The sequence below is a fragment of the Zingiber officinale genome, chromosome 7A, assembly GCF_018446385.1.
Source record: "Zingiber officinale cultivar Zhangliang chromosome 7A, Zo_v1.1, whole genome shotgun sequence".
Classification (NCBI taxonomy): domain Eukaryota; kingdom Viridiplantae; phylum Streptophyta; class Magnoliopsida; order Zingiberales; family Zingiberaceae; genus Zingiber; species Zingiber officinale.
Genome location: NC_055998.1, coordinates 65,558,448 through 65,630,536, shown reverse-complemented (window position 1 = coordinate 65,630,536; position 72,089 = coordinate 65,558,448). Strand labels below are relative to the sequence as shown.

At 39.6% G+C, this 72,089-nt stretch overlaps 1 protein-coding gene and 1 long non-coding RNA gene across 2 annotated transcripts; both read right to left on the bottom strand.

The window, feature by feature from the left end:
- Positions 1-40,377: 40,377 nt before the first annotated feature.
- LOC122000155 lies at positions 40,378-40,894 on the bottom strand. The gene is made up of 4 exons (XR_006116982.1): positions 40,872-40,894; positions 40,722-40,772; positions 40,547-40,641; positions 40,378-40,452 (listed from the first exon to the last, which is right to left on the bottom strand). It is a non-coding gene; the product is annotated as an uncharacterized LOC122000155 (long non-coding RNA).
- Positions 40,895-41,821: 927 nt separating this feature from the next.
- Positions 41,822-42,899, bottom strand: LOC121999409. The gene is made up of 2 exons (XM_042554095.1): positions 42,501-42,899; positions 41,822-42,421 (listed from the first exon to the last, which is right to left on the bottom strand). The coding sequence occupies exons 1-2, from the start codon at positions 42,897-42,899 to the stop codon at positions 41,822-41,824; spliced, it is 999 nt and encodes a 332-aa protein (XP_042410029.1).
- Positions 42,900-72,089: the final 29,190 nt, after the last annotated feature.

Sequence of the window (72,089 nt, the reverse complement as noted above, 5' to 3'; positions counted from 1 at the left end):
TAAAAGAGAAATTGATTTTCTATCAATTAAATTTATTTTTCATGGCAAAGGAATTAAGGAATTTTTTTATTACAATTTCCTTATTTGCCAAGACCAAGGATTATAAAAAAGGGGGTAGAGGTGCCTTCATAAAAAGAACTCTATTCTATTTTTCTCCCTCTTTTTCTTCCTTGGTGTGGCCGGCCATCCTCTCCTCCTTTCTTCTCTTTGATGGCCGAACCTCATCCTTCTTGTGGAGATACATATGGTGGCCGGATCAAGTTTAGAGAAGAAGAAGAAGAAGGAGAGAAAGAAAGCTTTGTTTCTAGCATCCCTTGGAGCATGGTGGTGGTGGCCGAACCTATTCATCCTAGGAGAAGTTTTGATGGCCGAAACTTGCAAGGAAGAAGAAGGTGCTTGGTGGTTCTCGTCTCGGAAGATCGTTGTCCACACAACGTCCGGGATTAGAAGAGGAATACGGTAGAAGATCAAGAGGTCATTAAAAGTTCACAAAGGAAGGTATAACTAATATAGTTTTCCGCATCATGTTAGTTTGATCTCCATGTAAAAATACCAAATACAAGAGGCATGCGATTCTAGTATTTCCAATTTATTTTCGATGTTGTGTTCTTTTGTTTTTCTTTTCCTTGTGATTTGATTGTTCTTTTCGGTTGACCTAAAGTTATTTAAGTAAATTAAATATTAGCTTTCCTTAAAAGGCTTTGTCTAGGCGGTGGTGGTTGTTCCCATATCCAAGAAGGCCATGTGCCTCGCCATGCAGTCCTGGAAGCCAATTTTGGAAATTAATATTTAATGGAATTAATAACTTAGGTGATTTGGATCGAAAGTGTTAAGTTCCGCAGGAGATCCAAGTCTAAACCTAAAAGAACAAATAAATTAAACTTTGGATCAAATGTGTTAAGTTCCGCAGGCGATCCAAGTTTAATTTAAAAGAACACATCGTAGCTAGGAAAAGGTTCAGACCTTTGTACAAAATTTTTGTACAGTGGAACCATTAGGCTTTCCGAGTACCAACCAACAGACTCATGGAGCTAGACTTAATAGAGGAAATTAGAGATAAAGCTGCTACTCGTCTTGTATCATACCGACAATGAATGAGGCAAAATTATAACAAATGGGGCATCCCCAGATTTTTCCAGGTGGGAGATTTAGTATGGAAGCGTATTAAACCTGTCGGGGATGTCAGTAAGTTGGTGCCACAATGGGGAGGACCCTACAAAGTGGTGGAAAAGCTCGCATCAGGTTCATATTATCTCCAAGATACTGAAGGAAGAATTCTGGAACGTCCCTGGAGTGCAAATCATTTACAACCTTACCGGACCTGACAAGATCATGCCACTCAAAAATACGTCAGAAGGAACAAATCATAATTATCTGAAGTAAGTTCCCGGTGAGATGAAGACAAGTATTCTTATAGTTTATGTACTCCATTTCTTTCAATAAATGCAAGGCAAGACAAATACCACCACTGAAATAAATGTGGTTCATACAGGTTGACAAGTATTGGCAGAACTTTTATAATCTATTTTCGAGCGATCAACAGTGGGGAATCCTAAAGACCTATTCAGCTCCCCTAAGAAAAATCTAGAAATTTTAAAACCATCGCAAGGTCAGTACAAACATCATAATTTGGCGTAAGAACATAGTCGATCGGGAAGTCTCATGAAGTAACTCGGACGGGTCTTCATGGGAGGAACCAGAGACTTTAAACTATCACAGAATATAGTCGATCGGGAAATCTCATAAAGTAACTCGGACGGGTCTTCATGGGAGGAACTGGAGATTTTAAACTATCACAGAACATAGTCGATCAGGAAATCTCATGAAGTAACTCGGACGGGTCTTCATGGGAGGAACAGGAGACTTTAAACTATCACAGAACATAGTCGATCGGGAAACCTCATGAAGTAATTCGAACGGGTCTTCATGGGAGGAACTAGAGATTTTAAACTATCACAGAACATAGTCAATCGGGAAATCTCATGAAGTAACTCGGATGGGTCTTCTTGGGAGGAACCGGAGACTTTAAACTATCACAGAACGTAGTCGATTGGGAAATTTCATGAAGTAACTCGGATGGGTCTTCATGGGAGGAACCGGAGACTTTAAACTATCACGGAACTTAGTCTTCATGGGCATAGTAAATGCAAAGTTACATGGATTTATTCACAAAATCGGTTGACATTTTACACTGTATCAGAAGCCGGGGTTCAAGAAGGATTCTATGCATATGGCACATTTTTTATTTTGGAAGCCCATTCACATGGAAATCTTTATTTAAAATCGCTTGGAGTATTATACTCAGCTCGGAACTCAGGAATCTTATATAATTTCTTATCTAAAATCACACAGGATTATTCATTCTTTTGAAATATGGAGCACACTAGATATTATCTACAAAAGGATTCATTAAGACAAAATTTAACTTCAGGAGGTAAGCAAGGAATTCATGAATAAAACTTATACTCAATACTCGGAAGCATTTCAAAGGAGGCATTCTCAAACTAGCACAAGAGAGAAACAGGTAAGTATCAAAAATTTCTTATATATCACAATCACTTAATTACCAAGTTTTTGGTTACAGTTCTTTTCATTACCAGTTTTTCTATTACAAGTCTTTTTATGGACAATCCTTTTTAGATACATAGACATGATTAATTAAAATGAACTTTTTAAATCTACGGGCAGTTCTTCATTTAGTCTGTGACGACTTATGAGAGAAGAGGGAGGTTCCTTGGGTAGATAACCACCCTCTCTCAATCGTCGAAGAACTCCTGACACAGAATGATTTAGGGTACCCACTATTCGACGGACAAATTCTTGGGCAAATGCCGAAGACTTTAGATAAGCCAGACGCCACTCTTCCCATCGACTCTTCTCTTGCTCCTTATAACTCTGAAAATCATCTTGTAGTTTAGTGTTTTGATCTTTTAAAGCATCCTTCTCTAATTTGAGTTGTTCCAATTCCTTCTGGAGCAGTGAAAACTCAACATCTTGAGCTTTTCTTTACTCTTGTTCCTGTAGGATAGCGAAATCATGAGAGGCTAGGTCTTGAACTTGTTCAGAAAGACAGACATTATGAAGCTTCTCTACTTTCTCTAAAATAAGACTTTTATGAGAAGCATCTAAGAGAGCTTTCTCCTTTAAAGTAATTTCCAGTCGGAGACCAGAATGTAATCGATCCACCTATAACTCCAAAGTTCTCCTTGCAAGCTCTTTATCTTTCAATAATTGTTGTGATTCCTCTAATTCCTGTCTCAATACCCCTAATTGTTGATCTTGCAAGGCCACTTTCTCGTGCAATTGAGCCAGGTCATTATTAGAAGGAGGTAAAGTAGCCTTCAATGTCTCTAGTTGAGCTTTTAACTTATTGTTCTCCTGGTCCCGAGCCATAAGTAGCTGGTCGATGTGCAGACTCGAGGCAAGGAACTAAACAAAATAATGATACAGTTAAAGATAAGGATACGAATTTGACAACATATAACCAAGAATACTTACAGCTATTGCCTGATGACTGTGGTTGTCGGCTTGATTTGGAAGACTAAGGCCCCTTAGTTGTTCTTGGCCCTGTAGCCAAGATTCGCCCAATAGGCCTTGTAGTTGTAGAGAACCATAGCTAAGTGGATCAGAGGTCTGTCCCAATTGAGAGGGCAGACCCATAGCCTGTTTAAATAAAGGCCGGGGAACGGTGGAAGAAGGAGGTAGGGAAGAAGAGGATGTAGTGGAAGGGAAAGAAGTAGTAGAAACAAGAGCAGTAGAAGAAATAGATGGAATAGAAGGTGGCAATGCAAGGGATACTGACTCAGTCGTGGAAACGCAAATAGCTGAGGGCCCGGCATTAGGAGAAGATCTCCGGCAAGGTGTCTGTTTTGCCCAGGGCCCAGAAGCCAAAGGAGGCAAGACCAATGTTAGAGGTGTAGAAGACATAGAAGGGATAATGGACATCTCAAAAGCAGTAGCAGAAGCAGAAGGAGCTGAAATAATAGCACAAGAAGAGGGGATGAGCAGACCAGGTCTCATCATCCTAAGAGAAGGATTAGAGATAATATGAGTAGGAGTTATCGGTGTCTTACCTCTCTCAAGAGAAATGGGCACCGGAACAAGAGGAGCTTGCACAAAAGTACCAAAGAGATCGCTAAAGGAGGCATCCTCAATAAGCTTTGGCTTTTTGACTAAGGCAATAAAAGGCTCTTCTTCTTCCTCTTCCATGGCTGCGACAACCTCTGCTTGTCGCTCTTCTTCAGATAACAAGCCCAAGGTGGAGGAATTAGGATTAGCCCGGCGAGTTCGCAACCACTCTTCTCCAAGATTATTAACAAAGGACTTAGTCATAGTAGGATTTTTGTACATAAAAGCTGGAAGAAGAGCATCAGCTGAAACACAGGAATTAAACACCATTATAAAATTGAAATACTAATCAGTAAATGTAGAGAGAAATGTTTATACGTACCAAAAGAGTCATCCAAGGGAGTGTCAATATTGCCTATCCCAAAAGGAAACATCAAACCCTCCACAATTAAATGTGGCAAGCTGAATTTTGCACCCCTCAATTTAGATAAAGCAAAAGCAACAGAGGGATCATTAAGAAGATTATGGGTAATAGGAACCGGGGGTAAATCGCATATCCATTGGATAGGAAAAGGAGGAGGAGAAGGAAGACGTATACGAAAAAATTTATGGCGCCATTCCCCTTGAGGGGGAATACGGTTAAACAAAATAGCTTTAGGGCGAGATTGAAACTTAAAAACACCCATATCTATCTGGCGCAGAACGAAGAAGTGATGAAAAAGACGAGGGGATAAAGGAAAGTCTAGTAGCTTAGATACTCCAATGAAACCCATGAGAATAGAAAAAGACTGAGGGATAAGCTGGTTTAGGGGAATGTTGAAGTATACACTAATATCAGGAAAAAAAAAAGGGATGGAGAGGGAATCGGAAACCTTGTAGAACTTGGTCCCGGAAGATGAATATACACCCTAAAGGAGGTAGATGTGGACTATCTAGCGGAGTAGGGCGGGCTATATAAGAAGGAAAACCATAAGTTGCCTTCAAATCCACCTCTTCCGTCTCCGTAAGGTCAGAAGCACACGAAAGGAACCATGCAGGAGGGGAAGTTGCCATGATGAAACAGTAGAAGGAAGATGAATCGAGGGAGATGAAGAGAAAAGTGGGAAAGCAGGAGAGAACTTCTTAAAACCCTTGTTTTCCTTTCGGTCCTATGCTAAAACCCCCAAACAGAGATAGCAGAAGAAAATAAGAAAAGAAAAAGTACTCAATCGTCATAAAGGAGTGGTAACATTAAAAGATAAAATCAAATTCTAAAAAATGGGGAATGAATCCCGAGAAAGAGAGGTGGAGTTAAGTAATCTTCCTCGAAAAATGCAAAAATTTTCCCTAGATATAATTTTAATTCTTAAGAATGTCTGACGAATATAAAGAAAAATTGGTCAAGTACTATAAGTTCGGATTATTTATTTAATAAAATAACAAACCCAAAGAGACATAATAAGACTAGGCAAAAGTTGGGTACAAGGCACTAGTTAATAGAAAGGACTTGGTTAAAGGATACCGGATGAGATTCATAAATATGAATCGGTCGGTCATAATAGATCGGCCGAGATAAATGCCATTCAAATATGTCGACCAAAGTCTTATCATGATAAGTCAAAAGGCATACACTATGATAAAACCATATGAAATTTGGTTAATACATAAGATGACATACGTAGATACGAGTGTAAATCAATCAAGTAGAACAAATCGACCGATATTGAGAATATCGCAATAGGACTGTACTAGATTGAACGAGACATAATTAATCTATAAAGTATCGGATGGTATTTGTCAGCATTGATATATACCGCCCGGTCATGATGAAACAATCTAAATATATAAACATAATAATATGTTGGGTGAAGTTTTATGATGACCAGCCAAGCGACCTTTAACATATTTAAACAAAACAAACGATCGTCATAAGGAAGAGTAAATTTAACAATGAAAAGGGATAATCAACTTTACATGAGTTCGCTAAAGTGTCATCACAAAGTTTTGGTCCCCCTTTACAGAGATTCGAATTTAAGTAAGAAAAGAAAGTCATACTAAGGTCAGCTGAGGGAATAGATCAGGAGGCTTGTCCTCAATAAGTTTGCGACGATTTAGGAAGTTGGGAGGGGGATCGCGAGATAAGTAGTTTTCCTCTCGCAATTGTTGAATCGCCCCTTTAGCTCCCGTAGTAAAGGCTGTTAAGATTGACTTCACGATCGGCCTATTGAATTCAGGAGATTCAATCATGATGGTGGCCCGTTCCTTGTAAGGAGTATATTCGTTCGCCTTGTAGACCACCAGAGCCGTTTGGGAAGTCTTCAGTTCGTTTTCTTTGACAGAAACCTTGGTTTTGACTGAATCAAGGGAGGTGTTCAAGGAAATTATCTCATCTTCCTTCACCTGCAGGACTTTGAGTTTTTCAGCCAATTCCACTTCATAATCAGCCTTTAGTTCGCCAATTTTGGAAGTTAATTCTTGGTTAAGATCCGTAGCTGATTGGAATTGTGCTTGAAGACTTTCAATCTGAGCTTCAAGTTGTTTCTTGGCAGCAGCTGAAAATGCGGCAGAAGATAACTTAGTAACTTGTTGTCTCAGCTTGTCATTCTCAGATCTCAGCTTCTTATTCTCGTTGTATAAATTGTACATCAGCCGAGACAAACTCATGTTTTCTATCCATCGCTAGAAATATAATAAAGGGTCATGAGATGATCGCTAAAAAATAGAAAGTAGACGTTAGTAAACATACCTGATTCTCATTATGGGAGAAACGATCAATTGTTTCGGGAGTAGTGAGTTCTTCAAAAACGGGATGAACATTATCCCAAGCGTGGGAAAAGGAACCTCCTAGCAATATGGGGAGGACAGGAATAGTAGAAGAACCAGTAGAGAAGGAGGAAGTAGGAATAGATGGAGGAGCAAAGACTAAATAAGAAGAAGGTGAGGAGGGTAAATATCCGGACGCTGGAATAGACAATGGAAAGGTAAAAGAGACATCGCCAGAAACATTGGCATCGGAGAAAGGTGAGGCAGGAAAACTAAGAGAAGGGTAAAGTTCAGCCAGCGTAGGCTCATCAGAAGGAAGGTCAGCAGGAACAAAACCTTCTGAAACCAGTTCGTCAACAGGAAGGATAAGCCTCCTTTTTGATGGAGGAACCCTGGTAAGTTTGCGCCCCGGACGCTTACCGGTAGCAATTTCAGCTATCATTTTACTTGGGCTACCAAGAGACGTGAGTTCAATGATAGGAAGAGGGGTGGACGATGAGGTAGCAGCAACAACTGGAGAAGCAACAACGGGTAAAGAAACAGTAGGGATTTCTGCGAGAAGACCTTCAGGAGCCTCAAGAACTCCTGAAGAGCTGGGTACCTCAGCTAAAGGAGTTGGTTCTTCAATTGAAGGTGGCGGAGTAATAGCAGCCAAAAGCTCTTTTTCTTTAGCGTGAATTGTGCCCTCCTCCAGACGTAGTTCTTCATCAATCAAAGCGTCATAAAAGCTCTCCACTACATAGAAAAGAAAAATAGTTTAGTTAGTTAAAATCAACAAGAAAGAAATAGAGTTTTACCTAAAGAGCCTTGTGTATCAGGTTTGACGAGGCTTAAGCCGAACAAGTATAGAAGAACGACTCTCAGCCACTTGGGTATAGAAAGTTGATGATTTAACAACTTTTCACAATAAATAGGAAAAGAAGGATAGAGATGGAACTCTCTGATATCGGGCAAAGAGGGTAAGGAGGATTTCCAAGCATAAGACCAAGGAATGGGTCCGGGAAACTTTATGAAGAAGAAGTGGGATTTCCAAGCTTTAAGAGACGAGGGCATATCCTCAAAAAGAACCATTTTAGTTCGTGACTAGAACAAGAAAACACCAGGTTCCGAACACTTGGGGTAAGAAAATATGAAGAAATTTTGAGGAGTAGGAGGAATATCTAGCAAACGAAACAGCATGTAAGCACCACATAGATAACGAAAGGCGTTAGGGGCAAGCTGTTGCAAAGGAATATCAAAATACTGGCTTATTTCGATTAGGAAATGTGGAATGGGAAACCTCAAACCTCCTATCAATTGATCCTTGAAAAAAGTCACGCAATTAGCAGGGGGACGATGAGGACGATCATCTAGTTTTGGGATGAAGATACTATATTCCCGAGGAATTTCATATTGACGACTGATGGTAAGCCTAGCACTATTATCAAAGGAAGAAGACATGTGGACATACCAAGGAGCAATTGCTTCCTCAGCCATAGACAAGAGTAGAGGCTAGCAAAACAACAGATTACTTACTGAAAGCAAGAAAGGAGATAGCCGAGAAACGGTGAGCACGAGGTTTGGTCTAAAACTGCAGCAAGAAAAGAACGCTAAGGTAAGAAAAGAAGGGACAAAGTTGAAAAGAAGACAAAGGGTTTAGGGTTTGAAAAACACATAGTCGTCGTCAGATCAAAACATTTTTATCTCAGCAGACGTTGAGGATCACAGGAAAAAGGCAAAGGCTTACATGACGTGGTAGCAAGAGAAAGTATGTGTCATATAATCATAAAGAAACATTTATACTGGATGCGACAGATCGGATCACGCTAGGGTTGGTAACACCTCGTTGTACGCTTCCAACATTCTCTTACCCGAGGTGGAGCCAATCACCAATCAGGAAGCTTTGAAAGGAGACGTAATTAACTAGGCATAATAAAGGAAGAGAGACTGGGTTTGACTAAGTCCAGGCTAAGGACAAGAGCATTTAAGGATAGCGATTTAGGCGAATGATAGATTTTAAATTAATATCATTATAAAATACAAACTAGCATTGATCAAGATAATTTTATATCGGCCAACATAACTTCTGCTATGCTAGACAAGCATAACATTGGTTTAAATAACATTGTTTGTGATCAACAAGCCAATACCGGTCGGTATAATGTCAGTCACAATAGATAAATATAACATCGGCCGAGACAATCTTGTTTCTGATAGATATGCTAATATCGGTCGGTATAACGTTAGCTATAATGTGGAAGTATTCCAGCGGTCAAGATAGCCTTGGCCATGATAAATGAAAAATATTTTTCGAGATATCGACACATAGGATATACGAAGGGGTAATGAGCACAACATCACATTTATTCTTATAAATCAGAAGGATTCAATAGAGTCACTTAATTCAATACAAAAGATTATTTTTACACTTAGAATCTGGTCAAGTACATAACATTACATTTCCCCTCAGAACATTAAACCTCAAACCGATAACAAAAATTACAAACATAAGCTCTTGAGATGCTTAGAAAATTTCAGTCCCACTGGAGTCAAACTTACCATGGAGCAGAGATGGAAACATTTTACCTAGCGCAGAGGAAGCTCGTCCGAGCTTGTCAAGGCGCAGAAGTGGCAATATTTTGCCCGGGACGAAGAAAACTATGAAGCAGAAAGATTCAAGGGCAAGGGGAAGGGGATGGATCTACTTAGGCCATGGTGCAAAGGTGATTGAGAGAGCCTCTCCCCTCCTCAAGCCCTAGAGTTCTGCAACTAGAGCCACCAAGCTTAGCCCAAGGGTAACATGGGCTACGCGTTCGTATTGATACCCAGGAGTTTGACGTTTTTGAAGTTTCTCCATGAGTAACATACTCATGTGGTTGTCCCTCCATGAGTAACAAAAACCTCTCTGAAGTTTCTTGAGCCTTCAGAGCATTGGCACCTTTGGATGAAAATTCTAGACTTTGAGAAACACCATCTCTTGGGACAGTTCCTCAAACCCTAGAGTTAGCCGAAGCAAAAACTTGAATAAACTCATATATAGATCTCGCCTTATCCAACAAAAGTCACCCCAAAAGAGGGGGATCCAAGGCCATACTCTTAGCAGGAAAATCAGCAGGGAAGGAAAAGAACTGAGGTAGGCGATGAACGAAGAGAAGGTTGTGTTAGGATGTATACTAAAAGTCTAGCTTTTGGTATAAACATTTATCTAGAAATAAGAATCACATTGGTCAAATGTCTACATTTATGATAAATGTAATTGTTCAATTAATTTATATTGTAGATAACATGGTGTGTGGTGTTACACACAGAGGATCATGTTATCAGTACCTTATAAATTATAAACAGTAGCTCATGACCAAAATGGAAAGGAACAAACCATTGAAAGGTCATAGTGTAATTAGGTATTAGTTTATCTTAACTATATAATTACACTAGTACACTTAGAGTGTAATGAGTAATACCATTAGAAGTCGTTTCTTTTATACTGACTTTATAAAGGAACAAAGACCTCAGTTATTATGGAAGTGTGTGCTCTTAATCCTAATATAATGACAAGTACATATATTTGATATTTATTTCTTTAATTTATCAATGGGTGAGATTTAGTTCGATAAATCAATAAGCCCGATAAGTTAGGAAATGATATCACTTATAGTGTGTGTTGTTGATTATAGAAGGAAACTATGTCCTAGTAATCTAGGTTGAGAATGTCCCCAAGAGGAGCTCATAAGGATTGTCATGTTAAACCCTGCAGGTGGACTTAGTCCGACATGACGATGAAGTTGAGTGGTACTACTCTTGGAGCTAGATTTTAATTAAGTGAGTTGTCAGTAACTTACTTAATTAGTGGACATTTGCTATCATAAACACAGGGAGACTAACACACACATAATAAGAAGGAGCCCAAAATGTAATTTGGGGTTGGTGCGGTAGTTCAATAATAGTTCTCTAGTGGAATGAATTATTATTGATGAAATTAAGTTGTGTGTTCGGGGCGAACACGGGATGCTTAATTTCATCGGGAGACCAAAACCAGTTCCTCCTCTCGGTCCCTATCGTAGCCTCTAGTATATAGAGATTTATACCCACCACATACCCACCTTCTAACCCATCCAATGGGGTCGGCCAAGCTAGCTTGGAACCCAAGCTAGGGTCGGCCAAGACCAAGTGGATGAGCCAAGTTGGTGGCCGGCCAAAGCTTGGGTCCCAAGCTTAGGTGGCCGGCCACTAGAATATTAAAAAGGATTTTTATTAAAATTATTTCTTATGTGGATATCATGTTTTTAAAAGAGAGTTTAAAAATTAAAAATTTCCTTTTATAGCTTTCTACAAAAGATTAAGAGAAGAGATTAATCTTTTTCCTTATTTATAGATTAAAAAGGATGGTTTTAATTTTTGGTAAAAACTTTCCTTATTTGTAAATCATCTACATGTTTAAAAGGGAGTTTAAAATTTGAAATATTTCCTTATTTGTTGATTAAAAGGTGGATTTTAAATTTTAAGAAAACTTTCCTTTTAAACCATGTTCATGATTTAAAAGAGAGTTTAAAAATTAAATATTCTCTTTTATAAGTTTCTACAAGAGATTAAAAAAAGATTTGATATCTTTCCTTATTTGTAGATTAAAAGAGATTTTAATTTTTAGAGATAACTTTCTTTTTATCCACATGTTAAAAGAAAGATTTAAATTTATTAAATTTCCTTTTTATAAACCATTCATGAAGGGATAAAAATTATTAGAGAAATTTTATTTCCGGAAACAAATTAGGAAGGTTTTAATTCTTGATTGAATTAAATTTCCTTTGCTTAGATTATTGTGGCCGGCCATGTTGATTAATAAAAGAGAAATTGATTTTATATCAATTAAATTTATTTTTCATGGCAAAGGAATTAAGGAAGTTTTTTTATTAAAATTTTCTTATTTGCCAAGACCAAGGATTATAAAAGAGGAGGTAGAGGTGCCTTCATGATAAGAACTCTATTCTATTTTTCTCCCTCTTTTTCTTCCTTGGTGTGGCCGGCCATCCTCTCCTCCTCTCTTCTCTTTAATGGCCGAACCTCATCCTTCTTGTGGAGATTCATATGGTGGCCGGATCAAGTTTAGAGAAGAAGAAGAAGAAGAAGGAGAGAAAGAAAGCTTTGTTTCTAGCATCCCTTGGAGCATGGTGGTGGTGGCCGAACCTCTTCATCCTAGAAGAAGTTTTGATGGCCGAAACTTGCAAGGAAGAAGAAGGTGCTTGGTGGTTCTCATCTCGGAAGATCGTTGCCAACACAACGTCCGGGATTAGAAGAGGAATATGGTAGAAGATCAAGAGGTCATTAAAAGTTCACAAAGGAAGGTATAACTAATATAGTTTTCCGCATCATGTTAGTTTTATCTCCATGTAAAAATACCAAATACAAGAGGCATGCGAATCTAGTATTTCGAATTTGTTTTCGATGTTGTGTTCTTTTGTTTTTCTTTTCCTTGTGATTTGATTGTTCTTTTTGGTTGACCTAAAGTTATTTAAGGAAATTAAATATTAGCTTTCCTTAAAAGGCTTTGTCTAGGCAGTGGTGGTTGTTCCTATATCCAAGAAGGCCATGTGTCTTGCCATGCAGTCCTGGAAGCTAATTTTGGAAATTAATATTTAATGGAATTAATAACATAGGTGATTTGGATCGAAAGTGTTAAGTTCCGCAGGAGATCCAAGTCTAAACCTAAAAGAACAAATAAATTAAACTTTGGATCAAACGTGTTAAGTTCCGAAGGCGATCCAAGTTTAATTTAAAAGAACACATGGTAGCTAGGAAAAGGTTCAGACCTTTGTACAAAATTTTTGTACAGTGACACCATTAGGCTTTCCGAGTAGCAACCAACAATTGGTATTAGAGCTAGGGTTTTGCCTCTTTATATTTGGTATTAGTTTAATTATGCACATGTCATACATAATTTAGGCAGGTTAATAGTAGGATGTGCTTACTTTGTGGATGCAGGATCCGACTATTATGGCTTATAGTTATTATGTGTGCGATTGGACCCTTGGACATGTCAAGGGCATTTTATTCTGTGTGCATGATTGTATTATAAAATACAGCAGGAGTTGTATTTAGTTTTATTAGGATTTTATTTTTTGATCTAGTTACATGTACATTCCTTTTATGGAATATAGGATCTGATCCTGTCCGAAAGCTGAATCAACGGACGCTGGGCACGTGGCGCTCTCCAAGCGGCTGACGTAGATCTGCTGACTATCCGCCCGGACCTCCGGAGAACCTGTACAGAAGTCGGGCCGGTAAAGGGTTCCCAGCGATGACCCTCCGACGCTCAAGTCAGGCAAAGCTCAGTAAGAAAGTGGCTCCAAGAATTGTAGAATGCGTACCTCCGGCGAAGGGTGAGGGTCTTTATATAGGGTTGTGGAGAAGCGAGTGCACACATACCGAGGTGTACATGTGTCCTTCCCCATACCGTAGTGTGGGTTTGTCAGAGGAGCTTACCTGACACCATACTGCTACAGTTTGAGCACATCTCTGATAGGACAGCGGATCCTTCTGTCGAAGGATTTTGAGTATGGCCTAAACATAAAACATGTCCGCTGTCAGAAAAAGATGTCCCTTGTCCTTTTCCCCTTACTCCTGGCCTGGTGTCCGGGCGGCCGGCCTACGTTCATCAGCCGGCCGGACACATATTTTGGGCTACTTGGGAGATTCTCAGTAATGTGCTCTGTGGAGAATGTTAGCAGTATGGTACCTCCTGTCTTCGGCCGAGCTTGTCCCCCGCTCGGCCCTACGATCCTGTTCCATGAGCGCCGGGACCCAGTTTCCTGCCGGGGCGCCTTTTGCCATCATTTAGACACCGATGGGCCGTCCGGGCGGTCGACCCACCCTTCTCCGGTCGGCCACCTGCCCTTTGACTTCCATGTGGTGTTGACTTCCTAGAACGGGGGTCCCCTGTTCTTACCGCCGGATCACTTGCCCCCCCCTTCAAGTCTAGTCGAAGGAGGCGATTAGTCCGACTGACTGGACTGCGAATCTAGCCGAGCGGTGCCTTCATGCCATTATCCTCCGCTCGGCCGACCGCAGGGATGGCCTTTTAGTCAACAACAACATTCCTTGAACCTCCTCGTAATCTGCGCCAATCTTCGACATTAAGGCTGAGTATACGCTCATTAAATGCTTCGAATGGCTAACTGCCACATGGCGCACTGTCGTCATCATACGGCGACGGCGACGTGGCGCTTTGATGGGATCGAAGCGGTTCAAAATGAACGGCGTGATGCGCGCTTTGATTCCCGTGACCTGGATCCAACGGTGGAGGCCGCCCGGCCTCCACCCTATAAAATCTTCATTTTCTCCCCCGTCGCCTTACTCCTTTCACGTGTTACCGGTTATCCCTCGCGTTCTAGAGCTCCGGCGATCGTATTCTCCTGCTTCCGTCAATCCCAGGTGTTCTTCCTTCGATCCTTCTTTTTCCCGTAAGATTCTCCTCTTTTCTTTCTCATTTCCGATGCTTTCTTTGCATTTCTTTCCCCAGCTTTTGCTTCCAGGATACTCTTTTCGCTTGCTGTCGTCTTTCTTCTGCCTTTTTGCCTTTTTGATTTCTCCCGCTCGTACCATGGCTAGTTCTTCTCATCCTGAAGACCAGTCCCTCGGCCCATGGTACACTACCATGCAGTCACGATTCGACCAGCGTGACTTTGATGTTCTGACAGATAATTTTGAAATCCCCGATGATTTTGAACTTCTTTTAGCCGGTCCCTCCGCTCGGCCACACAGGCCGCCGCGCGGAGCTTTCTGTGTCTTCCGCGACCAGTTTACTGCCGGTCTGCGCTTCCCCATACATTCCTTCATTATAGATGTTTGTAACTTTTTTGGTGTTCCGCTCGGCAGTCTAGTACCCAACACCTTTCGCCTCCTCTGTGGCGTTGTCATTTTGTTCAAAATCCACAACATCCCCCTCCGACCGGACGTATTTTTTTATTTCTATTACCCTAAGCAGTCCGAGCCGGGCACCTTCATGTTCCAAGCTCGGCCCGGCCTAGTCTTCTTTAACAAACTGCCTTCTTCCAATAAACATTGGAAGGAGTATTTTTTTCTATATTCGTATGCCCGATCAGGCCAATTTCCGGACCAAGTGGCAGGTCGACCTACCCCCACTCCTGAGCTGAAGAAGTTCAAGACCCGATCGGACTACCTCAATGCCGCAAATATGCTAGCCGGTCTGCGACTTGACATCAATAAGCTTCTTCACGAAGGAGTGATGTACATCTTCGGCCTGAGTCCCATACGGACTCCTCTTCCGAGCAGCTTCGGTAAGAATTTAACTTGGGCATATGCTTTGATTGCTAACTGATTTCTCTTCTTTCCTTTGCAGCGGACATCGTCATGGAATTGGTAATGGCCGGCATTTTGAAGAAAAAGGCGGCAGTGCTCGAAGCCGCGGCCGCCAAGGAGATGGAGGCTCTCGGCATCCAACCGGTCGGCTTGCATGAAGAAGAGAGCGGGACATATGCCGGGGAGTCGGCCGCTCAGGCTTCTCTCCCAGAGCCAGAAGCTGGAGCAACCATCAGCCACGAGCCTTCTGCTCGGGGTGACGGCTCAGCTCCGGAAGAAGAGCAGCCTCGCCCGAAAAGGCGCCGAGCGGAGACTCCCGTCCGCTCAGCCACGTCTGTTGTCCAACCCTCCGCCCGAGCCACTGCAAGTGCTCACGGAAAGGCTCCGGAGGTCGAAGCCATTTCATCCGATCGGACTCCTTCGGAATGGGACGAGCCGACGGTCCCTATTGAGGTCGTTCCAGTCAACTCCCTTCCGCCCGCTCCTCAACCAGTCCAACGTTCAACCATCCGATCTCAATTTTCGACGCCGGCCTCTGATCCTCTTCCGGCCGCCGGTCAGACGACCCCAGGTCACGGCCGCACGATACGAGTCACTCTTCATCTTCCAACTGAAGAGCTGCTTCTAGAGGCCGACCAACCTACATCACCCGAGCATACCATCACTCTGAAGGGCCCACTAGCTGAGATGTGGGCCGACGCTCGGGCACGCATCGCGCTGATCTCCCTTCGAAATTTGGCCAATAGCCATATGCAGCAGGCCACGGGGGTAAGTTTATTTTCTCCCGAGTTTTGTATGCATTCCGTCCGATCGACCAATAACAACATCTTATTTTTGTCAAAGATGGGTGGAGGAGATTGCTGTCTCCAACCGCCTGGCCTTGGTAGATGAAGAGCTAAGGCAATTGAAGGCGGCAATCGGTCTGTCCGGCTCTCAAGGCCCCTCATATTCTGAGCTACAAAAGGAGCTGAAGAAAGCTCAAGATTTGTTGGCGGCCGAGCAGAAGAAGACGGCCGACCATGCCCACGCCTTGGCCAAGTCAGAGCGACAAGTCAAGTCGCTCGACACAAAAATAACCCTGGCCACTACTCGCAAAAACACGGCTATCTCCGACCTGGAGAAAAAGAATGTGGAGGCTCGGGGTCTAGAGCAGAAAGTAAAGGAGCTGATGGACCAGCTTGATGGCGAGAAGGCAGGCCGCTCGGCTGATGCAGTCAAGCATACAGACGAGCTGAAAACTCTGCAGGAGTCCCTAGCTGCATCTCAATTGGCCTTCAAAGAATACCAAGAGGCCGAGCCGAGCCGGGTCGCTACTCTGAGACAAAATTACATCCGCTCGCCCGAATTTTCAGAGAAGGTTTGCGAGTGGATGTACACTGCCTTTGATCTCTCCATGACCGCCACCACCACATATCTGAAGTCTAAGGGTCTTCTTCCTGACTCCACTACTATTCCGGCCGGCGATCAAGTGGCGCTCCTAAACAACATTCCCAAGGACCTTTACGATTATATTGAGTAGACGTTTTTATATGTAATTAGGCCGCTCAGCCAAAAAATGATCCTTTTTGTACTTAAGCCGCTGGGCTTAAAGTTTTATTTTTAATGCAATGCTTCCCTTTCGCGTACTTTGCCCCTTTGCTAACCAATGTATGTGTTGTCCGCGCATCTATTATCACACCTCTAGCATCCGAAAGGGATTTTTACGAAGTATTTGGCGTGACCCTTCCGCTCGGCTGAATATGTAATATTCCGCTTTGATAGCAGAGATCGCTCGCTAGAAGCCGATGAAGTACCTTTGGGCTCTGAGCCGAGCAGAACGTAGAGTCGGTCGAACGATATTGACGGCGAGTTTCTTGGACACTTGCAGTCCTTTTCTATTGCCTTCTTCCGCTCGGAAGATTTATAGATGCCGGCTCGTCTCTCGATTTTTAACGTCGGAGCTCGACGGTCTTCCATTCGGAAGATTTATAGATGCCGGCTCGTCCCTCGATTTTTAACGTCGGAGCTCGACGGTCTTCCGCTCGAAAGATTTATAGACGCCGGCTCGTCTCTCGATTTTTAACGTCGGAGCTCGACGGTCTTCCGCTCGGAAGATTTATAGACGCCTGCTCGTCTCTCGATTTTTAACGTTGACGCTCGAACGGTATAGATGTCGCGTGCCTCGACTTTAGATGCTTTAATCCGCTCGGAAGATTTATAGACGCCGGCTCGTCTCTCGATTTTTAACGTCGGAGCTCGACGGTCTTCCGCTCGGAAGATTTATAGACGCCGGCTCGTCTCTCGATTTTTAACGTCGGAGCTCGACGGCCTTCCGCTCGGAAGATTTATAGACGCCGGCTCGTCTCTCGATTTTTAACGTCGGAGCTCGATAGTCTTCCGCTCGGAAGATTTATAGACACCAGCTCGTCTCTTGATTTTTAACGTCGGAGCTCGACGGTCTTCAAGGCTAATTTTAACACTACCGTTCGGAGAAGCTATTAGCCATCCTTTACATCATTTTTGCTTCCTGCATTATAAGGACATAGGCGGCCAAAATATACACAAAAGCGAGTTACATCAGTGCACCTTTCACCCAGCTCGATAAGGTTGGAGATGATTCGCGCTCCATGGTCGTTCCAGCTGTTGCCCATCTTCATCCTCCAAATAATAAGCACCCGAGCGGAGCTTTTCGATGATTTTGAAGGGGCCTGCCCAGGGGGCCTTCAGTTTGCCGACGTCGCCGACCGACTTTACTTTCTTCCAAACAAGGTCGCCGACTTGAAATGATCTGGGGATTACGCGCCGATTGTAGTTTTGCTTCATCCGTTGCCGGTACTCCATCAGCCAGACGGACGCCTTGGCTCGCTCCTCGTAGACCAAATCTAGCTCCATGTTCCTTCGCTCGGCGTTGCCATCATCATAATTCTGGATCCGGACGGACTTGACGCCGACTTCGACAGGAATCACCGCTTCGCCGCCGTACACCAGATGGAAAGGCGTGACGCCCGTTCCTTCCTTTGGGGTCGTGCGGATGGCCCATAAGACGCCAGGCACTTCATCCACCCAGCTTCCTCCCAAATAGTCGAGCCGAGCGCGCAGAATACGGAGAATTTCCCGATTGGCTACTTCAGCTTGACCATTGCTTTGAGGATACGCCACAGACGTGAAGTGTTGCTCGATGCCATAGCTTCTGCACCAATCTTCGAGCAACTTTCCTGTGAATTGCCGACCGTTGTCTGAAACAAGTCGACGGGGGATGCCAAACCGGCAGATGATACGTTGCTAGATAAATTTCTTAACCATCTGCTCGGTGATCATGGCTAGCGGCTCGGCCTCCACCCACTTGGAAAAATAATCAACCGCCACCAATAAAAATTTCCGCTGTCCGGTCGCCATAGGAAACAGACCCACAATATCCATTCCCCATTGGTCGAACAGACAAGACACAGTAACTGCCTTCATTTCTTCCGCCGGTCGGTGAGAGAAATTATGATACCTTTGACAAGAAAGGCACGTTGCGACGGTCCGAGCGGCGTCTGCTTGTAAAGTTGGCCAGAAGTATCCGGCCAGCAGGATTTTCTTAACCAGCAATCGTCCGCCCGGATGCACTCCGCAGGATCCTTGATGCACTTCTTGGAGGATGTACGCCGCGTCTTCCGAGGTCACGCATTTCAATAGTGGGCGAGAGAAAGCCTTCTTGTATAATTGGTCTCCAATGAGCGTGAATCGACCGGCTCTCCTCCTTAATAGCTGGGCCTCATCCCGATCGAACGGTGTAGCACCCAAGCGGAGAAAATCCATGATGGGTGTCCGCCAGTCGCTCGGAAACGAGAGGCCCTCCATCCGATCGACGTGCGCCACCAAAGATACTTGTTCAATTGGCCGCTGGATGGAGACTGGCGTTATTGAGCTCGCGAGTTTGGCTAACTCACCGGCCGCTTGGTTTTCCGCTCGGGGTATCTTCTGTATAGTGACTTCTCTGAAATGGGCTTTGAGCTTTTCGAAGGCTTCAGCGTAAAGTTTGAGCCGCGCGTTATTAATCTCAAAAGTACCAGAAAGTTGCTGAGCGGCCAATTGAGAATTTGAATGCAGCGTCACCCGTCCGGCTCCCACATGCCGAGCTGCCTATAAACCGGCTATAAGGGCCTCATATTCTGCCTCATTGTTTGTAGCTTTGTAATCCAGCCGGACGGATACGTGCATCCTTTCTCCTTGGGGGGAGAGCAGCAGTATCCCAACTCCGCTCCCGAGCCGAGTAGATGATCCGTCTACAAATATTTTCCACATAGCTTCCAGCTCTGGATTCTGCACCTCAGTCATAAAATCTGCTAAGGACTACGCTTTAATTGCCGAGCGGGGTTGATATTGAATGTCGAATTCACTCAATTCTGTTGTCCACTTAATAAGCCGTCCGGACGCTTCTGGATTCAGTAATACTCGTCCGAGCGGGCTATTAGTTTTGACAATGATGGTATGTGCCAGGAAGTATGGACGAAGGCGCCGAGCGGCAAGGAAAGCCCGGTGTAGCGAGATTCAGCATCTTTTAAAATATGGCTCAGAAAATATACAGGCTCTTCTCCGCTCACCCTCACTAATGCCGAGCCGACTGCTTGCTCATTTGAAGATAAATAGATACAAAGTGGCTCACCTACGGCTGGCTTGGCTAGCACAGGCAGAGAATTCAGATATGCCTTCAGTTCTTCGAACGCCCGATCGCATTCTTCATCCCAGTGAAATTTAGTGGCTTTGCACAATATTTTGAAAAAAGGCAGGCTCCGATCGGCAGTCTTGGAGATGAATCTGGACAGAGCAGTTATCCGACCGGTCAAGCGCTGCACTTTCCTCAGATTTCTTGGAGGCGGCATATCTTGTAAGGCTTTCACTTTGCTGGGATTTGCTTTGATGCCCCGCTCGGTCACTATGTAACCCAAGAAACGCCCTCCTTTCGCTCTGAACATGTACTTCTGTGGGTTTAACTTAACGTCATATTTCCGCAGCGTTCGGAAAGTCTCCTCCATATCTTTAAAGAGGTCGGCCGCTCGGACGGACTTGATAATAAGAATGTCGTCCACATATACTTCCAGATTTCGCCCGATCTGCTCCTTGAACACTTTGTTCATCAAGCGTTGATAAGTTGCTCCCGCGTTCTTCAGTCCGAACGACATCACATTATAGCAGTAGGTGCCGTCGGCTGTAACGAAGCTGACTTTTTCTTGATCTTCCCTGCCGAGCGGCACTTGATGATATCCCTGATAAGCGTCGAGCATGCATATCAACTCGCAGCCGGCCGTAGAGTCCACCAGTTGATCGATCCGGGGCAGGGGATAAAAATCCTTTGGGCATGCCTTGTTAAGGTCCCGGAAATCAATGCACACTCTCCACTTGTTGCCAGGCTTGGAGATTAGCACCACGTTCGCCAACCAGCTCGGGAACTGGACCTCGCGTATGTGGCCGGCCTACAGGAGTTTCTCCACCTCCGCTCGGATGATGGCATTCTGTTCGGCGCTGAAATCCCTCTTTCTCTGCTTCACTGGCCGAGCGTCCGGTCGGACATAGAGCTCATGCTGCGCTATACTTGGTGAAATTCCGGGCAACTCATGCGTCGACCAGACGAAGACATCATGGTTTCTCTGGAGGCATTGGATCACTTCCTCCTTCTGGCTCGCCTCCAAATCGGACGCGATAAATGTCGTGGCTTCCGATCGGGTCGGGTGAATCTGCACTTCCTCTTTTTCTTCATAAATCAAAGAGGGTGGCTTTTCAGTGATAGCGTTCACCTCGATCCGGGGCGTCTTCCAAGCGGCATTGGCTTCTGCTCGGACCATCTCGACGTAACATCGCCGAGCTGCTAGTTGATCTCCTCGTACTTCTCCCACTTTGTCCTCGACGGGGAACTTGATCTTCTGGTGGAAGGTGGAGACAGCCGCTCGGAATTCAATGACAGCTGGTCGCCCCAATATGACGTTGTATGCCGACGGAGAGTCCACCACGACGAAGTTTGCAGTCCGCGTCCTTCTGAGCGGCTCCTCTCCCAGCAAAATAGCCAATCGGATTTGTCCGACCAGCTGAACTTCGTTGCCCGTAAACCCGTAAAGGGGGGTCGTCATGGGCAGCAGCTCGGCCCGATCAATTTGCAGTTGATCAAATGCCTTTTTGAATATGATATTGACAGAGCTTCCTGTGTCAATAAAAACACGGTGAATAGTGTAATTGGCTATTACTGCTTTGATAAGAAGAGCGTCGTCGTGGGGAACTTCAACCCCTTCCAAGTCCCTGGGCCCGAAACTGATTTCGGGTCCGCTCGCCCATTCCTGGCTGCAGCCGACCGCATGGATCTGGAGCTGCCAGACGCTCGCCTTTCTTGCTCGGTTGGAGTCTCCTCCGGTCGGACCACCAGCTATGATGTTGATTTCGCCTCGGGAAGAGTTGTTTCTATTCTCTTCTTCCCGAGCGGACAGTCTAGGCTGCTCCCTAGACATCCGAGGATTTTCATGCCTTGGACTATGCTGCCGCTCGGGAGTTTGTCTTTGTTGGTGATCAGATATAGTCCGATCGACTCCGTGAGTTCTCTGTCGCCTATCGGACAATGGCGATTGGCAGCCACCACTCCGGGGAACAGGATTGGCGATCAAGGGAAGACTCTGACAATCTCTGGTGTTGTGCGTGTCTGTCCGGTGGAAGGAGCAAAACATTGGGGTCCATTTCTTCTTTGGCTTGGGTCGTGCGGCATCTACTTCTTGGACATGAGATCTTGGATGATGCGAACGAATTGCCTCAGCCCGCGGTCCTCTGGGCGGCTGGTGAGCCATGTGAGGCTTCCGCTCGGTAGGGGGAGCCCGCTCAGTTGGGGTTTCCTTTCTTCGGGCCGCTTGGGCTTCCTCCACGTTGATATATTCGTTGGCCCGGTGTAGCATATGGTCGTAGTCTCGGGGTGGTTTCCGAATGAGCGATCGGAAGAAATCCCCATCCACGAGGCCTTGTGTGAAGGCATTCATCATGGTCTCCGAGGTGGCTGTTGGAATGTCCATAGCCACCTGGTTGAACCGCTGGATATAGGCTCGGAGCGATTCACTGGGCTCTTGTTTGATGGCGAATAGGCTGACACTCGTCTTCTGGTAGCGCCGACTGCTGGCGAAGTGGTGGAGGAAGCCGTACGGAAGTCTTTGAAGCTTGTGATAGATCTGTCCGGCAACCTCTAAAACCACCGTTGAGACGATCCAGAGGGGGTGGTGAGGAAAACCCGACACTTCACCCCATCTGTGTATTGATGTCGGGTGACTGTGTTATCAAACTTACCCAAATGATCATCCGAGTCGGTGGTTCCATTGTATTCACCGATCGTCGGGGGCACATAGTGCTTGGGCAGAGGGTCTCGTAGAATAGCCTCTGAAAATTGGTGGTTGATTTGCTCGGGTGATGCGTCCGCTCGGGGGGCTTTCCATTTTTTGTTATCTCGTCTTGGCATTTCAACCGAAGAAGATCCCCGATCCCGATTAGCTGCTGCGGCTTCAGGAGTGCGGAATAGGGCCCGATGGAATGCAACGGTGGCCTGAGGTGCTTCCGCTCGGCCGCCTGATGCTGATGTTGCTTGCTGCTCTGCCCACTCGGCTTGTGACTTTTGTCTCTGTTCCATAAGCTTGGCGGCTCTTTTCTCGACCAAAGCATCGAGCTCCTCTATGGAGAGCATCACCGAGTGCTGTCGTCCAGCTTCGTCCATTGCTTCCGATCGGATGCAGAAGCGTTCCCACAAACGGCGCCAAATTGATCCTATCTGGAAGCTGAATCAACGGACGCTGGGCACGTGGCGCTCTCTAAGCGGCTGACGTAGATCTGCTGACTATCTGCCCAGACCTCCAGTGAACCTGTACAGAAGTCGGGGCGGGAAGGGGTTCCCGGCGATGACCCTCAGACGCTCAAGTCAGGCAAAGCTCAGCAAGAAAGTGGCTCCAAGAATTATAGAATGCGTACCTCCGGTGAAGGGTGAGGGCCTTTATATAGGGTTGTGGAGAAGCGAGTGCACATATACCGAGGTGTACACGTGTCCTTCCCCATACCGTAGTGTGGGTTTGTCAGAGGAGCTTACCTGACACCATACTGCTACAGTTTGAGCACATCTCTGATGGGACAGCGGATCCTTCTGTCGAAGGATTTTGAGTATGGCCTAAACATAAAACAAGCCCGCTGTCAGAAAAAGATGTCCCTTGTCCTTTTCCCCTTACTCCTGGCCTGGTGTCCGGGCGGCAGGCCTACGCCCATCAGCCGGCCGGACACATATTTTGGGCTACTTGGGAGATTCTTAGTAATGTGCTCTATGGAGAATGTTAGCAGTATGGTACCTCCTGTCTTCGGCCGAGCTTGTCCCCCGCTTGGCCCTACGATCCTGTTCCATGAGCGCCGGGACCCAGCTTCCTGCCGGGGCGCCTTTTGCCATCATTTAGACGCCGGTGGGTCATCCGGGCGGTCGACCCACCCTTCTCCGGTCGGCCACCTGCCCTTTGACTTTCATGTGGCGTTGACTTCCCAGAACGGGGGTCCCCTGTTCTTACCACCGGATCAGGATCGATGGATGTAAATTTTATTTTATGTTCGATCTAGTTTACATGTACATTCCTTCGAGAATATAGGATCGAAAAATGTAAAATTCTATTTATGTCGCGGATCGAATCTTGCAAGGCGTGGAACCTTTTGAGGACCAAAGGCGCAGCGGAATAAGGAGCAAGATGGATGCGACAACTAGACCCGGTGGTGGTGGCCAAAGATGGCAGCAGCTAGGGTTGGCGACACACGGAGGACAACAATAAATAAAAGTCATAATAGTTGAAAATTAATTTTTCTATTTATTGTTTTTTATGCTGTGTTGTGTGTGCTTGTTAGTATGCATGCTAAGTAGGCTAGCATAGTCAAAATTCCTCACTTTAAATAACTAAGTGGGAGAGAGATTTATTTTTAAATAAATTCCACGGTCTCCATTACTGGTTTATAAGTGATGCAACAAGCTTGCTCGTTGGCTCTGAGTGCCTTCCTCCATATCGGATGAGCTTGTTTGCAGATCACTAGCTTAAACTTCCATTTTGGATGACTATAGGAAGTTAATTAAGAGCGTGTGATCTTCCCCATCGGAAGGGGCACAATCTTATTAATGGACTTAGTGTCAAGTAATGGTATACACATAGGCACGTCTAATAGTATCCTCCCCATCGGAGTCACTGCTATTGTTTGTGTGACCGAAGAAAACCAACTATTAATTTGTCAAATAAATAGGTTGACAAGATAATAAAATTAAAAACTCCTCTTACAAATGTTTGATTTTGTATACGTCCACACTATCGTGGCATACAAAATTCACGGTGTTTGAGATAATTTTATTTTGTCAAAAAGATTTATTGACAAGATAATTAATAGGTAAATCCCTCCTCTTACAAATGTTTAAATTTTGTATACGTCCACACTATCGTGGCATGCAAAATTCACGGTATTTGAGGTGTTGGTGAATTTAAATAATATTGTTTGAGGAATCAATGTTATTTTAAATTCAAAAAATTTTGACCAAATATTTGATCAAAGACAGATCAACTATTAATTTTATTCGTCATAAAGTAAAATTGACGAGATAATAAAATTAATGGACAAAATCTTCTCTTTGATTTTATATACGTCCACACTATCGTGGCATACAAAATTCATAGGGATTTTAAAAGAATTGATCTTGACCAAATATTTTTGTGATTCTTAGGATTTAAAATGTTTGTCAATCCCCTAGTTGTTATACTATAGAAAAGACTTAGTAGTCCCAATTGTAATGATTGGAAATAGGACTTGGACATTAAGGTAGACTGTCTTCTTAGAACTAAGAACAATTTAGGTGTGTTTAATTCAATAGTTGAAACATGTCTAGTGGTGTTATCTGCCAGAACCTGGAGTGCTGATACAGATGCCATTAATCATGTCTGCAATTCATTGCAGGGTTCCAGGAAATCCGACAACTAAATGAAAATAAAAACACCATCCACATGGGCACTACTGCAAAAGTAGCAGCTGTTGCAGTGGGAGAGGTATATTCTCTAATAGGAATAAAATATGGATTATTAGAAATTGTCATTACATACTAAGTTTAGAAAGAACTTGATTTCAATTTCTAAACTATTATAGAATAGATATTGTGTCTATTTTGATAACAAAGTTGTTATCAAGAAAAATAGGGAAGTTATCTATTCTGGTATGTTGGTTGACAATTTATAATCCAATAACTCCCACGATACAACAAATGTAAATTAGTAACACATCTTCTAACTTTAAGAGAAAGCAACCTTCGGAAATGAACCAATTATATCTTTGGCATCTAAGGCTAGGTTATATTAACTTAAGTAGGATTCATTGGTAGCTGATGAACTTTTGGGTTCATTCTGATTTGTGTGATCCTATGACTATCCAGGCAAGAGGTAGTATAGAATATTTCATCTATTTTATAGATAACTATTCAAGATACAAATACATTTACTTAATGTGCCGCAAGACTAAGTACTTTGATTACTTCAAAGAGTACAAGGCTGATGCGGAGAAACATTAAAGTAAAAGTATCAAGTTACTATGGTAAGATCGTAGTGGCAAGTACCTCTTGGGACAATTTAGGAGTTACTTATCAAAAGTAGGGATTCAATCCCAACTAACTGCACCTGGTACACCCCAACAGAATGGTGTAGTAGAAAGAAGGTATAAGGCTCTTATGGAATAATTAGATCGATGATGAGTTATTACCAAATTTGTTTTAATGATATACACTGGAAATGAAAGTGAACATAGTACCTTCTAAGTCAGAACTCTCTACTCCCATAGAATTGCAGATTGGGTGTAAGTCTAGTCTGAAGCATATTCGGATTTGGGTGGTCTAGCACATGAGAGACACTGATAAAGTTGGACAGGAATTCACTTGTTTATGGGTTATCCTAGAGAAATGAAAGTAGGTTTATAGTCTTAAAAATCAGAAGGTCATTGCTAACCGATTTTTAAAAAAAGGACTATATAATAAACCACGTGCCCATAAGTAAATTTGTTCTTAAGGACATGTCTAACTAGTACAAGATGAAATATCACAAGAAACTGCAACACGTATCATAAATGATACACAATTACAGACAGTGTCTCATCGTAGTAGGAGGGTTGTCAAACAACCTAAAAGATTCATGTTTTGGGAGAGTCTTTTGGACTTGATCCCAAATGAACATGAGTTTAATCCCGGACATATGATGAAGCACTCCAAGATAAAGATACAGCATCTTGGCAAAGAGCAATAAATACAGAATTAGAATATATGTATTCTAATAAAATTTAGAAGCTTGTAGAACCACCAGATGGTGTAAAAGCCATTGGGTAAAAATAGGCCTACAATAGGAAAAGATGGATAGACAGGAAGGTGGAAACTTTTAAAGCAAGGCTTGATGAAAGAGGAAACTTTTTCACTGGTAGTCATGCTTAAATCTATCTGGATTCTTTTATCTATTTGGCAAGTGGATGTCAAGACAGCATTCCTTAATGGAAGTCTTGAAGAAAGCATCCATATAAAGTAACCAGAAGAGTTCATTGCAAAGGGCAAAGAGCATCTTGTGTGCAAGCTCAATCAGTCTATGGACTGAAGCAAAGCTTCAAGGTCTTGGAATATCCGGTTTATCAAAATAATCCAGAACTATGGATTAATTTAGTAACTAGATAAGTTTTGTGTATACAAAAAGTATGATGGAAACGTGGTGGTATTTCTTGTACTATACGTAGATAATATTTTTAGTAGTTCGAAACAATATCAAAATGTTGTCAGAAGTAAGGGTATGGTTGTCCAAATAATTCGATATGAAAGACTTGGGAGAATGTATATATTCTTTGGATCAAAGTAATAAGGGATCGCAAGAAAAGAATATTTTACTTATCCCAAGCTTCATATATCAAAAAAATCCTTGCTCATTTTAAGCATGCAAAACTCCAAGAAAGGTTTCTTACCTTTTTAGCATGAAGTAACTTTTATCTAAAAGAGATGTCTCCGTAGACATCAAAGTAGATAGAGAAAATGAAGACAGTTCTTTATGCTTCGGCTGTGGGAAGCCTAATGTATGCTATGCACGAGTTCAGAAATCTGTTTTGTCAAGGGCATAGTTAGCAGATATCAAAGTAACCTTAGACAAGGACATTGGACTGCAGTAAAGCATATATTAAAGTACCTTAGAGGCACTAGAGATTATATGCTAGCTTACAAGGCAGTTAATTTGGTCCCTGTCGGTTGCACGGATTTTGACTTCCAATCGGATAGGGACATTAGTAAGTCAACCTCGGGGTTTTGTGTTTACTTTAGAAAGTAAAGTCATAACTATGGAAGAGTGATAAGCATAGGTGTTTTTCTGGACTCCACCATAGAAGCTGAGTATATGGTAAACCTCTGAGGTAGTCATAAAAGCTGAATGACTCAATAACCTCAAGATAGACTTAGATATGATTTCTGGTTTGTCCAAAGATTATTACAATTTATTGTAATAATAGTGGTGCAGTAGCAAACTTGAAGAAACCATGAGTCTATAAGGCAAGTTAACACAATAGAGCGCAAGTACCACCCAATATGAGAAATCGTATAAACGAGGACAAGTTGTTGCTGCCTAGATTGCATCAGATGATGACCTATAGATCTTTTCACTAAGGCCCTTAAGGCAAGAGCTTTTGATGGACATGTTGAAGGGTTGGGAATCAGATGTATTACAACAGATATAGCAGCTTAGTCTTTTAGTATAAGTGGGAGATTGTTAGGATGTATACTAAAAGTCTAGCTTTTGGTATAAACATTTATCTAGAAATAAAAATCACGTTGGTCAAATATCTACATTTATGATAAATGTAATTGTTCAATTAATTTATATTGTAGATAATATGGTGTGTGGTGTCACACACAGAGGATCGTGTTATCAGTACCTTATAAATTATAAACAGTAGCTCACGACCAAAATGGAAAGGAACAAACCATTGAAAGGTCGTAGTGTAATTAGGTATTAGTTTATCTTAACTATATAATTACACTAGTACACTTAGAGTGTATTGAGTAGAACCATTAGAGGCCGTTTCTTTTATACTGACTTTATAAAGGAACAAAGACCTCAGTTATTATGGAAGTGTGTGCTCTTAATCCTAATATAATAACAAGCACATATATTTGATATTTATTTCTTTAATTTATCAATTGGTGAGATTTAGTTCGATAAATCAATAAGCCCGATAAGTTAGGAAATGATATCACTTATAGTGTGTGTTGTTGATTATAGAAGGAAACTATGTCCTAGTAATCTAGGTTGAGAATGTCCACAAGAGGAGCTCATAAGGATTGTCATGTTAAACCCTACAGGTGGACTTAGTCCGACATGACGATGAAGTTGAGTGGTACTACTCTTGGAGCTAGATATTAATTAAGTGAGTTGTCAATAACTTACTTAATTAGTGGACATTTGTTATCTTAAACACAGGGAGACTAACACACTCATAATAAGAAGGAGCCCAAAATATAATTTGGGATTGGTGCGGTAGTTTAATAATAGTTCTCTAGTGGAATGAATTATTATTGATGAAATTAAGTTGTGTGTTCGGGGCGAACTCGGGATGCTTAATTTCATCGGGAGACCAAAATCAATTCCTCCTCTCGGTCCCTATCGTAGCCTCTTGTATATAGAGATTTATACCCACCACATACCCACCTTCTTACCCATCCAATGGGGTCGACCAAGCTAGCTTGGAACCCAAGCTAGGGCCGGCCAACACCAAGTGGATGAGCCAAGTTGGTGGTCGGCTAAAGCTTGGGTCCCAAGCTCAGGTGGTCGGCCACTAGAATATTAAAAAGAATTTTTTATTAAAATTATTACTTATGTGGATATCATGTTTTTAAAAGAGAGTTTAAAAATTAAAAATTTCCTTTTATAGCTTTCTACAAAAGATTAAGAGAAGAGATTAATCTCTTTCCTTATTTGTAGATTAAAATGGATGGTTTTAATTTTTGGTAAAAACTTTCCTTATTTGTAAATCATCTACATGTTTAAAAGAGAGTTTAAAATTTGAAATCTTTCCTTATTTGTTGATTAAAAGGTGGATTTTAAATTTTAAGAAAACTTTCCTTTTAAACCATGTTCATGATTTAAAAGAGAGTTTAAAAATTAAATATTCTCTTTATAAGTTTCTACAAGAGATTAAGAAAAAATTTGATATCTTTCCTTATTTGTAGATTAAAAGAGATTTTAATTTTTAGAGATAACTTTCTTTTTATCCACATGTTTAAAAGAAAGATTTTAATTTATTAAATTTCCTTTTTATAAACCAATCATGAAGGGATAAAAATTATTAGAGAAATTTTATTTCCGGAAACAAATTAGGAAGGTTTTAATTCTTGATTGAATTAAATTTCCTTTGCTTAGATTATTGTGGCCGACCATGTTGATTAATAAAAGAGAAATTGATTTTATATCAATTAAATTTATTTTTCATGGCAAAGGAATTAAGGAAGTTTTTTTATTAAAATTTTCTTATTTGCCAAGACCAAGGATTATAAAAGAGGGGGTAGAGGTGCCTTCATGATAAGAACTCTATTCTATTTTTCTCCCTCTTTTTCTTCCTTGGTGTGGCCGGCCATCCTCTCCTCCTCTCTACTCTTTGATGGCCGAACCTCATCCTTCTTGTGGAGATTCATATGGTGGACGGATCAAGTTTAGAGAAGAAGAAGAAGAAGGAGAGAAAGAAAGCTTTGTTTCTAGCATCCCTTGGAGCATGGTGGTGGTGGCCGAACCTCTTCATCCTAGAAGAAGTTTTGATGGCCGAAACTTGCAAGGAAGAAGAAGGTGCTTGGTGGTTCTCGTCTCGGAAGATCGTTGCCCACACAACGTCCGGGATTAGAAGAGGAATACGGTAGAAGATCAATAGGTCATTAAAAGTTCACAAAGGAAGGTATAACTAATATAGTTTTCCGCATCATGTTAGTTTTATCTCCATATAAAAATACCAAATACAAGAGGCATGCGAATCTAGTATTTCGAATTTATTTTCGATGTTGTGTTTTTTGTTTTTCTTTTCCTTGTGATTTGATTGTTCTTTTCGGTTGACCTAAAGTTATTTAAGGAAATTAAATATTAGCTTTCCTTAAAAGACTTTGTCTAGGCGGTGATGGTTGTTCCCATATCCAAGAAGGTCATGTGCCTCGCCATGCAGTCCTGGAAACCAATTTTGGAAATTAATATTTAATGGAATTAATAACCTAGGTAATTTGGATCGAAAGTGTTAAGTTCCGCAGGAGATCCAAGTCTAAACCTAAAAGAACAAATAAATTAAACTTTGGATCAAACGTGTTAAGTTCCGCAGGCGATCCAAGTTTAATTTAAATGAACACATGGTAGCTAGGAAAAAGTTCAGACTTTTGTATAAAATTTTTGTACAGTGGAACCATTAGGCTTTCCGAGTAGCAACCAACAGGTTGTAGCCCTATTTAAAGGATTAAAGGACCCAAGGAATCACTATACTAAGGTTCACGGGATCACTATACACAGAGCCACGAGATAACTATACATAAAATTTGTAAGGTCACTTCAATATCTTTGACAGAGTCACGGGTAGGAAGAAACAAAATCAGACTTGTGTCTAGTCAGTCGTCTACACCTTCTTCGACTAGACTTGACGGGAAGGCTAGTGATATGGGTTATGTTTCATGGGTCCCCGATAAGGAAGGGAAAGGAGATAACCAAACGGAGAAGATAGGTCAATATCGGCCGGGATATACCTCAAAAGAGGTAGGCCGATATCGGCCGAGATATGCCTCCAAAAAGGAAGGTCAATATCGGTCAGGATATGCCTCAAAGGAAGTAGGCCAATATCGGCCAGGATATACTTTCGAGGGAGTAGATCAATGTAGACCGAGATATACCTTAAAGGAGGTAGGTCAATATCGGCCGGGATATGCCTCAAAGGAATTAGGCCAATATCGGCTGGGATATACGTTCGAGGGGGTAGATCAATGTCGATCGAGATATACCTTAAAGGAGGTAGGTCAATATCGACTGGGATATGCCTCAAAGGAAGTAGGCCAATATCAGTCGAGATATACTTCCGAGTGAGTAAACTAGTGTCGACCGAGACAGACCTTTAAGAAGGAAGGCCAATATCGGCCGGGATATATACTTCCGAATGAGAAGACTAGTATCAATCGAAACATACCTTCAAGAAGAAAGACCAGTGTCGACCGAGACATACCTTTAAGAAGGAAGGCTAATATTGGCTGGGATATACTTCCGAGTGAGTAGACGAGTATCGACCGAGACATGCCTTTAAGAAGGAAGGTCAATATCAGCCAGGATATACTTTCGAGTGAAGTAGACTAGTATCAACCGAGACATACCTTTAAGAAGGAAAGTCAATACCGACCGAGTTAACTAATATCTTGAAATGATATTTGATAAAACATGACCCAAGGTTAGTTAGAATAATAAACATAAAGGAGTCCGGACGGGCATTGCCCCAGGAGCCTCATAAGAGGTAATAATAATTGATCAAACCTAATTAATCTCAGCCTCAATCAACACAAGAAACATTAGTATATTAAGTTATCTATGATGTAGTAAAAACAGGAAGGACGAGTAGGAAAGGTAGAAATACTTTAGAAGAACTTATGAAACAAAGGAGCAAGAAGATATTTGCAGTATATGATTGTATGACAGGTGTTATATGTTTTGGTGGGAAATGTGTTTTTAGACTATTTTGCAGGTACTAGACGACAAAGAAGGTACATCTGGGGTACAAAAAAAATTCCTTAAAATTCGTTTACCACAAGTACGCATCATCTCATAACAAACTCTAATAAATCGGGGTCCACTTTATGACTACGGAGGTTATATGAAGTGGTATAAAAAGGGGAATCCTCTCCGTTGACAAGGTATGTTAACATCATTGTGCACATTCATAACCCTAATTTTTCAACTACTGTTCATCTTCTTCCTCCTTCTTCCACACCGAGAGAGATCACTGACTTGAGCGTCGGAGGGCCTAGCCAGGGATTCCCACCCCGGTCTCAGGTTACTGACGGTAGTGTTGGTTGGTCTCTTGTGTGCAGGAAGCCTTGGGAGCTCCGAATCTGGGTGTTCTTCAATCGGATCTCTTCATCGCCATTGGTATCTTACATCAAGAGGACACTCTTGGGGCTTCATCTTCTTGGATCCGCTTTGGGTTTCTCGAATCGGCGTTCCATAGGTATTATTCTCCATCAGCAGTAGGTTTTTTCTCCCGGCTCTCCGTTTCGTCCAGCTTCTCAGACAGGATCAATTATAATTGTAGAAATGAATATACTAAATTTAGAAATTTTATCTTTTGTTATTGATTAATGTCAATCTTAATTATAATGTCAAATATCATCAATCTCGATTGATTGAAATCAATTTAAAATTATTATCTATTATTGACATTAATAGGAGGATGAGGCATCCAAAGGGTGGATGAGATAGGTGAGCACTAGCACCACTAGCATCAATAGGTGAGCAATCCCTTGGTCGACGGATACCCCATCACTGGTCGGCACGGGTGTGGGAGCTAGGGAATTTGCCTAGACGACCGACATTAGCGTGACGTCAAATGCCAATGCCATGATGACCGCCATCAACCCAAGAGGAAGTGCTCGAGCCATCTTTCTCCCTCAATTGACTCAAAGCCTTTTCTCTTTCTTTCAACTTGCACATGGGCTCTTGATTTATGGTATAGAAGCAAGTTGATCATCAACAGATTTATCTCTATCACGCTTGATGATTCCATCAAGCCCGTCCTTTACCAGGGCCTCACCATTGATAAAAACGAGATCACATTCACCATTCACCATCATGGCTTTCATGGTCTAGTACGGTAGCCACCTGATCATGTATCATTGCGTTGAGGGCAACAACGTCTTCACCATCAACACCTCCATCATTCTGGTGGCCTGGCACTTAGCTTGGGGCTTTCCAACATTAAGTACTTCTCCAAGGAAAGCTCTGTCAGCAACCAGATCATGGAGATGATCTGGCGAGCACTAAAAATTAACTCTGGCAGCTCAAAGTGACAAGCTCTAGAGAACGTGTTTGGGAATGTTAAATTCAAGGACTTCAACCTCAATGTGCTAGTAGGGCGGACTGTGGTGTTGGTGGGCGACATTAATGTCAAGGGTTTGCTCTCCTTGTTGGTCTCCATGTTTGATTTTGTGCCCTGAACATGGGACAGCTCAAGAGCTCCACAAGCTAGTCGTGGTAAGTGCCACGGTCATGTCACACCCATGGAGAGGTTTAAAAATCCTGAATCTCTCATGCCTTCGATACCTCTTCTCTTCATGCACTAACTTCCTTTCCTTCATATCTATATTTTCCTCTCTTCTAAGCAATAACAATAGCAATAGCCAATGACAACTACAACAACAGACACAGTTACTAGTAACCCGACATCGCTCAGAGCCTTTTGTCGTTCTTCATAGTAGCAAAACATAATTCCTCCTCTTTATTCTTCTCTCCAACGACAGTCGTTTTATAGTTGTCTTTCCTCCATCAAGTGTTGTCTCTTTTTAGCTATATTCTAGTTAGCTAAAACTTTTTCCCTAAGTTTTGCTCAGCATATAATAGTATATTTTTCTTTCTTCCTCTTATCCAGCATATTCAACCACCAAAACTGTAGCCTTCTTTCTATGTTCTTTCTTATAACACAGATCAGTTCCAGCCTTCAAATAGTCCTCATCTCCTCCTAGTTGTTGTCCTCTTCCATTAATGACAACATAGTCATGAATGATCTACCTGTAAGTGCAGCAGAGGGGGATGAATTGCTGTAAACAAAAAATAGAACTACCCTCCTCAGATTTCAACTCAGAACAAATACAGTAGTAAAATAATCGAGGCAGAAAATAAAAGCAGAAATAGAATTTTTAACCTAGTTACAACCAAGAGGATTGTTAATCCAGGGCATGAAAAGCGCACTAAGAAAATTCTCCTTTGCTGAAGACGGAGAAGTCTTTTACACTCTAATGGCTCAAAACTACTGCTAAGAAATGCTTACAGAGTTGAATGTAGAAGTTGTTGTGAATTCCTAGCTCCAGGGGCCTTTAAATAGCCTCTAGAAATCTGATCTCGAGGGTCCAAGGCGCCTCCAATAGGGGTCCAAGGCGCCTCTAAGAGGTGAGCGGATAAAACTTTATCCGCAGCTTGAAACGGTCACTTTGACTTGTTGAAGGCGCCTTCAACAAGGTTGAAGGCGCCTTCAAGCTAGAGGCGCCTCCAAGCTGGCAGCTCCAATTCCAGCTTACTTTCTTCAGCTTCCGACGCTCCGTTCTTTTGGGTGATTGCGGCCAACCGGAATAGGGTTCACCCGAACCCAATTCCCTGCCTTCTTCTCGAGCAGCCATCCGTCCCGGCTTAACGTCTCTCAAACGCCGCGCACGCTCTTCACGCCCACCGGAGTACTCTTCCGCAGCTCTCTCGTCCTTCGGACGCACCGAGCCCGTCGGCTCCCTTCCCGTGTCGTCTTTCTCGCTAGCTGCGTCTTCCGCTCGACTTCCTGTGCTCCTAAGCTCCTGTACACTCAGACACAGGGATCAAACACAACAGGACCTAACTAACTTGGTTGATCACATCAAAATTACCACGGGGTCCAACAATCTCCCCCTTTTTGATGTGCATCAACCCAAGTTCAAGTTAGGGTTTACAAATAGACATAAATAGTAATTTTAAAGGAAATTACTAAACCAATATATTTAAGCACAAATTTACAATAAATAAAATTGCAACACAGTTTAGAAATTTTTTTTTTAAAAGGATAGGTTCCTAACTCCCCTAAACTTGTACCTTTCTCTCCCCCTTTGATCACAGCAAAAATGGGGTACCAATAAGAGAATAGTAAACAAATTATTAAGATATAAAAAAAAATTCTGAGCAAAAATAAATTTTAAGAAAAAAAATTTCTAAGTTAAATTGAATTTTTGAAAAATTTTCTAAGCAAAAGTGATATTTTTAGAATTTTATAAAAAAATTCTAAGTTAAACTTAAGTTTTGAATGTTCAAAAAAAAAAAATCTAAGTCAAATGAAGTTTTCCAGAATATTTCCAAAAAAAAAATTCTTACTAAAAAAAATTTAAGTTAGAATTTTCAAGAAAAATTTCTAAGTAAAAGAAATTTTTGTTTATTTTAAGGAGTGTTTGATAAACTTTCAAAGTATTATTTAATTCTTGTTTAATGCTTTTTCAGAAAGTTAATTAAACATTTTCTTTCAATATTTTAGCCTTCAGGTCATGGCGAGGCACTAGGCCTTCTTGGTTATTGGAGCAACAACCACTTCCTTAGACAAACCTTCCATAAAGAATTTCAATGTTTAATTTTCTCTCTTAAAGCTTTTTAATTAAAAAATTAATTTAACACAGATTTTGGAACCCAATAGAGGTTCCTTCCTACAGGATTATTTAAAAATTTAAGGGGTACATAGTTTCTTGATACTTTTCTAAGTTGACCCTGATGGTTTTAATGTACCAGTTTAATTTTCCATAAGTTCTTATTTTTTATTTAGGAAATTTATTTAAGCATGCATCATATTCCAATTTTTCAATTTCTAATTTTAATTTATCATTTTCTGATTTTATACTATCGTACATTTCAAGTGGACATGCTTTTGTTAATTTCATTTTTAATTCTTTATTTTCTTTTTCTAATTCGAATAAGTCTTTATAAAGCGATTTAATAAATCAAAAAGACTGAGACGGGGTTAGATTGCGTACCTTACTTACCTGATCTGGTGACGCTCCCCCTTCACTGTTGCTTTCTTCTTCTGATGTTCCTCCCCCTTCATCAATGCTCATCTCTGAGCTTGAGTCTTCTTCCGGCTGATGGTTCGCCATTAGCGCTAACCTCGAGAATTCTTCAATGTCTGACTTAGAGGATGACGAATCTGACCAGGTAGCCTTCAGGTTCTTATGCTTGGAGGGTTCTAGTTTCTTGTATTTTGACTTTTCCCTTTCTTTCTCCTTTCTCTTTATCTTTGGGCAGTCATCTTTGATGTGCCCCTCTTCGTTGCAGTTGTAGCAATGAACCGTCCTCTTCTTTCGATGATGCCTCTGCGATTTAAATTTATTAGTATTGAAAAACTTATTGAAGCGTCTTACCAGGAGTGCCGCTTCGGATTCGTCGAATGAGGCTTCGGAGTCAGAACCATTTACTTTTGCCTTTAGGGCAATGTTCTGACTGATTTTCTCTACTCCAGTGGGCTCTGCAACTCGAGATTCGTGAAGTTCAAAAGTCGAAAACAATTGTTCTAAAGTGCTTACCTCGAAATCCTTAGAGATGTAATACGCATCTACTAAGGAAGCCCAATCGGGAGTTCTCGGGAAGGCGTTGAGCGCGTACCGGATAGTATCCCGGTTCGTTACCTCTTCTCCAAAATTGGTTAGTTGTGTGATCAGCTCTTTGATCCTTGCTTGGAGCTGCACTACTTTCTCGCCTTGGTTCATCCAAAGGTTCGTCAACTGGTTCCGGAGGATATCGCTCCTCGCTAGCTTTGCTTCGGAGGTACCTTCGTGAAGCTCCAGGAATTTTTCCCAGAGATCTTTCACGAAGTCATAGCTTCCGATCCGATTTACCTCCTGAGGCGGCAGCATGCTGAGTAGGTGGAACTCAGCCTTTCCGTTGGCGACGAAATCTGCTTGTTCCTTTTTCATCTAGGTATTTTCCTCCTTATCTTTCGGAACTGCATAGCCATATTTCATTATTAAAAGAATGTCAAATTTGGTTTTAAAAAATACCTCCATTTTGCGCTTCCATGTGACGAAGTCTCCGTCGAACTTCGAGGGATGGATGTTCGCTCCGGCCATCATCTTGATCGTAGTGCTTCAGTTGGCGGTTAGTCCTTCTGAGGTGATCAGGCTCTGATACCACTTGTAAGTGCAGCGGAGGCCGGCAAGAGGGGGATGAATTGCTATAAACAAAAATAGAACTACCCTCCTCAGATTTCAACTCAGAACAAATGCAGTAGTAAAATAATCGAGGCAGAAAATAAAAGCAGAAACAGAATTTTTAACCTAGTTACAACCAAGAGGGTTGTTAATCCAGGGCATGAAAAGCGCACTAAGAAAATTCTCCTTTGCTGAAGGCGGAGAAGCCTTTTACACTCTAATGGCTCAGAACTACTAGTTGGAAATGCTTACAGAGTTGAATGTAGAAGTTGTTGTGAATTCCTAGCTCCAGGGGCCTTTAAATAGCCTCTGGAAATCTGATCTCGAGGGTCCAAGGCGCCTCCAATAGGGATCCAAGGCGCCTCCAAGAGGTGAGCGGATAAAACTTTATCCGCAGCTTGAAACGGTCACTTTGATCTGTTGAAGGCGCCTTCAACCCTTCAACAAGGTTGAAGGCGCCTTCAAGCTGGAGGCGCCTCCAAGCTGGCAGCTCTAATTCCAGCTTGCTTTCTTCAGCTTCCGACGCTCTGTTCTTTTGGGTGATTGCGGCCAACCGGAATAGGGCTCACCCGAACCCAATTCCCGGCCTTCTCCTCGAGCAGCCATCCATCCCGGCTTAACGTCCCTCGAACGTCGCGCATGCTCTTCACGTCCACCGGAGTACACTTCCGCAGCTCTCTCGTCCTTCGGACGCACCGAACCCGTCGGCTCCCTTCCCGTGCCGTCCTTCTCGCTAGCTGCGTCTTCCGCTCGACTTCTTGTGCTCCTAAGCTCCTACACACTCAGACACAGGGATCAAACACAACAGGACCTAACCAACTTGGTTGATCATATCAAAACTACCACGGGGTCCAACACTACCTAGTTCATCCTACCATCCCTGCTTCCATGCATTGAATTGTTGTACATTGACTCAATCAGATAATAATTTTGCTTGCTGGACCGACTTAGTTTCTGAGGTTGTGTTGACTATGTTGTTGCGATATATGACGTTACATTTTATGTTTATCTTGTGTGCCTGAAACTTGCTAATTTATCCCTTAACTTCTTGTAATTATAACAAGAATTTTGAAGCAGTAATATTGTACTTTATCTTTGTAGCTCCTAGAATTTTCTTTGACTCTGGAATACTTGTTTCATGTTGATATTATCATAACCCTGAATGTTTGTTCTTGCACATTCTAATTGTGTTGTGATTATTGTTGTTCAGATTCAAAACTTAATCCCTCCTCTTTATTCTTCTCTCCAACATCAACCGTTTGCAGTTGTATTGCCTTCCACCATAATAAAAAATTAAAAAACAATGATTAAAAATCATTGTCAACGACCTCAAAAAATTATTATAAATTGACGTGTTGAAAAAGATAGTGACGCACAAAAACAACTGTTAAAAATTATTATCTTTTCACTTGAAACATAACAATTTTTCATCATTATGTTTCCAATGAACCGTTATATTTCAAGTGAAAAGACAATGATTATTTCCTTAAAACAATAATAATTTTTCACCATTATATTTTAATTAAAAAAATAATTATTTTTAGCCGTTATCTTTAGACATTCCTATCTTTCTCAACGCATCAATTTATAATAATTTTTTTACCCCTATCTTTTCTCAACGCGTCAATTTATTTTTTATCTTAAACAACGATTTTTAACCATTCTGTTTCAAGTACATAAACAACCGATTATAATTATTATCTTTGAGCGCTCTATCTTTCTCAACGCGTCAATTTATCATGATTTTCTTAAGTTTTAAATAATAATTTTTAATCGTTGTCATTTGTATTAAAAATATTATAATTTAGCCATTATATTTTTAACCATTATTATTTCTCAACACATATTGAAGATCAATAAAATATCATCTATATAATAATTTACTAGTGTTATATTTTTAATATACATCATTCAACGATATCAAAATTACAGAAAACATATATACAAGTGCACTTGTAACAATATTAAGTACAAATTTATATCATCTCATTTAAATTGATCACTCCTTATATCCCATTTTAAATGATCACTCCTTATATACATATACTATAGTTGTGACATTTACATACACTGAAAAAGTTCATACAAACATCATAGGAACACTAGGAGTTGATGTTGTTTGTTTAAGTGGACCTTCAATAAATGATGAGGTGAGTACAACTTCAAGCTCCTCGAACTCGCTGTTACAAGGAGAAAAAAATTTATCCCAAAAGTCATGTAAAAGGAAATTATCAACATCTATGCAAAATACAAACAATTGAAACAATAAGAGTGTGTTTGGTTCAAGTTATCATATATAATTTTGATTATGTGATTATCAGGTAATCATATAACCAAGATTATAGGGAATAAAACATAATCTAATGGTTTAATCCTAAGTAATATAATAAAAACTTATTTATTTAGAGGTTTAGTATATAATCTAGTTTAACATTTACTTTATTACCCCTATTAGATATTTTTACAACTAAATTAATTTGATATTTGATTAATTTTTTAAAAATAAAATAAAATAAAATATTAATATTGAATTATTATTATTATTATTATTATTATTATTAATTATTATCTATTATTTTTTATTTTAGACTTGGCTTGACCTTAATTCCATATTTACCATAGTTTGTCAAATGATAGACAATTCTCTTTCTCATATTATTCCTCGTTTATTTTTTTTTTTTCAACTCGTTCAAACTGAAACGAAGGGCATGAAATGTTGTCTTGCAAAAGTACCATTCTTCTTTGTTTGAAGCTTTAGTTGAAACAAATGCTTAAAAATAGCACACTTGTAAAACTCAGCCGACCAATCCATAGATGACAAACTATGGGACGACAAATTGACCATATCAAAGTTGATCAGTTCTAGCACCTAACAATTAAAGAATTTGGATTGAAACAACTCGAGTATAATTATACAGGATGCAAGATTACATCTTTTAAACTACAAAATCTAACACAACAAATTAAAAAACAGAGTTCAACGTAGTCCGAACTCCAGTTGCATGCAGCCCCGTCGCACAAATGATACTTCATCAATTAGAAATTGTAAATTCATCATGGCACACTTTTCATTCTATAAAATTAGTTAAGTCCTCAGTGGGCATCTCCGATCCTCGTGTCAAATAACTCTGATGAATCCTTAATTCAGATGCTAGCCAACTCACCAACCTCAGTGGAGTAGTCCATCTTAGATCTAAACAAGTGGATGCGGCTTTAAACTGGTCTGTCAAACAACTAGTGCTCCATCAAAGAATGGATGAACTAGTGCTTCTAACTGTACCAAAGTAAAGAACTCAGCAGATGCACGAGCCGTAGTATCTAGTGCAAATTTAAGGAATGACTAAACTCACAGTAGTGCATCTCAGGTTTGGAGAGTATTGTAGAAGTCTAGATACAAGATCGACAGCTTCAGGAGGCATTCGTTTATGGAAGATCTCATTAAAGATAATGCATTTAGAATAGGAAAATAAGAGAGAAATGTTAGGTAAATGGGCAATCCAATGTGAAAATGTGGGAAGAGATTGTCACCTTGTGCCAAGGGTGTGCCTTATCTGCGGGAATCTATATTCTGTGTAATTAGGATTCATGCATCTAATTTCTTCCCTTGTTGGAGTGCCTAAAACCTGGAGAAATATTAAATACAAATACTGAGCAGGAGGATAGTAGTATATTATAAAAGTAAGGCTAGAAACCAATTATGCACCTTAATTATTTCAACCAGCTGGTCAACTCCGCTTTCACCAGGGAATATAGGCTGTTTGGATGATAAATCAATTCATTTAATAACTGTGCAAACAAGGCAAAACTAGAATGACAAGTTATGCATTATTCATATGAATACTATCATAAATACCTGTCCTAGCAGTAGTTCAGCAACATTTATCAAGCAAAAATATTCCAGCAGGATGTAGGAAACAATACAAGATACAATCTTGAATAAGACAACAGGACAGTTTAAACAGGCATCCATATGATTCCACAATCTTTCCTATGTGGACATATCAATCTGAAATCCAACAAGTGCAAATAACAATTATGCATTTGAAGTTTGTCCAGGTCCTTGTATGCATTGAATTATATACTAAAGAAGTATATGGTATTCCACCTATAAGCATATGATGAGAAACATATATATGCATAGTGCATACCAAGATTCTGACAGAAGTTAAAAAGCACTAGCAGCACACTGTGATTGCAGGAAGAAAATGTATCCATATGGTAACTGACAATGTGGCACTGAGAACTAATTAAAAACTATAGACATATAAAATTGTTATTCTGTGCTAACTACTGTAGAAATGTTCTTCAGTGATCAGCAGCAGCAATTTAGCTTCTACACATTGTCAATATTCGAAGTTTAACTGCCTACATAGCCAATTAAGATAGGCTAAAAACAAATAATAAAAGTATATAGTTCGAGTAACAGCCAACCTTGACTTCATCATAAAGCTTTCTCTCCCAAGCATATAACCTATCTAATCTCACTTCTTTTAAACAAATGACCACCATAACTATGCATTAGATATAAATCAATTGGCAAATTAAACAAGTAGAACATGAAAGAGCAAACAAATTGTCCACTATCAAATATTCCATGTAATAAAATCAAGACCAAATGACAACATTTTTTTTCTCAGAGAATTCAGAAATAACATTGAGTTGCTTAAAGTTCAATCCAATAACATCCAAGTTCAATCCAAAAAAAAAGATTCATCCAAGTTCAATCCAAACAAAAAGATACATCCAAGTTCAATCCAAAGTATATCAAAACATAGTACCATGAACCTAATTCAAATATTTAATTTATTTTGGATGGATCTCATTAAGCTGCTTTATCACATAATTTCTCCTAAATGTCTTTGGCAATACAAAGAAGTTGTCAATCTTGTGTTCATCCTTGAGAATATACTCTCCGACATCCATAATTTCTTGCTTAGAGAATTCAGAAAGTTCTATTAGCTCATCATATATATTCATTTTTCTATCACCACTCTCGGTTTGTTTCTTGAAGTAGGTGGAAAATCCCTTCATCTCCTCATTAGCCTTAGTAACAGCAATAACATACTTGTGAATCTTTCCCACCAAGTTATCTAAAGCATCATCAGCCTTTCCTTTTCTCTTTCTAGTGGTTAACTTCTTGTTTGATGGACAAATTGATGAATCTATAGTCTCAGATTTCCTTATTGCTTGGTTGGCATCATTAGATTCTTCACCTTTGTAACATTCAGCAAATATTTCTGTATTAAATGTGTCGACCTCTTCATCGCATAAATTTATCTCTTCTACTGCATCAGCAGGGGTTTCTGCATTAGCTCCTGTGGCATGATCTTTCCCCCACACAAACATCAAGTTATCAAGGTGGGGAAACTCTTTGTTCCTTAAACCAATAACAGCTTGATGACTCTAAATTAAAAACATATCATTAGAAAAAAAAACCCACAGTTATTAAAGAAATGGAAATACACAAAGTAGAAAAAGTTACCTTAACCCAATCATCAAAGACATCTTTTGTTGCAATGATACACTTCTCAACATCGTTCCACCCAAATCCACTGCTATCATTCAACATCTCGGTGATAGCATAAAACTGTCTCTTTAGTAGCTTGTACCTTGACTCAATATGAGGAGTAGCCTTCAAACTACTTGATGGCAATTTAACAGCCATGAGTTTCTCCAAATGCACCAAGTACCCAGTTCGAAAACCATTCTCGCTCTTCCAAGCTGAATCTTTACTCAACTCAACAAGGCAATCAATTAATGCAGCATCCTCTTGTTTTGTCCATAAGCGTTTGGTGCTTTGAGTTTTTCTTTTGATCTTCGGTGGCATTGAACTTTCTACTTTTTCTACTACATTTGGCATCTTTTGGCTCTTTCCTTCCATTGAAAACTGAAATTAAACCATTCAAATAACACATTGTTCTTGCACAAATCATAATCAAATTATTCGAATGAATAATACACAAAATGCAGAAACAATCATATTGTTCAAATGATTCAAATGGATAATAACCCCAAATACAACATAATTAAAAAGTTCAGTACATGGAAATGAAACCCAAATTTCAAAAAAGAACATTAAATTTAATTAATTGATGAATGCCAGCTCGTGAACATATCATCTGCAAGCTTGTCTCTCCATTCAGTCCAAGCCGAACTGGTCTCACAATGTCTAATCAGATCAACATCATCATCATCATCATCATCAATTCATCATCATCATCACCACCACTTTCATTTGACTCAAGGACATCAAGCTCAGTCTCTATCGGATTAATTGTCATTTCATACCTATGAAATTATGGAGAATAGAACAAGCAGAAATAATCCTACATTGAGTCTTAACAAAATAAAATGACTTATTTCTCAATATAGCCCATCTAGCTTTCAAAATGCCAAAACACCTCTCAATGTAATTTCTTGCTTGAGAGTGTTTCATGTTAAAGTATTTTTTCGCTGTCGCTGGTTGGTAACCTTGCCTCCATTCAGTCAAGTGGAATCTTTGACCTCTATATGGTGCCAAAAAAACCTTCCCCATTTGTGTATCCAGCATCACATAAATAATAACAACCTATATATATATTACGAGTGAACAAGTATTAATATATATATATATATATATATATATATATATATATATATATATATATATATATATATATAAATCGGGTATATAAACCAAATATTTGTTAAATATATTACAATAATTACAACTTAATTACTTTGAGGAATCTTCAAGTCATTTCTCCTACTAATAGCATCCCTTAAAACTCTACCATCTGCCGTAGATCCTTCCCATCCCAGTAGGACATAGCTAAATTGCATGTTCGGTGTGCATACACCCAAAACATTGGTTGCAATTTCTCCTTTTATGGTTCGATACCTAGGTTTATCATTTACTGGCACATTGGCATTAATATAAGTCCCATCTAATGCTCCCAAACAAACCTACACTCAAAGAAGTATTATAAAATCAATTTATTTTATTATGTACATTAAATTGATTAATAAAAAATGTATAGAAATCATATACTTGTACCTTGAACCATTTCCACCTATCATCCGTGCAATTTTCTGGGATTGGTTCTGGCTTCTTAAGCAAAATGTTGTGTAACCGTAGAATAGAGTTCAAAACTAAATGAAATTGCCTACTAATTGTCTCGTCGGATCTAGTTGTTTGCTGTTTTAGGACCCTATTCTTCACATTATGTGCAATAATGTGAAGAAAAGATATTACAAGTTCATTAATTGACATGTTTCTGTTTCCTTTCAATTTTCCATGCGTCGTTAGCAAATAACAAAGTTTGCTTAAAGACCTTCTATCCATCCTACAGTTATCAACACATTGTCGATCACTATGAAAAGTCATCTCATTTATGTTTATAGACCTAATATTATATCTAGACAATGCATGATAAGCATATGATATGCTCCTCCTCAATCTAGCACTCCTCTTAATAGCTAAAACCATTGCCAACGATAAAAGCATAAATGACTTGCTTTCCATCATCTTAATGCGCATAATGAGTACAGAAATCATTTTCATCTCCTGTCTTACTGCTAACTGAGCCATATCAACCTATCATGTAAATAAGCCAATGAACCAAATAATAAATTAGCATGGTAGAAATACATAAATTGTAAACAGCAAGTTACAACAAAAACTAAATAGTTGAAAGAGAATTTGTAGGTTCAACTTACAAGTTGCAAGAACCAAACAAAAACTAAACAAGAACTAAACAGCGCAAAAACAAGTACTAAACAGCAACAACTAAACAACAATACCTAACCGACAAGATCTAAATAGCACAAAAACAAGTACTAAACAGCAACAACTAAACAACAATACCTAACCGACAAGATCTAAACAAGAACTAAATAAAAACTAAACAACAACTAAATATCAAGAACAAAACAAAAACTAAACAGAACCTAAAACAAAAGGGCAACAAGACGATGTTAAAACAAACATGAAGAATGGCAGTAACTTGCTTTCATGGGGAAAAAAGAGGCCTTTCATGATGCAACAATCGCTAACGGTGTATAAGATCATACCTTTTCCAAGAAGCCGAGTGGGAATGTTCGCGAATGGGATGGTTTGAAAGGGGGAAGCCACTAGATCGTCGCGAGAGCAAGGAACGCTGCGTGTGCACGAGAGGGAGGATCGTCGCAGAGAAACGCCACTAGAAGGCTTGAGCTTTGTGTGCGCGAGAGGCAGGATCATCGCGGAGAACCGCCGCCAGGTCGTCGCGAGAGGGAAAAGCTTGTGCGTGTTCGTGAGAGGAGCGGCGGCAGGCTAGGGTTTTCGTGCTGTTCGTGAGAGGAGGAGCGGCGAAAAGGGTTTCCGTGCGTGTTCGCGAGAGGAGCGGCTGCGAAAGGCTAGGCTTTTTTTGTGAATCGGGAGGGTTTGATTATATTCGAGGGGTAATATTGTCTTAAATTTTTGGTTAACCAGGGAATCAAGGAAAACCCCAGTTTTATGGGGTTTTCTGATTCCGGGCTATATGCCCAAATTGTTGATGTGTCAAACATATATCATAACTTAGGAATCATCAATTACCAAAATCAAACAAGATTTTGGTTGATAACCTTGGATGAATAACCAAGGTTATCAAATATAACCTTGAACCAAACGCGCCCTAAGAGTTTATCAAATAATTGACCAGCAATAAAACACATTAAATTCAAATTCATGCTAGCAACCTTAAAAAAACATGTTGACATCAGTGAATCACTCAAACTGCCCATCATAAAAGCCAACATTTTGGCATCAAGAGAAAATAACAAATAAATACCATGGTCAACCACAGAAATTTCTGTTCACTTAACTGTGTTGATAGAAACATTAAAGGCTGAGTATTGCCTAGATTGTCATTGACTCTGTCATTTGTTTTAGGAAACATTCAATTAGCATGGCCCAACATTTTGTCAAAAATCTTATCAAAAAACACCTAAAGAATATCAGTCGATGTTCTCAAGCAATCTAAAGGAAACACAGTTAATATTGTCATGGATAGTATATGAAAAGAATATTATCATCGCTCGGAAAAATAAAAAAAATACAAGAAACTATGTGCAGTTAAGAATGAATGACAAAAGGAAATGACAAATACCTTTTAGAAGATACCTAAGGTTTTGGAGGTACTTTTGAATAGGCATTCAATATCCTGAATATAATAAATTATTTCAATACAAAGAATCATAATAAACAACAATGAGGAAAGTAGCTAATGTTGGATGCATGATAAACTTACTTCTTCAATGGTGCATACATAAATAGAGATATAATAGGAAAAATCATGGAATAGCATATGGTACTACTAATTGTTGGATCGAGACGTATATGAGAGAGGAGTGAATCACGTAATTTTTTAAAAACTATTTTTTTTTGTTTTATAAAATAAGTATGCGGCGGAAAAATACAAAAACTAAAGCAAGTAAAAAAAACACACGTTCGGTTTTACTTTGTTCGGAGTCTTTAGCGACTCCTATTCCAAAACTCAGGTCCCGCGAACCTATCGACGGATAATCTACTAAATACGCCTTCTGAAATCGCTAAAAGAGGTGTTCGAGTACAATAAAAGAATCGAAAAAATGTAACAAGATACACTTTCCTTTTCTGTAGAAACTAAATATAAAAATTAAACTTCGTTACCCAACACTCTTTGTAAACAGTCGGCTCGAGCTTGGTGTTGGACAACTGCTCAAAATTGGAATAGTCGGACGTAGCAGAGTCATAGCAGAGCAGCACGAAATTGGAGTAGTCAAAACGTCAAACAGACGCGTAGAAGATTGTAATTGAGATGTGTTGAAAGTCTTAGTCTAATGCTTCTTTTATAAGGGATGGAAGGCGGCTTCCATAGCAGTCAAGGCGCCTTCAATGTCAACTTCTATCCCTTAAAAGTCAGCTTCTTATCGTTAACGACATCTCTTTCTTATCCGACCAAAGGCATCTTCCAAACACTTGAAGGCACCATCCATGAACAGTACTCAAGGCGCCTTCCAAGTACTCGGAGGCGCCTCGGGTACTTGGAAGGCGCCTTGAGTATTGTTCACCCAAGACACTTTGTGCTCATTTTGCCCTACAAAGTGTGTTAGTCCAATACAAAAATATCTAACCAGTAAAATAAAATTAACACAATAATAATATGATTAATTTATGATTTAGATCCTGTCCTCCAAACTAGAATCTAGTCAGAGTCTCAATTTAGATTTTCAAAATAGACCTAAATTGGACGAACGCCTACTGTCCCCTCAACCAGAAGACGTCATCACAGAGTCACTCTCCTCCAGTGACTTACCTTCACTTACCAAGTGTCAAGTTACCTCCTTGACGTCAATCTAACCCGCCAGATCTTCCTGCCAGAATCACACATTGGGACTTCACCTATCGGGAATTGAACATCCCGACCTCCTGCAAGAATCGCACATCCGAACTCCAACCCATCTGGAATCGAACATCCCGACCTCCTACCAGAATCCCACATCTAGACTTTGCCAATCGGGAATCGCACATCCCCTAGTGTCTGGTCGTCTTGACCGGTCAAGTTAGTCAACCAACGCACTCAATAACAAGATTATATCACAAACACATCTAACTTTAATCCACTTGTTATTCATCAAAACTCTGGTTTAATCATTGGTGTCAACCGCACCAACACTAATACTTGCCCTTAGAAATACACTTAAAAAGACATAGCTAAATTATGTTGGCCGTAACAGGAGACGAAGGGAAACAAAGTCCTTTCGTCTATCTCATTATTGCAAACTGCTGCAAATGCCAAGGAGACGAAGGAGCATCCTTTCGCCTTCGTCTTCCTTAGTCTTCTTATAAAGGTGCGTCCAAGCCTTTGAGAAGAGGAAGAGGGTGTAGAGGTTTTGAAAGGTGATCAAAGAGGAGTGCAGCGAAGTGTGAGGTGATCAGCGAGCAAAGGAGAATGTCCAGAGGTTGGGATTTGGCTCGTGAACTTTGAAGTGCTTTCCGGTTGCCCCGTGATCGTGCTTCCGACAGCGGCAGCCTCTTCGTTGACTGACATCTTCAGTTGCGATTTCTTCGGGAGATCACTGTGAGTGGTTACCGCTTTCGTTTCATTTTTTATTTCATACTCTCAAAAAGACCAACAATGGTATCAGAGCATAGTTTTGAATGCATGAAAATTGACGCGGAGATCATTTCGCGTTTTTTCTTCTTCTGTCGCAAAGAAGAAGATGAAAGTGAATATTGTTCATCAATTGAATCGATTATTCAATCAATTCAAAATCGCACATAGTTCTTCGATCGATTCATGGATCGATTGATGACAAATCAAAAACACAAACAACGCTGTTGGTTTTTGTTGGTGCGGTTAGTACTAACGGTCTAACTCAGGTTTTGATGAATGACAAATCGGGTTAAGTTAGGTTTATCGTCATCTAATACTCTGAACGAGTGTGCAGGCTAAGTCCAGACAGGTCGACGAGTTGACCGGATGTCTGGCACGAACTCCAAACGGGTCGACGGGCTGATCGGACGCTTGGCGAGAAGTCCAGCTAGGTCGACGGGCTGATCGGATAGCTGGCAAGAAGTCCAAGTGGGTCGACGGGCTGACCGGACGCTTGGCGAGAAGTCCAGCTAGGTCGACGGGCTGACCGGATAGTTGGCGAGAAGTCCAGATGGGTCGAAGGGCTGACCGGACGTCTGGCAAGTGAGTAAAGGTAAGTCACTGGAAGGGAGTGACTGTGAGGACGCGTTCCCTGGAAGGGAACATTAGGCGTCGATCCGGCTTAGATCCATTTCGGATATCTAAGTCGAGATCATGACTAGATTCCGGTCTCGGAAAGACGGAATCTAAGTCATACTCTTTTTGCCGAACTATAAACTGAACTAACACTCTGTTTTGAAGATTATAAATTATATATTTACCTCGAACTAACCTTGTCTTACAGGAGAAGGAATTTCTGGAGAAAGGAGGTCCGGGCGCCAGAAAGGGATCCGGGCGCACGGGAGGCAATCTTATCCTGAACGCATCGTCGCCACGTGGAGCTTGTTGGTTGGACTTGCCACGTCTCATCAGGGCGCCCGGAAGGGATCCGGGGCACCCCGAGCCTCATATAAAAGAAGGGGCAGGGGTGGAGCTTCAACAACAACTAAGAATCCAAGATCTGCTCCTCTGTACTCTCACGACGCCACGAAAAGTTTTCCGACTCAGTGCTGGTTTTGTTTTCATTCTGTTGTCGGTATTTTCTTTCTCTATCAATTCTTGTACTTAAACTTTGTAATATTTGAATTGATAGTGATCGCCCACCGAAAGCGGTCAACGACTGCGGGCCTTGGAGTAGGAGTCGACACAGGCTCAGAACCAAGTAAAGTGAATTGTGTTAGCATTGTTTTACTTTTCCGCTGCGTTTACTCCTGTTCGAACGTTTTTCGATATTCACCCCCCTCTATCGAATGTCTACGATCCAACAAGTGGTATCAGAGCAGGTACCGCTCTGATTTGGTGCAACCACCAATCAGACAAGGGGGTGATTTGCTTTAAAATCTTTTTTTTCCTTCTATTTTTGACTTTCAGCTTTTCGCATATCTCCAAACTGGTATTATTACCTTTTTGGAATTTTTTCGTTGTAATTAAAACTAAATTGGGGCAACACCAATTTAGCTCTTTTTATATTGTTCTTAATTCTTCCCGCACTACTAATCCAAGACCAAGTCTTGGGATATCGTGTCTATTTGTTGATTTGTGTGCAGGGAAATTATATCTCAATTGGAAGGCTTCAGCACAGTACGTCCTCCCCTATTCAACGGCGATGATTTTTAGTACTGAAAGAAAAGAATGGAAGTGTACCTGAAGATAGACTACGATCAATGGTTCAGCGTCACAAAAGTCTATCGAGCGCCAGTTGACAACTCCGGAAATCCACTAGACCCGGAACAGTGGACTCCGGATATGAGGAAGAAGGCATCAACGGAGAACAAAGCGATTAACACACTACACTGCGGACTAACAAGGGAAGAGCTGAACCGGGTTGGACCACATCAGAATGTAAAAGAACTATGGGACAAATTGATTGAGTTGCACGAAGGAACGAGCGACGCTAAGGTAACAAAATGAGACTTGCTTTTAAATAGAATTTTTAACATAAAAATGCAGGAAGGAGAAACGACCAGCCAACTCCACGCAAGAATCAAAGACACTCTCAACGGACTCCACGCAATAGGGCACCAAATAGAGAACCGAGACTTAATAAGGTATGCCTTAAACACTTTTCCACACAACAGCTTGTGGGCATCTATCGTAGATGCCTACAAGATATCTAAAAATTTATCAAAATTAAAACTAGATGAGCTTTTCTGTGAATTAGAACTGCATGAGCAAACTAACACTGGGGTCGAGAAATGTGTAGCTTTATTTGCAGGTTCCTCAAAAGGAAAGAAGAACAAGTCTGAACCGGAAGAAGATTCTGACCAGAACTCTGAAGATGAAGAACACCTGGTGAACCTGGTAAGGAAGATGTTCACCAGGAGGAAAAGAAGCTTCAGCAAGAAGGACCTTCAAAATATCAATTCTCCAACTGATTCGAGGAGTGTGACGTGCTTCGGATGTAACAAGAAGGGTCACTACAAGAACGAATGCCCAAGATTGAAGATCGACAAACCGAAGCCGACCAAAAAGAATGCCCTCAAAGCAACGTGGGATGACTCCTCCTCGGAAGAATCGGAAGCAGAAGATCAGAAGCACTAGAGCCACCTCACGCTGATGGCCCTCGAAGCAGAGTCGGAAGACGAATCGGAAGACGGGTCCGAACCCTAATCAAGCCACGAGTCCGTACTCGTTTCCAAAGGTTCCGAAGAGGTATTCCTAACCTTGAACCGGAAATTTTTAAAAATTATTTCGTGCTTAAATAATAAATTAGTTAAATTAGAAAATGAAAACAAATTGCTCCTCGAGGAAAATCAAATCCTCAAGGAACAAGTTGTAAATAATAAACCAACTCAAGATCTAACACTTGAGGACGAGAGAATTCATCATTAAAATTAGAAATTAATAATTTAAAAAATATGTTAGAAAAATTTACTAACAGATCCAAAAATTTGACTTAATTCTAAATAATCAAAAAGCATGTTATAATAAAATCGGACTCGGATATAAGTCGAACTCAAATAAAACTTTTAAATCATTAATAACCCAATACAAACCAACAAATAAAGCCTGGGTTCTGAAAGCGTGTTTAACCATGCAAATAGGACCTAACCAATATTATATTCCTAAAGATAAAATATATTACGTAAAGTCAAATAAACCAAATCAAAAACCAGAACACAAACCTAAACCAAAAAATTTAAAATCTAAACATATTAGAACTCAACAAAATTTAAACTATCACCAAGTAAAATATAATTATAAAAGAAGTAGACATAAACCGAGAACTAAAAATTAAATTAATGGTCATTAATTCAGGGGAGGCTCTAAAATAGCTGGCACCTCCAAAACTAACTTATCCAACAGGATAACCCTAACCAATTTACCCGACAGGATAATTAGGATTAGTTAAAAAAGGTTCAAGTTTAACTTGAAAAATTGTACTGGTGAAATATTGGATGATAGTACGTTAGGGAAGCTTAGTCTATGCATGTCTAGGAAGATATGACTTCTACTTGGTGCATTTGGCTAAGTGGAACTGACCGAAGCTACCCTTTATGGATCCTAAGCAGTTAGACCAAGGTTTTGTACTAAGTCTAGTGGATAGGACTATGTAACGACCACCCTTCTTACTACTACTACTACCTAAGAGTGACCGTTACTTAACTATTAACTCTACTTAACCGGTATGATTAAAATCACAAGGAAACCCTACCAAAAAATTTCGGCAGAATCTCCCCTGTACCGGTGACCTTAAACTGACATACATACATAATATACACAGCCACAGGCGGCTGGAACATGTAACAGACTCTCACGCAGTTTAATAAATCCAAAACAAAAGAGAACAACACAAGAAATCATCACACAAGATTACAATTCTTCTACTATGTCCTAATCACATCAAAATAACAAATACTATCTCAAATACACCTAACATAGCAAAAGACAATGGAAACTAAAATAAAACTTCTTTCTTAGTCCCAAGTCTTCCATAGTCCTGGCATCACACATCCTTCGAACACCTCCTTGTCGCCTTACTTTCTATATCTTTTCTTTTCCTGTATCTGCAGTAAGAGGAAATGCAATCTATAAGCAAAATGCTTAGTAAGCGCTATCTAACTCACAAAATCTCGATATGCATGAGAATATACTGAAATCTAAAACTGAATGCTCAAAAGGAAATCTACTCATGCTCATCTACTAGTGAAAAAAACATACTGGAAGGCTAAACATGTAAAGTAAATCTATACAATCATGCTAGCATAAAGAACTAAACTTACTGAATTCTAAACACCTTCTGAATCTTATTTCACTTGCTTAAAGACTTATTCTTTAATACTTTATACTTATGTAAAACATATTTTACTTGTTCAAAAACTTATACTTATAATACTTCAAAATAGTAATCAACTTCTCTTGGGCCCGGCAACTGTACTTGCTTTTACTTTTGTAACGACCCGACCCATTTGGCGGCCCATTTGGCGACCCTCGGGTTGTCGACCGTCGGTCGTGCCGTTACTACTAGGTTATCTAAACCTAGGGACGACTATGGGAGCCCAACCCAAGGACAACTGAGAGTCCAGTACAGTGCCACTGATAAAAGTAAAATACTTATTATTTTTTTAATACTTCTATATAATGCCTCGGCATTTTCTTTAGCACCTTGTGTGCCAAAATCCCTAAAGTCTTGACTTTGGGATCTACTTAAGGCCTTGGCCTTTTTCTTTCTTCTCTTTATCTTTCTTATACTTGTTAATACCTCTAATAAAGAAATATCTCATGCTCATCTAATAATAAAGGAATTGAACAGGCTGAAATCTGAAACTGTAAATAACTAAAGGCTGAAAACTAAATCTGCATGCTTAAAACTTCCAACGGAAAGATCTAAAACAGTAATTAAACTAAAGGCGAAAACTGAAATGCTAATCTAGGAATCTGGAACAAATGTTAGTAGCACTAAAAGCTAAACTAAAACTGAAGGCTTAATACTAGGGCTGGAAAGTCAAACAACATGCTAGAATAAAGAGAGATTATAACCTACTGAACTGGAAATAAGAAACTTGAAAACTGAAGCTATAAAAACTAATCACCAACTAAAAGCTAGGGTTCGGATGGAAGCAAGCCTAAGCACAATCTGATGACTAGGATTCGGATCATAGCAATTGAAATAACCAAGGTACAAACTGAAATCTGGCTTGCTAAACTACAAACTAAAAATTTAACACAGCTGAAAATTTAAAAGAAACAATCGAATCCTATTTAGGGATGCTACAACAGGACACTAAGGAACAATCAAATCTTCTTTAAGCTTGCTACAACGGAACTAAAAAGGAGCATTTAAATTTGAGACTACTAGCAGGTTCCGTAAAGCACATTCTGAAAGCAAAGAAGGATACTAAAGCCCTAGGAACCATCTTGTACAACTTGTTCCGGAATCAAACAGGAAACTAAAACCTAAATTCAAATCTGTCTTTCATGATTCAAATTCAAGAATGCAAAGATACGAAATTATGGAACTCTACATGAACAGAGCATGCTCATCAAGGTCACCACAGAAAAATCTAACTTAAAAGCTGCAGTACCAATTTCAAAGCTTGAAGGGATCAACTCACTTGCTTAAACTTAACTAATCTTTTTCCTTTCTTCCTTTAACCTCCCGGCAGCAAACAAATCCCCAAAAACTTCATGGCAGAAACTCGAACAAACAAGGAAACATCAAAACGAAGTCGGAACTACTCTTACCGCAGGTGAGAAGCACTTACTAGGGTTCTTGGATTCAAACCGAAGAGGAAGGACTTCTAGGGTTTCGGAGGGCTGAAAATCTCGACCTCTTTCTCACCTCTATGTGCTCTCCTCGGTAAGGCGACCTCAACGATGTGAATGGCTCTCGGAAAACCTTCTCAACCGGCCGCCGGAGTAGCCCTAGCTCTTGTTGCAGATTTCGCCTGAGAGAAGAAAACCGTCGCGTCGGGAACGAGAGAGAAGAGGAAGAGAGGGATTTAGGGTTCGGCCAAAAACCAATATCAACTTATCTCTCTTATAGCCTAGCGTTTCTGTTATGGTTTAAGACCTAGTCATTGTAAATTTGTTTACGAAACATCCGCAGCACACTTGGTTAGCCACGACTTGGCTCGTGATTGGAGTCACGGGTTCGAATCCTGCCGAACACCCTTTTTTTTCCTCTTTATAACTCTAATCTTCCTATTAACTTCTTTAAGTAAGTTTGTTACCCTTTCCTAAATAGAACCGGCCGTTGGATTAGCTGGTCAACCGCTCTGCTTAAAACCCGGGTTGAGCCGGAGATCGCCGGGTCGAGCCTCGGCTCGGCCATTTTCCGAAACCTTTTTTATTAAAAGCTCCTAACTACTACTTAAATGTATTTCATTCCATAATTGATAAACAAAACATTTGCAGACCAGTTGGTTGGCTGAGTTCGATTAAGACTCGGGTCAAGTCCGAGGTCCATGGTTTGAATCTCGGCTTGAACATTTTTTGTCAAAACTTCCTTCGTTTAGTAAAAATACCAAACGACCTCCAAAAATTGCATAAAAATACTCTAAAAATTTCTAAAAATCTCTAGAATTTTTCTATAGCATTTAAAAATATTTTTGAATTATTTTTGGGGCTCAAAATGAGGAAATTTTGGTCGTTACAATTCCCCACACCTTATAAAAAGTTCGTCCTCGAACTTAGAATAATTCCGGATATTACTATCTCACACTGTCCTCACACTCCTAGGTAACTTTCTCGTACTTCTGATTCCAAATGACTTTCACTAACGGTACTCTTTGTTCCTTAGTCTCTTAACTTCTCGGTCCTTATCATTCATATCGCATCATACCCATTAGTGGTCCTTGGAAGGCCTGTTATAAGGTCTCTAGAGACCATAGGTGCATTAGTCACACCAAATGGCATGACTACAAATTCGCAATGTCCATATCTAGTCCTGGAGACTGTTTTGGTGCATCACCTCCTTTCACTTTCAACTGATGGTTCCTAGAACGTAGATCTATTTTAGAGAACACTGTTGCCCTCCTTAGCTGATCAAATAGATTATCCATTCTGGGAAGAGGGTACTTGTCATTAACCATTACTTTGCTCAACGCTCTAAAATCTATGCACATCCGCATAGATCTGTCTTTCTCCTTAATGAACAATTCTGGAGCTCCCCGGGGTGAATGACTAGGGCGGATGAAACCCTTGTCAAGTAGCTCCTGAATTTGTTCTTGTAACTCTCTTAGCTCTGCTAGAGAAATTCAATACAGAGCTTTTGAAATTAGGCTGGTGTCAGGAAACAACTCAATTTCAAACTTTACTTCTCTATTAGGAGATAGTCCAGGTAACTCTTCTAGAAATACCTTTGGATATTCACAGACTACCCGAACGTCTTCCTGCTTGGGTCTTTCTTATTATCATTGTCCTTCTAGTTCTAATTACTTAACTGGGGCTTCTGACTCCCCACTGTCTTGTCCTCTATCTTAACATCTAGTTATGCCAAGAATAATACCTGATATCTTCTCTATCCTTTCTAAACATACTTACGTATATATGAATATAAGAGAAACAAAACTAAAATTGTCTCTATTCTTTCTAAGCATATGTATCAAAACATAGAAAATTAAAACATGAATTTTCTTCTTTCCTAAGCACATATAAGCATATACTCTATACTGCAAATAATAAAGAAAGAATAAAAGAAAATTAAATACTTTCTTACTTGAAGACGGCAAGGATGGTGCTGATGTGTGATGCTGGAGAATGGGACCTGCTCTAATATCAACTGTAATGACCACCCTTCTTACTACTACTACTACCTAAGAGTGACCGTTACTTAACTACTAACTCTACTTAACCGGTATGATTAAAATCACAAGGAAATCCTACCGAAAAATTTCGACAGAATCTCCCCTAAGCCGGTGACCTTAAACTGACATACATACATAATATACACAGCCACAGGCGGTTAGAACATGTAACAGACAATCACGCAGTTTAATAAATCCAAAACAAAAGAGAACAACACCAGAAATCATCACACAAGATTACAATTCTTCTACTATGTCCTAATCACATCAAAATAACAAATACTATCTCAAATACTCCTAACATAGCAAAAGACAATGGAAACTAAAATAAAACTTCTTTCCTAGTCCCAAGGCTTCCATAGTCCTGGCATCACACATCCTTCGAACACCTCCTTGTCGCCTTCCTTTCTATATCTTTTCCTTTCCTGTATCTGCAGTAAGAGGAAATGCAATCTATAAGCAAAATGCTTAGTAAGCGCTATCTAACTCACAAAATCTCGATATGCATGAGAATATACTGAAATCTAAAACTGAATGTTCAAAAGGAAATCCAGTCATGCTCATCTACTAGTGAAAGAAACATACTGGAAGGCTAAACATGTAAAGTAAATCTATACAATCATGCTAGCATAAAGAACTAAACTTACTGAATTCTAAACACCTTCTGAATCTTATTTCACTTGCTTAAAGACTTATTCTTTAATACTTTATACTTATGTAAAACTTACTTTACTTGTTCAAAAACTTATACTTATAATACTTCAAAATAGTAATCAACTTCTCTTGGGCCCGACAACTGTACTTGCTTTTACTTTTGTAACGACCTGACCCATTTGGCGGCCCATTTAGCGACCCTCGGGTCGTCGACCGTCGACCGTCGGTCGTACCATTACTACTAGGTTATCTAAACCTAGGGACGACTAATGGAGCCCAACCCAAGGACAACTGAGAGTCCAATACAGTGCCACTGATAAAAGTAAAATACTTATTATCTTTTAATACTTCTATATAATGCCTCGGCATTTTCTTTAGCACCTTGTGTGCTAAAATCCCTAAAGTCTTGACTTTGGGATCTACTTAAGGCCTTGGCCTTTTTCTTTTAAAGTCTTGTGTGCCAAAAATCTAACTTAAAAGCTGCAGTACCAATTTCAAAGCTTGAAGGGATCAACTCACTTGCTTAAACTTAACTAATCTTTTTCCTTTCTTCCTTTAACCTCTCGGCAGCAAACAAAACCCCAAAAACTTTATGGAAGAAACTCGAACAAACAAGGAAACATCAAAACGAAGTCGGAACTACTCTTACCGCAGGTGAGAAGCACTTACTAGGGTTCTTGGATTCAAACCGAAGAGGAAGGACTTCTAGGGTTTCGGAGGGCTGAAAATCTCGACCTCTTTCTCACCTCTATGTGCTCTCCGCGGCAAGGTGACCTCAACGATGTGAATGACTCTTGGAAAACCTTCTCAACCAGCCGCCGGAGTAGCCCTAGCTCTTGTTGCAGATTTCGCCTGAGAGAAGACAACCGTTGCGTCGGGAACGAGAGAGAAGAGGCAGAGAGGGATTTAGGGTTCGACCAAAAACCAATATCAACTTATCTCTCTTATAACCTAGCGTTTATGTCATGGTTTAAGACCTAGTCATTGTAAATTTGTTTATGAAACATCCGCAGCACACTTGGTTAGCCACGACTTGGCTCGTGATTGGAGTCACGGGTTCGAATCCTGCCGAACACCCTTTTTTTTCCTCTTTATAACTATAATCTTCCTATTAACTTCTTTAAGTAAGTTTGTTACCCTTTCCTAAATAGAACCAACCGCTGGATCAGCTGGTCAGCCGCTCCGCTTAAAACCCGGGCTGAGCCGGAGATCGTCGGGTCGAGCCTCGGCTCGGCCATTTTCCGAAACCTTTTTTATTAAAAGCTCCTAACTACTACTTAAATGTATTTCGTTCCATAGTTGATTAACAAAACATTTGTAGACCAGTTGGTTGGCTGAGTTTGGTTATGACTCGGGTCAAGTCCGAGGTCCATGGTTCGAATCTCAGCTTGAACATTTTTTGTCAAAACTTCCTTCGTTTAGTAAAAATATCAAACGACCTCCAAAAATTGCATAAAAATACTCTAAAAATTTCTAAAAATCTCTAGAATTTTTCTATAGCATTTAAAAATATTTTTGAATTATTTTTGGGGCTCAAAATGTGGAAATTTGGGTCGTTAAAGACTATTTGAAAAACCTCGAAGGCATGGTTACTTTAATGATGTCCAAGTGACTCACCATAGCCCAGAAGTTTATCCAGAGAACGCTTATTTGTTGAACCCAAAGCTAAATCTGAATCTAACACAAGTTAAAAACAAAACCATAAAATTGAACCTAATTCATCTCACAAAATTATAGGATTACCTGATTGGAAACATAGATCGGGTGAGATGACTAAGGACATTAACAATTAAATTAAAATTAAAATTAAATTAAATTAAGTCAAAATTAAATTAAATTAAATTAAATTAAATTAAATTAAATGGAAATTAAAATAAAATTTAATTAAACTAAATTAAATTATAATTAAAATAAATTAAAATTAAATTAAAATTTAAAATTAAATTAAAATTAAAATTAAATCAAATTAAAATTAAATTAAAATTAAAATTACATTAAATTAAAATTAAATTAAATTTAATTAAACTAAAGTTAAATTAAAACTTAATTGTTTTTTTAAAAAAATCTATTTTTAAATATTAAAACTTAATTTTTTTTTACATAAAAATTTATTTTACTTAAAAATTTATTTTAAATTAAACTTAAATTTTTAACTTAAAAATTATTTTAAAAACTAAACTTAAATTTTTTTAAAATTTAAAAAAATTTATTTTAAAAATTATACTTAAATTTTTTTGACTTAAAAATTATTTTAATAATTCTACTTACTTTTATCAAAACTGACTATAAGTCCAATAATTAAACTAATCCCAATTCATACCTATTGTAGGAAACTAAGTGGATTTTGGATAGTGGTTGCTTCAAACATATGACTGGAGATCACACAAAATTCTCTCTACTCACCTACAAAAGCCTAGGAACAGTTGCCTTTGGGAACAACGACAAACTCAAGGTAATTGGTATAGGTAATATCGAACTAAAAATTGACTTTATTATTACGAATGTTTTACTTGTTGAAAATTTCAAGTATAATCTTTTAAGTATCAGTCAACTGTGTGATACTAGGTATAAAGTTAGGTTGTTATCTACAGAATGCTTAATCAAGCACCTAGACAACCCTAACATAAGCCTAAAAAGGTTTCGAAAAGACAACATCTATGCAATCAACTTAACCACTTCTTCAATTAAGTGTCACTTAACACAGAAAGAAGAAACCTGGTTATGGCATAGAAGGATGTCACACACAAATTTTAGAAATATAAGCAGACTAAATGGATTAGTTTGAGGTCTACCAAAATTACCTAACTTAGATTCAACCATATGTAATGCATGTCAACAAGGTAAATAGATAAAATCCACCCACAAACCAACTAATCAATCACAAACCAACTCAATACTAGAACTGTTACACTTAGACTTATTTGACTCCCATGAAGTCAAATCAATAAATGGAAGCTTATACTGTCTAGTAATAATAGATGACTATTCTAGGTTCACTTGGGTAAAATTTTTAAAAAATAAAGATGAAACTTTTGAAATTTTTACAAACTTTTGTATATAAGTTGAAAATGAAAAGGACCTTAAAATTAAAAGAATTAGAAGATATAATGGGGGAGAATTTAAAAATCATAACTTTAACAAATTCTGTCTTGAAAATGGCTACCATCACGAATTTTCATGCCCTAAAACCCCCCAACAAAATGGGATTGTAGAAAGAAAAAATAGAACCTTACTTGAAGCCTCTAGAACGATGTTAAATGAATACAATTTACCTAAATATTTTTGGGCAGAAGCTGTTAGTACAGCTTGCTATGTACAAACAGGAAAACACTAAATAAAACCCATAACAAAACATTTTTCGAAATTTATTATAATAAACAACTCAATATAAAATACTTTAAAGTATTCGTGTAAAGACCACCCTTCTTACTACTACTACTACTACACTCTAAGGATGACCGTTACTTAACTACTAACTCTACTTAACCGGTATGATTAAAAATCACATGGAAATCCTACCGAAAAATTTCGGCAGAGTCTCCCCTATACCAGTGACCATATTCAACAATACATGCAATATATACTCAGCCACAAGCGACTGGAACACATATCAAACACACAAAAGGAATAACATCACCACGCAGTTTAATGAAATCAAATCATGCAAGTAATGAATAGCGGAAACAAAATAAAAACATACAATTAACTAACAGCGGAAGACTAAATGACTCATCTAATTCATTCTTAAACTAAGTCCCAAGGCTTCCATAGTCCTGGCATCACACACCATCCGCGCCACCTTGTCGCCTTCCTTTCTATATCTTTTCCTTTCCTGTATCTGCAGTAAGAGGAAGTGTAGTCTATAAGCAAAATTTGCTTAGTAAGCGCTATCTAACTCACAAAATCACGAATGTGCATGTATACGAAAAGAACTAAAAACTATATGCTCTAAAAAGAAATAAAGCATAAACATAACTGCTCATGTCAAACTAATAGCAAAGAAAAGCTAAGAAATCTACTCATGTAATTCTAATCGCTAATCATGCTACTCATCTAATAGGTAAACATGAAAACTACTCATCCACTAGATAAACATGGTAGAATAAAGAACTAAACTTACTGATTTTCAGAACTATATGAAACTTTATTTCATTTGTTCTAACTTAATCTTTAATACTTTATGTTTATGTAAAACTCGTTTTACTTGTTCAAAAACTTATACTTATAATACTTCAAAATAATAATCAACTTCTTCTTGGGCCCGGCAACTGTGCTTTTACTTTTGTAATGACGCGACCCATTCGGCGGCCCATTTGGCGGCCCATTTGGCGACCCTCAGGTCGTCGACCGTCGACCGTTGGCCGTGCCATTACTACTAGGTTATCTAAACCTAGGGACGACTATGGGAGCCCAGCCTAAGGACAGAAAGTCCAGTACAGTGCCACTGATAAAAGTAAAATACTTGTTATCTTTTAATACTTCTAATATATAATGCCTCGGCATTTTCTTTAGCACCTTGTGTGCCAAAATCCCTAAAGTCTTGACTTTGGGATCTACTTAAGGCCTTGGCCTTCTTCTTTCTTTTCTTTATCTTCTTATACTTGTTCTTAAACTCTTAAAAAAGAATATAGGCATGTTACAACAGAATTAAATCAAAGGAAAGAAAATCTGACTTCTATAAGCATGCTATATCAGAGACAAATCAAAAGAAAGCATATCTAACTTCTTCAAACATGCTACAACAGGTTTAATACAAAGGAAAACAATTCTGAAAATCCTGAAATAAACAACATATATATAACTGCTCAGGTTGATCTAATAGCATAGGAAAACTAGAAAGTATACCCATGCATATCTCGTGGCAAAGGAAACTGATCATGCTCAACACATAGCAAACAAAACTAGGAATTAAATCAATACTGCTCATGCTATAATTAATAACAAATGAAAACTAAAGAAACTGCTCATGTATATCTAGTAGTAAAGAGACTACACATGCTTAACTAACAACAAATAGGAAGGTCTAAACAACATGCTAGAATAAATCAAAAATCTGCAAAGCAAGCTCTGAAGCTAGTATAGGATTAATGGGCTGTTCGTGCCACTACATAGTACAAAAGGGTCTAAACAGATGCTAAATATATATATGTATAGGGCTGTTCATGCCCACTAACTAGCACCAAAAACTATGACTGAATTTAGCTAACTTGTTGAAGGAAAACTAAATTAACTAACCTGCTGCATTTGTAACAAAAGGAATAAAACTTGCAGAATTGAAACAAAAGGAATCAAGCTTGCTGAATTGCAACCTAAGAAATCAATTTGCTTGCTATCAGAATTGAGAAGCCTAACTATTTGCCAAACCCAATGGAACCCCTTCTCATCTTCCCACAAGAACATCACGGCAGGGAACCAAAGGAGGTGAATGCTGTGCTAAACAGATTTTTACAGCATAAATCCGAAATCTGTAGAAACCAAAACGTATGCCTAACAAACCAATTAATTCCTTTCCTTGAGATTCTCGGCAGCAGGCTTCACAAGAAATCAACCTCACGGCAACAAGCCCTAAACGGAAATCCCCATAGTAAAATTCGAAGACAAGGAAGAAACGAGAACCCGGAGCTACTCTACTGCAGGTGAGGAAGCACTTACATCGGATTCTTGGTCTTACAGCCGAAAGAGAGCCTTCTAGGGCTCGGAGAAGTGAAGATCTCGGCGGCTTCTTGGTGTTCTCGAGCTCCCCTCGTCGAGGTGGTTCACACACGGGTGGAGACCGGCCGGAAAAACCCTTCCCCGACGCTGGAGATCGAGCCCTAACGCCTTCTTCTTCGTTTCTGCCGTGAGAGAAGAATGGCGTCGCGCCGCGAGAAGGAGGAGGAAAAGGTTTCGGGTCAGGAGAAATTAGGGCTCGGGATTTTACCTCCTCAACTTATGCCTCTTTATAATCTCCATATTCTGTTAACTTGTTAAATAAATTTTCCTACCTTTTCTAAACAAAACCGACGGCTAGATCACTTGGTCAACCGGGTTTTGACCGAGCCAAAGGCCGCAGGTTCAAGTCCCCAGCCAAGCCTTTTATTCTCCTTTTATTCTGCTATTAACTATTTATTACTTAAATACAATTCGACCCTTATTTGATCAAGTAATAACTGCTAGCCCAGTTGGTTAGCTGGGTTTTGCTCGGGTCAGGGGTTGCCAGTTCAAGCCTCAGCTTGGACATTTTTTTGTCGAAACTTCTTTCGTTTAGTAAAAATACCAAACGACCTCCAAAAATTGTATAAAAATATTCTATAAATTCCTAAAAATCTCTATAATTTTTCTAAAGCATTTCTAAATTTTAATAAGGTCCTTTAGGACTCCAAATCATGAAATTTGGGGTGTTACAATTCGGGGGCCCAGCTTTCATCTTAAACACAAGAGAACACTTAGAAAAATTCACCTCAAAAGTTGAAAATGGAATTTTCTTAGGCTACTCCCTAAATAGTAGAGGCTACAGGGCTTATAATAAGGTTACCTTAAGAATTGAAGAAACTACTAATGTGAAATTTGAAGAATCCAAACAAAACCTAGAATAAACACAACTTCAACCAATTGACTTTGTTGAAGAAAATAACTCTGAATGAACAAACCAAATTCTAAGTCATGAAGACGAAGAACAACCTCAGGAGAGTCAACCCCCTAGAACTATAAGAGTCAACCCAAATCACCCAACTGATCAAATAATTGGTGACCCAGATCTTAGGGTTCAAACTTGATCATCCTTTAGAAACCTAAGTCAAATATCTTTAATATCAAAAATTGAACTCAAAACCATAGACGAATCACTACTTGACCCAGACTGGGTCATAGCTATGCAAGAAGAATTAGCTCAATTTAAGCGTAATGAAGTTTGGGACTTGGTACCACCACCCAAGAATAAGAAAATAATAGAAATAAAATGGGTATTTAGAAACAAATTAAGTGAAACTGGAGAAATTACTAGAAATAAGGCCAGGCTAGTTGCTAAGGGGTTTAGTCAAGTAGAAGGACCTGACTATGATGAAACATATGCCCCAGTGGCTAGACTAGAGTCCATAAGGATGTTATTAAGTTATGCAGCACACAAAGGGTTTAGACTATAACAAATGGATGTTAAGTCAGCATTCCTAAATGGACTGATAAAAGAAGAAGTCTACGTAGGACAACCACCTGGGTTTGAGAGTCTAGAACACCCTGATTATGTCTATAAATTGAAGAAAGCCTTATATGGACTTAAGCAAGCACCTAGGGCTTGGTATGAAAGACTAACTTCTTACCTAATCTCTAAAGGGTTTAACCAAGGTCAAATTGACCCAACCTTATTTGTCAAATTAATAAAAGAAGACATATTTATAGCACAAATTTACGTAGATGATATAATCTTTGGTTCAACAAATTCAGAATTTTTAGATGAATTTACAAGTTTAATGGAATACGAATTTGAAATGAGTCTGGTAGGCAAATTAACCTATTTTTTAGGTTTACAAATCAAACAGACAAATGAAGGTAACAACATTTATCAACAAAAATATACTAAGGAATTACTTAAAAAATTTGGAATGGAAAACACCAAAGAGATTAAAACACCTATGGCAGTAAACACAATCCTAGATGATGACCCAAATGGAAAACCAGTTGACTTAAAATACTATAGGAGTATCATAGGTAGTCTACTATACTTAACTGCAAGTTGACCAGATATCTTATTTGCTGTTAGTATGTGTGCTAGATACCAAACATGTGCTAAAGAATCTCATTTGACTCAAGTCAAAAGAATCTTTAGATACCTTAAAGGCACAACAAATGTAGGTATTTGGTATCCTAGGACTAATAATTTTGAATTAATAGGGTATTCTGACTCAGATTATGCTGGATGCAAATTAGACCGCAAAAGCACAAGTGACGGATGTCAATTACTGGGTCTATCACTTGTCAGCTAGTTTAGTAGAAAGCAACATTGTGTTGCCCCTATCCACAACTGAGTCAGAATATGTACCAATAGGAGAGTGTGTGTAACGACCCAATTTTCCCTATTTCAAGTTCTAAAAGTCCATAAAAATATTTGGAAATACTTTTAAAATATTCTAGAGATTTTTAGGAATTTTTAGAGTATTTTTATGTAATTTTTGGAGGTCGTTTAGTATGTTTACAAAAAGAAAGAAGTTTTGACAAAAAACTGTTGAAGGTGAGACTCGAACCCATGACCTCGGGTCGAACCCATGACCTCGGGTCGAACCCGACCTAACCAGGCGCAGCCAACCAGCTGAGCTACGCTGGTTTTGTTAACCAAATAAGTAGAGATAGATATTTAAGGTATAGTTAGTAATAGGAAACCCTAGTTTTAAAAAGACCTAATTCCTTTTCTCCCGAGCCGAAACTCTCTTCCTCCCTCGCGTACACGACGGCTCTTCTCTCGGGCGGAAACGCAGCAGCAGCTAGGGCACGATTCTGGCGGTCGGCGAGGGGATTCTCCGGAGGTTCTTCACCAGTACAAGGTTCTCTCATCAAGGAGGGACCGTGAGCACAAGAGGAGACCGAGATTTCGAGCTCCACCCGGAACCCTAGCCGCCCCTCCCTCTCGGTTGTAAGTCCAAGCAATCAAGGGTAAGTACTACTCACCTGTGGTAGGAGTTGCTCCGAAATTAGGGTTTCATTTTCTTGTTTTCGGATTGTAGTTCTCCTTATTTTGAATCTGTCGTGAGTTTCCCTATTGAATGATTGCTGCGGTGAGTCTTGGATAAGTAGTTCTTCTTGCTTCCGAAGCTTGCATGAGTTTCCTTGCTTTCTCTACTTTCGGATCATATGTACAGCCAGTTGGTTGTGCTTGCTGTTGTGAATCAAAGAAGAAAGAAGGGGTTTTGAGTGGATTAGGTTTCTTTGGGTTAGGCTTGATTTATTATGCTTCAATTCAACAAGCTTGATTCCTTAATTTCGGATTTTGTGCTAAGTAATGAACATAGAATGTGTTAGATTAATTTTTAACATGTAGTTGGTTCGTTGTCATTGCTTGGTTTCAGTTTGTTTGAAGCATGCTTAAAGGTTTTCTTTTACTCTATGAAAACAGGAGCTGTGAATAAGTTTTTATAGGCAGTTTAGATATTTGTGTTGCCTTATGTTGTGAACATGTTTGCAGGGGGGGGGGTGTTTAGTTCAGCAGATTTTTAGTTTGAAGCATGCGGTCAGTTTTCCTTGCTACCCAAAAAGGCAAGAACAACCCTTTAATTAGTTAGAATGGTTTAGCATTTTCCTTGCTACTCAAAAAGGTGAGAACAGCCCTTTAATTAGTTAGAATGGTTTAGCATTTTCCTTGAAACTCAAAGGGCAAAAACAACCCTTATTTAGTTAGAAGGGCAGCCTTTATTTAAAGTAGGCAGTATTAGAATAGCATGAGCAGTATTAGTTTTTAATTCTATTTCATTCACAGATTTTTAATGATTCACGTGTGCAGATTTTTGTTATTCACATGTGTAGATTTTTAGTATTTATATGAACAGATTTTAGCATATAGTAGCATGCTGATTTTTGTTTCCCTTTGCTTTAAGATGTGCATGAACAGATTATAACATATAGTAGTATGCTGATTTTTGTTTCCCTTTGCTTTAAGATATGCATGAACAGATTTTAGCATATACATGTATGCACATAGCATTTAGTTTGGACTTTCCTTGCTATAATGAGCAGCTATAAGTAAGAAAAAGACTAAGGTCTAGTTAAAAAGAGATAACGAGTAAATTAAAGTAAGAGGCTAGTACTCGACTTCCGAGGTTGTCGTTAAACAAATCCAGGTGACCGTTTCCGAGGTCTCGGCCCTGGTAAGACCGAGGTCTTTACCCTTTGGGACTACAGCAGTCTCTATTAGGGAGCGCGCATAAGATGGTACTAAGCCTGGGCCCAAAGAAAAAGAAGAAGAAAGAAAAGTAAAAGTAAAAGAAATTAAAAGATTAATTTCAAGTATAAAGCTATAAGTAAATGAAACAAGTATCACCTATGTTTAGAATTTGTAGAAGTTTAGTTCCTTTAATTCTAAGCATACAGCATGAGTTTCATTACTTTTCTTATCAGTTTAATGAGCATGATTAGTTTTATTTCCAGTATTCAGCTTTATTCTGGTATATCATGAGTATGCAGTTTATTTGAGTACCTTGCTATTAGATGAGTACATGTAACTTTTTTTTTAGCATTTCAGTTTCAGTATCATTTGCATTTTTATGCACTTCGAGTTTTTGTGAGATAGTATATTACTTACTAAGCGTTTCGCTTATAGATCTATTTTTTTCCTCCTACTGCAGATAAAGGAAAAGCTAAAGTATGAAAGGAAGGCGACAAGGTGGTGGTGATGAAGGTGTGTGATGACTGGACTATAGAGAGATCCAGAGTTTGCTGGCAAATTGTCAAGACTCTTCTGTTTAGAGTTCTTTTAGTTTCTTTAAATATTATTATGAGTTGAGATTGTAATTAAGTTTATTCTGCACTTGTAGTTGGGTCCTATTGTTGGAGTGATATAGTTGTTTGCTATTGCTAGAGTAGTTTCCTTCTTCTTATTGTGTTATTATACTACGTGGTTGTGAAAAAAAGTATGTTCCAGCCGCCTGTGGCTGTGTATATAGTGTTTGTATGGTTGATTTGGTCACCGGTACATGGGAGACTCTGTCGAAATTTTTCGGTAGGACTTCCTCTGGGGCCGTGATAAATCTAAGTGTTGCTAATATAAGCATAAGTGACACTAGTAAGTAGAGTAATAGTTAGGTAACGGTCGCCCTTAGAGAGTAGTAGTAAGAAGGGTGGTCGTTACAGTGTGTTGCACAATTATTATGGATGATGCACACCCTAAAAGATTTTAACTTGAACCTTACAAATGTCAAAGTCTTAATTGATAACATTAGATCAATTAACCTAACAAAAAATTCAGTGCATCATTCCAGAACTAAACAAATTGAAATTAGGCATCACTTTATCAGGGATCATGTTACTAAAGGTGACATTGAACTCAAATACATTGAGTCCAAGTCCAATTTAGCTGACATATTCACAAAACCACTCCTTGAAAGTGAATTTAGTAATCTGCGTAGGCAATTAGGGATTGTTTAATAGACTAGGGTTTTCAAAATTCAAAACTATTTTAAAATTGACTTTTTCAAATTCTAGGTTAAAATTATTTTATTTTTTTTTCAAAACTTTCCTACTTTTAGAATTTCAAAACAATTTTAGCCTTAGACTTGAAAAATCCCTTTAGAAATCATACTCCCCTAGGACTAGTATTTGAGTATCTCGCCAACACCCTAGGTTTACCTTGCTTGTGATTGACAAACATAGAAAGGGGTGAGATGTATAGGCCAATTGCCTGGACTTAAGATGCTTATGTCAGTGCATCAATGTAAGTCTGGGTGTTAAATACAAAACATACATTGATCAAGCTAAGTTAGTCAGTTTAGTCAAACACTAACTGATTGCAATGAACTTAACTTGACTAACCAAGTTTCTGATAGTTAGTAAGTACCTAATTAGTTAGACAGCTATTTTAGATGTCAGATTTAGGGGGAGGATTAAATCAACACTTAACACCAAAATTATTTTTTCCACCTTAAACATAATATCTTTTCTAAATTTCATTTTTAGTTTTTTTTGGATTGAATTTCGGTTTACAAATTTGAAGTTTTTACAAATTTAGTCAGTATTGAAAAGTAGATTTTTCAAAATTAGCTTTGAAATCTTTAACTTTGAAAACTTATGTTTCAAATTTTTTTTTTGAAAACTAGCTTTTATAAAACTAAATTCTTCAATTAGATTTTATCAACTAAGATTTTAAATCTATTGCAAACTTAGTTTTAATCAGTTTTGAACAGTAAATAGTTTTTAAACTCAGCCTTGAAATTTTTTTTTTGAAAAGTGTTTCAAAGTTGAAACTTATTTTGAAAATTTAAACCTTGAAATTTTGGTTTTAAAAACTCATGTTTGAAAAGTGTTTTAAAGTTGAAACTTACTTTGAAAATTTGATCTTAAAATTTGTAACTTATAACCTTATGTTTGGAAATTAGAATATCTAAACTTAGTTTTCCTAAACTTAAGCTTGAAAATTAGCTTTTAAATTTTTTTTTTAAGCTTGCAAAGTCAATTAATTTTGCAAATATTATCTTTCAAAATTACTCAAAATGTACTAAAAACTAAGTTATGTTGCTAAATTAGCTATTTTCAAAACTTAGTTATTTTACAAAAGTCAAGAAACAAAAGCTAAATTACTATTTAAACTCCCCCAAGTTAACTTGACATCATTTCTTACATTTTAACTTTGTCTGTATTCTATATTTTTTGAGTGTTTGACTTATGTCCTTGTTTGATGAATGTCAAAGGGGGAGGGATAGGTGGTTAAGTTAGAGAAACAAAATGTCAAATTTAAAACCTAACTTAAACCTTAAAAATCATGCTTGTTTGTTTACTTGCATATTTTTTCACTAACTTAACCAGGTTGTCATTCCATCAAAAAGGAGGAGATTGTTGGTGCGGTTAGCACAAACGGTCTAACTCAGGTTTTGATGGATGAAAAATCAGGTTAAGTTAGGTTTGTCTTTATCTAACACTCTGAACGAGTGTGCAGGCTAAGTCTAGACAGGTCGACGGGCTGACTGGATGTCTGGCACGAAGTCCAAGCGGGTCGACGGCCTGACCGAACGCTTGGCGAGAAGTCCAGCTAGGTCAACGGGCTGATCGGATAGCTGGCGAGAAGTTCAAGCAGGTCGACGGGCTGATAGGACGCTTGGTGAGAAGTCCAGCTAGGTCGACAGGCTGACCGGATAGCTGGCGAGAAGTCCAGATGGGTCGAAGGGCTGACCGGACGTCTGACAGGTGAGTAAAGGTAAGTCACTGGAAGGGAGTGACTGTGAGGACACATTCCCGGGAAGGGAACATTAGGCGTCGATCCGGCTTAGATCCATTTCGGATATCTAAGTCGAGATTGTGACTAGATTCCGGTCTTAGAAAGACGGAATCTAAGTCATACTCTTTTTGCCAAACTATAAACTGAACTAACACTCTGTGTAAAATACAGCACCCAAATAATATTTAAAAAATAAGGTTATTAGACAAATAATCTTATTAGATATTTCAGAAATTTTTAGAAATTTTCTGGGAATTTTTCGGAGTCGGTTTGGCGTAGTTTAAGGGGATCATTTATAGGCTAAGTGGAAGCCCGTTCGGGTTACCCCATTTAAGTGAGGAAATGTTTTAATTATAAAATACATTTTCTTTTATTTTTCCTGATCCATCGCCGTTTTCCCCAAAACCACCGAGATTCCAACCTCTTTTCCCCGATCCCCCTTCTCTTCTCCTTCACACGCTCTCTTCTCTTGATGCCATCGCTGACATGGGAGCCGCCGATCATCCTCTCTTCGTCGGCGCAACCTCATCGCCGATCGCCAGAGAGATCGCACCGACGGGCCGAGCCTCCCTCTCTCAGACTGATGTCGTGCCCCACGCCACCGCCCAACGCTGGTTTCCCTTTCTCCTCTCCATGCCACCGTCGGCCACCGCAGCTTGACGCCGGACGTCGTAGTCTACCGCCAGATCGCCAATTCTTCTCTTCATCGATCCTCTCCCGATTTGCCCTCATCCCGACACTTGATTGCCGACGCTGACCCCCTTTAGCTCCGATCCAGCGGTCGTCTGTCCAGCCCTAGCCGGAAAATAGAAGCTCGTCGGAAAGGAAATCGAGCCACCTTTGTTTCTTGCCCGCAGATCTGTGCCGCCTTGCCGTTGTCGATGGGAAGGGGGAGCCATTCGGTGGCTTTGTCACACCCACATCACAAGCGTTAGCATCTGCTGGGAGCTCAACTAGGTGGTGCCGCTGTTGTCCAATGCATTGGAGCACTCGATCGGTTGTAGACGAGAGGAGAAACCCGATCACTCCAGACCTTATCTCATCCTCTTCATCCGATCTAAAGTAGAGAGTTGTGTTTTCCTCATGATTGTATTCTGACTCCTTCACCGAGCAGTTGTGGATCTATAGATCCGATCTGAGGTAAGATCTGTGTGGGTTCTAATTAAACAACAAGTTGGTTGGATACTAATCTAATGATTTGTTGTGGTTAGTTGGCGGATCCATTTACTCATAGCATCATTCGGTTGCTTCATTGAAAGGTTGAAGATCTAGTTTGAGGGTAAGATCTCTAACTTAAAAGGGTATTGATCAGAAATTTGGCTTAATTTCATATGTGGAGTGGATTTATTATGGTTATTTGGTGTTTGATTGATGTAGTGGTTGCATGATCTTGTAGTGGCTACATTTGGATACGGTAGCAAGTTCTCTGATTGAATTGACGACGAGGTCTTTGGATTTGGGGAAGTTTGGTATATGCCTAGATGTAATGCTACTTGTTTGTATTTTGATTATAGATTGGGTGAGTTGTACATATTATATAATTAAGGGAGATCTGATTCTTGGCTGTGATGGATTGGAAATCTATTGTGGTTTAATCTGGAATAGAGATCATTTATGTATAAATGATCTTGTGACGGAGAGATGAAGTTATTTGATGGGTATCAGATTTGAGATTTTAATAATTTGTTGACAATAAGAATGTAATCTGATTAATGGATGATCTAAATTGATTTAATCAATTGAATGGATTAAACTATGGTTGATATTGGGTTGGATCTTATTTGATCTATAAAGGAGATAATTGAGGTTAATCATTTCGATTAAGGTATCCACTAGTTAGTTTGGGTTTTGGGGTTTAGCTAGATATTACATATGTGATTAGCTAAATTGTACATCATGTGATTTGCAGGATTTTGATCCGAGATGAGCGTCTCGACGTGAGATCGTTTGGCACGATCGACACATAAGGCGGGTACTTCTTGCTTTATCTCTTTAGTATTTTGATCCTAGTGCATGAGCTTTATGTTCAGATAGTTGCTGTATCTATCTTGACTCCACTCTTATTTTTCCTGCGTTTGATACTTCTACTCAATCTTTGAGCTACTCGTTTCTGTATCTATACAGTCTCTTGTTGCTATCGATGATATTTAGCAGATACTATATTACTAGGTATCAGATACCAGATACCAGATGCCAGACATTAGATATTAGGTATTGGATATATAGACACCTGATACCATGTTTACATGTTTTGGTTGCTGTTTATTTACACACCTTACTGAGCATGCTGGCTTCATGTAGCATACCTGTTTCTGTTTATATATATATGATGACTGTTGCATTGTTCGCATCATGTCATTGCATGCATTGCCGACGACCATGTCTCCCTTGTGGTTGTAAGGGTCATTGGCCAGGGCCGCACGCTCGGCCACTCATGGGTAGTGGCGGCTAGAGCGTGCCGCTTGTCCTGTCGTGCCGCACTCGGCCACTCATGGGTAGTTGCGGCTGGAGTTGCGGGCAGCAGGGACCCCCGTCACAGACGTAGCTATTCAGCTACTATGCAACTGTCCACTCGGTCACTCGAGAGTAGTGGCGGCTGGAGT

What these genes read in the sequence shown, in the direction of transcription:
- LOC121999409 (XM_042554095.1), bottom strand. Translation starts at nt 42,899, where the DNA reads ATGGAAGGAAAGAGCCAAAAGATGCCAAATGTAGTAGAAAAAGTAGAA. An exon ending in TCTTTGATGATTGGGTTAAG is followed by an intron (nt 42,422 to 42,500) that starts GTAACTTTTTCT and finishes TTTTTAATTTAG; the next exon opens with AGTCATCAAGCTGTTATTGG.